General features: G+C 41.2%; 2 protein-coding genes and 3 non-coding genes across 5 annotated transcripts; all 5 read left to right on the top strand.

Moving 5' to 3' along the window:
• Nucleotides 1-27,560: 27,560 nt before the first annotated feature.
• Nucleotides 27,561-27,633, top strand: TRNAY-GUA (transfer RNA tyrosine (anticodon GUA)). The gene has a single exon. It is a non-coding gene; the product is annotated as a tRNA-Tyr (tRNA).
• Nucleotides 27,634-29,179: 1,546 nt separating this feature from the next.
• Nucleotides 29,180-29,252, top strand: TRNAY-GUA (transfer RNA tyrosine (anticodon GUA)). The gene has a single exon. It is a non-coding gene; the product is annotated as a tRNA-Tyr (tRNA).
• A 5,520-nt stretch (nucleotides 29,253-34,772) lies between these two features.
• TRNAY-GUA (transfer RNA tyrosine (anticodon GUA)) lies at nucleotides 34,773-34,845 on the top strand. The gene has a single exon. It is a non-coding gene; the product is annotated as a tRNA-Tyr (tRNA).
• A 15,823-nt stretch (nucleotides 34,846-50,668) lies between these two features.
• LOC149584506 (uncharacterized) lies at nucleotides 50,669-54,937 on the top strand. The gene is made up of 2 exons (XM_089863381.1): nucleotides 50,669-51,107; nucleotides 52,434-54,937. The coding sequence occupies exon 2, from the start codon at nucleotides 52,442-52,444 to the stop codon at nucleotides 54,866-54,868; it is 2,427 nt and encodes an 808-aa protein (XP_089719507.1). The 5' UTR covers nucleotides 50,669-51,107; nucleotides 52,434-52,441; the 3' UTR covers nucleotides 54,869-54,937.
• Nucleotides 54,879-57,142, top strand: LOC149584505 (sterile alpha motif domain-containing protein 3-like). The gene is made up of 8 exons (XM_089863481.1): nucleotides 54,879-55,132; nucleotides 55,185-55,457; nucleotides 55,644-55,734; nucleotides 55,797-55,982; nucleotides 56,057-56,266; nucleotides 56,331-56,517; nucleotides 56,670-56,746; nucleotides 56,817-57,142. The coding sequence occupies exons 1-8, from the start codon at nucleotides 54,879-54,881 to the stop codon at nucleotides 57,087-57,089; spliced, it is 1,551 nt and encodes a 516-aa protein (XP_089719607.1). The 3' UTR covers nucleotides 57,090-57,142.
• Nucleotides 57,143-72,089: the final 14,947 nt, after the last annotated feature.

Below are 72,089 nucleotides of genomic sequence, written 5' to 3'. Positions count from 1 at the left end.
ATACTCAAAATGTTTTTCTTAGGCCGAGTTACGTCGATTTTGAAAATGTTATTAAAAATCGAGGTACATTTTTATTTATTGTTCAATCGAGATGAAATCACTTTCAATGAGTGTTTTATAGGGAATTAAGCTGAATTCGGTCAAAAATTTCTCCAGAAAAAAATGCATTCAAAAAAGTACCGAAAAAATCGCATGTTTTTCTTCTTCAAGATATAAAATCCGTGACAACGATTTCTTATTGAAAAATTGAATTTTAACAGTTTTTTGAATGAATATCGTTACATTTGCTTGAATTAAAGAAAAAAGTATAAAAATAATGGTTTCAGTGAATATATTTGTAAATAGTGAACAAATACTCAAAATGTTTTTCTTAGGCCGAGTTACGTCGATTTTGAAAATGTTATTAAAAATCGAGGTATATTTTTATTTATTGTTCAATCGAGATGAAATCACTTTCAATGAGTGTTTTATAGGGAATTAAGCTGAATTCGGTCAAACATTTCTCCAGAAAAAAATGCATTCAAAAAAGTACCGAAAAAATCGCATGTTTTTCTTCTTCAAGATACAAAATCCGTGACAACGATTTCTTATTTAAAATTGAAATTTAACAGTTTGTTGAATGAATATCGTTACATTTGCTTGAATTAACGCAAAAATTACAAAAATAATGGTTTCAGTGGTTATATTTGAAAACAGTGAACAAATACTCAAAATGTTTTTCTTAGGCCGAGTTTCGTCGATTTTGAAAATGTTATTAAAAATCGAGGTACATTTTAATTTATTGTTCAATCGAGATGAAATCACTTTTATTGAGTGTTTTATAGGGAATTAAGCTGAATTCGGTCAAAAATTTCTCCAGAAAAAATGCATTCAAAAGTGTACCGAAAAGATCGCATGTTTTTTTTCTTCAAGATACAAAATCCGTGACAACGATTTCTTATTTAAAATTGAATTTTAACAGTTTGTTGAATGAATATCGTTACATTTGCTTGAATTAACCCAAAAATTACAAAAATAATGGTTTCAGTGGTTATATTTGAAAACAGTGAACAAATACTCAAAATGTTTTTCTTAGGCCGAGTTACGTCGATTTTGAAAATGTTATTAAAAATCGAGGTACATTTTAATTTATTGTTCAATCGAGATGAAATCACTTTTATTGAGTGTTTTATAGGGAATTAAGCTGAATTCGGTCAAAAATTTCTCCAGAAAAAAATGCATTCAAAAGTGTACCGAAAAAATCGCATGTTTTTTTTTTTCAAGATACAAAATCCGTGACAACGATTTCTTATTTAAAATTGAATTTTAACAGTTTATTGAATGAATATCGTTACATTGCTTGAATTAAAGCAAAATGTATAAAAATAATGGTTTCAGTGAACATATTTGAAAATAGTGAAGAAATACTCAAAGTATGCTTCTTTGGCCGTGAAACGTCGATTTTGAAAATGTTATTAAAAATCGAGGTAAATTTTTAATTATTGTTCAATCAAGATGAAATCACTTTCAAAGAGTGTTTTATAGGGAATTAAGCTGAATTCGGTCAAACATTTCTCCAAAAAAAATGCATTCAAAAGTGTACCGAAAAAATCGCATGTTTTTTTCTTCAAGATACAATATCCTTGACAACGATTTCTTATTGAAAATTGAATTTTAACAGTTTTTTGAATGAATATCGTTACATTGCTTGAATTAAAGCAAAAAGTATAAAAATAATGGTTTCAGTGGTTATATTTGAAAATAGTGAAGAAATACTCAAAATATGCTTCTTTGGCCGTGAAACGTCGATTTTGAAAATGTTATTAAAAATCGAGGTACATTTTTATTTATTGTTCAATCGAGATGAAATCACTTTTAATGAGTGTTTTATAGGCAATTAAGCTGAATTCGGTCAAAAATTTCTCCTGAAAAAAATGCATTCAAAAGTGTACCGAAAAAATCGCATGTTTTTTTTCTTCAAGATACAAAATCCGTGACAACGATTTCTTATTTAAAATTGAATTTTAACAGTTTATTGAATGAATATCGTTACATTTGCTTGAATTAACGCAAAAATTACAAAAATAATGGTTTCAGTGGTTATATTTGAAAATAGAGAACAAATACTCAAAATGTTTTTCTCAGGCCGAGTTACGTCGATTTTGAGAATGTTATTAAAAATCGAGGTACATTTTTATTTATTGTTCAATCGAGATGAAATCACTTTTAATGAGTGTTTTATAGGGAATTAAGCTGAATTCGGTCAAAAATTTCTCCAGAAAAAAATGCATTCAAAAAATTACCGAAAAAATCGCAGGTTTTTCTTCTTCAAGACACAAAATCCGTGAATACGATTTCTTATTGAAAAATGAATTTTAACAGTTTTTTGAATGAATATCGTTACATTGCTTGAATTAAAGCAAAAAGTATTAAAATAATGGTTTCAATGAATATATTTGAAAATAGTGAAGAAATACTCAAAGTATGCTTCTTTGGCCGTGAAACGTCGATTTTGAAAATGTTGTTAAAAATTGAGGTAAATTTTTAATTATTGTTCAATCGAGATGAAATCACTTTCAATGAGTGTTTTATAGGGAATTAAGCTGAATTCGGTCAAAAATGTCTCCAGAAAAAAATGCATTCAAAAAAGTACCGAAAAAATCGCATGTTTTTCTTCTTCAAGATACAAAATCCGTGACAACGATTTCTTATTGAAAAATTGAATTTTAACAGTTTTTTGAATGAATATCGTTACATTTGCTTGAATTAAAGCAAAAAGTATAAAAATAATGGTTTCAGTGAATATATTTGTAAATAGTGAACAAATACTCAAAATGTTTTTCTTAGGCCGAGTTACGTCGATTTTGAAAATGTTATTAAAAATCGAGGTATATTTTTATTTATTGTTCAATCGAGATGAAATCACTTTAATTGAGTGTTTTATAGGGAATTAAGCTGAATTCGGTCAAAAATTTCTCCAGAAAAAAATGCATTCAAAAAAGTACCGAAAAAATCGCATGTTTTTCTTCTTCAAGATACAAAATCCGTGACAACGATTTCTTATTTAAAATTGAATTTTAACAGTTTGTTGAATGAATATCGTTACATTTGCTTGCATTAAAGCAAAAAGTATAAAAATAATGGTTTCAGTGGTTATTTTTGAAAATAGTGAAGAAATACTCAAAATATGCTTCTTTGGCCGTGAAACGTCGATTTTGAAAATGTTATTAAAAATCGAGGTACATTTTTATTTATTGTTCAATCGAGATGAAATCACTTTTAATGAGTGTTTTATAGGGAATTAAGCTGAATTCGGTCAAAACTTTCTCCTGAAAAAAATTCATTCAAAAAAGTACCGAAAAAATCGCATGTTTTTCATCTTCAAGATACAAAATCCGTGACAACGATTTCTTATTGAAAAATTTAATTTTAACAGTTTTTTGATTGAATATCGTTACATTTGCTTGAATTAAAGCAAAAAGTATAAAAATAATGGTTTCAGTGAACATATTTGAAAATAGTGAAGAAATACTCAAAGTAAGCTTCTTTGGCCGTGAAACGTCGATTTTGAAAATGTTATTAAAAATCGAGGTAAATTTTTAATTATTGTTCAATCGAGATGAAATCACTTTCAATGAGTGTTTTATAGGGAATTAAGCTGAATTCGGTCAAACATTTCTCCAGAAAAAAATGCATTCAAAAAAGTACCGAAAAAATCGCATGTTTTTCTTCTTCAAGATACAAAATCCGTGACAACGATTTCTTATTGAAAAATTTAATTTTAACAGTTTTTTGATTGAATATCGTTACATTTGCTTGAATTAAAGCAAAAAGTATAAAAATAATGGTTTCAGTGAACATATTTGAAAATAGTGAAGAAATACTCAAAGTAAGCTTCTTTGGCCGTGAAACGTCGATTTTGAAAATGTTATTAAAAATCGAGGTAAATTTTTAATTATTGTTCAATCGAGATGAAATCACTTTCAATGAGTGTTTTATAGGGAATTAAGCTGAATTCGGTCAAACATTTCTCCAGAAAAAAATGCATTCAAAAGTGTACCGAAAAAATCGCATGTTTTTTTTTTCAAGATACAAAATCCGTGACAACGATTTCTTATTTAAAATTGAATTTTAACAGTTTATTGAATGAATATCGTTACATTGCTTGAATTAAAGCAAAATGTATAAAAATAATGGTTTCAGTGAACATATTTGAAAATAGTGAAGAAATACTCAAAGTATGCTTCTTTGGCCGTGAAACGTCGATTTTGAAAATGTTATTAAAAATCGAGGTAAATTTTTAATTATTGTTCAATCAAGATGAAATCACTTTCAAAGAGTGTTTTATAGGGAATTAAGCTGAATTCCGTCAAACATTTCTCCAAAAAACAATGCATTCAAAAGTGTACCGAAAAAATCGCATGTTTTTTTCTTCAAGATACAATATCCTTGACAACGATTTCTTATTGAAAATTGAATTTTAACAGTTTTTTGAATGAATATCGTTACATTGCTTGAATTAAAGCAAAAAGTATAAAAATAATGGTTTCAGTGGTTATATTTGAAAATAGTGAAGAAATACTCAAAATATGCTTCTTTGGCCGTGAAACGTCGATTTTGAAAATGTTATTAAAAATCGAGGTACATTTTTATTTATTGTTCAATCGAGATGAAATCACTTTTAATGAGTGTTTTATAGGCAATTAAGCTGAATTCGGTCAAAAATTTCTCCTGAAAAAAATGCATTCAAAAGTGTACCGAAAAAATCGCATGTTTTTTTTCTTCAAGATACAAAATCCGTGACAACGATTTCTTATTTAAAATTGAATTTTAACAGTTTGTTGAATGAATATCGTTACATTTGCTTGAATTAACGCAAAAATTTCAAAAATAATGGTTTCAGTGGTTATATTTGAAAACAGTGAACAAATACTCAAAATGTTTTTCTTAGGCCGAGTTACGTCGATTTTGAAAATGTTATTGAAAATCGAGGTACATTTTTATTTATTGTTCAATCGAGATGAAATCACTTTCAATGAGTGTTTTATAGGGAATTAAGCTGAATTCGGTCAAAAATTTCTCCAGAAAAAAATGCATTCAAAAAAGTACCGAAAAAATCGCATGTTTTTCTTCTTCAAGATACAAAATCCGTGACAACGATTTCTTATTGAAAAATTGAATTTTAACAGTTTTTTGAATGAATATCGTTACATTTGCTTGAATTAAAGCAAAAAGTATAAAAATAATGGTTTCAGTGAATATATTTGTAAATAGTGAACAAATACTCAAAATGTTTTTCTTAGGCCGAGTTACGTCGATTTTGAAAATGTTATTAAAAATCGAGGTATATTTTTATTTATTGTTCAATCGAGATGAAATCACTTTAATTGAGTGTTTTATAGGGAATTAAGCTGAATTCGGTCAAAAATTTCTCCAGAAAAAAATGCATTCAAAAAAGTAAAGAAAAAATCGCATGTTTTTTTTCTTCAAGATACAAAATCCGTGACAACGATTTCTTATTTAAAATTGAATTTTAACAGTTTGTTGAATGAATATCGTTACATTTGCTTGCATTAAAGCAAAAAGTATAAAAATAATGGTTTCAGTGGTTATTTTTGAAAATAGTGAAGAAATACTCAAAATATGCTTCTTTGGCCGTGAAACGTCGATTTTGAAAATGTTATTAAAAATCGAGGTACATTTTTATTTATTGTTCAATCGAGATGAAATCACTTTTAATGAGTGTTTTATAGGGAATTAAGCTGAATTCGGTCAAAAATTTCTCCTGAAAAAAATGCATTCAAAAAAGTACCGAAAAAATCGCATGTTTTTCATCTTCAAGATACAAAATCCGTGACAACGATTTCTTATTGAAAAATTTAATTTTAACAGTTTTTTGATTGAGTATCGTTACATTTGCTTGAATTAAAGCAAAAAGTATAAAAATAATGGTTTCAGTGAACATATTTGAAAATAGTGAAGAAATACTCAAAGTAAGCTTCTTTGGCCGTGAAACGTCGATTTTGAAAATGTTATTAAAAATCGAGGTAAATTTTTAATTATTGTTCAATCGAGATGAAATCACTTTCAATGAGTGTTTTATAGGGAATTAAGCTGAATTCGGTCAAACATTTCTCCAGAAAAAAATGCATTCAAAAAAGTACCGAAAAAATCGCATGTTTTTCTTCTTCAAGATACAAAATCCGTGACAACGATTTCTTATTGAAAAATTTAATTTTAACAGTTTTTTGATTGAATATCGTTACATTTGCTTGAATTAAAGCAAAAAGTATAAAAATAATGGTTTCAGTGAACATATTTGAAAATAGTGAAGAAATACTCAAAGTAAGCTTCTTTGGCCGTGAAACGTCGATTTTGAAAATGTTATTAAAAATCGAGGTAAATTTTTAATTATTGTTCAATCGAGATGAAATCACTTTCAATGAGTGTTTTATAGGGAATTAAGCTGAATTCGGTCAAACATTTCTCCAGAAAAAAATGTATTCAAAAAAGTACCGAAAAAATCGCATGTTTTTCTTCTTCAAGATACAAAATCCGTGACAACGATTTCTTATTTAAAATTGAAATTTAACAGTTTGTTGAATGAATATCGTTACATTTGCTTGAATTAACGCAAAAATTACAAAAATAATGGTTTCAGTGGTTATATTTGAAAACAGTGAACAAATACTCAAAATGTTTTTCTTAGGCCGAGTTACGTCGATTTTGAAAATGTTATTAAAAATCGAGGTACATTTTTATTTATTGTTCAATCGAGATGAAATCACTTTTAATGAGTGTTTTATAGGCAATTAAGCTGAATTCGGTCAAAAATTTCTCCTGAAAAAAATGCATTCAAAAAAGTACCGAAAAAATCGCATGTTTTTCTTCTTCAAGATACAAAATCCGTGACAACGATTTCTTATTGAAAAATTGAATTTTAACAGTTTTTTGAATGAATATCGTTACATTTGCTTGAATTATAGCAAAAAGTATAAAAATAATGGTTTCAGTGAATATATTTGTAAATAGTGAACAAATACTCAAAATGTTTTTCTTAGGCCGAGTTACGTCGATTTGGAAAATGAGCCCGGGTGGGCTCGAACCACCAACCTATTGGTTAACAGCCGAACGCGCTAACCATTGAGCCACGGAAGCCCAAAAATTAAATGTTCGTCAGGTATTGTGGAAAAACTCTGACATTTTACGTTACATCTGAGACCTCACAGCACCGCTCCCGGGAGGGCTCAAACCACCAGTCTTTTGAATAACAGCTGAACGCAATAACCATTGCGCCACGGAAGCCCAAAATTTAAATGGTCGTCAGGTGCTGTGGAAAAACTATGACATTTATGTTACATCTGAGACCTCACAACACCGCTCCCGGATGGGCTCGAACCACCAACCTATTGGTTAACAGCCGAACGCGCTAACAATTGAGCCACGGAAGCTCAGTAATTAAATGGATGTTTGGTATTGTGGAGAAACTCTGACTTTTTACGTTACATCTGAGACCCCACAAAACGCTCCCGGAGGGGCTCGAACCACCAATCTTTTGAATAACAGCTGAGCGCACTAACCATTGCGCCACGGAAGCCCAAAAATTAAATGTTCGTCAGGTATTGTGGAAAAACTCTGACTTTTCACGTTACATCTGAGACACCACAAAACCCTCCCGGATGGGCTCGAACCACCAAACTTTCGGTTCGTCAGTTATTGTGGAAAACGTTTTACCTCAATACCTGACGACCATTTAATATTTGGGCTTCCGTTGCGCTATGGTTAGCGCGTTCGGCTGTTAACCGAAAGGTTGGTGGTTCGAGCCCATCCGGGAGCGGTGTTGTGAGGTCTCAGATGTGACGTAAAAAGTCAAGGTTTTTACACAATACCTGACGAGCATTTAATTTTTGGGCTTCCGTGGCGCAATGGTTAGCGCGTTTAGCTGTTAACCAATAGGTTGGTGGTTCGATCCCACCCGGGAGCGGTGTTGTGGGATCTCAAATGTAACGTAGAAAGCCAAAGTTTTTCCACAATACCTGACGACCATTTAGCTTTTGGGCTTCCGTGGCGCAATGGATAGCGCGTTCGGCTGCAAACCAATAGGTTGGTGGTTCGAGCCCACCCGGGAGCGGTGATGTGGGATTTCAAATGTAACGTAGAAAGCCAAAGTTTTTCCACAATACCTGACGACCATTTATTTTTCTGGCTTCCTTGGCGCAATGGTTAGCGCGTTCGGCTGTTAACCGAAAGGTTGGTGGTTCGAGCCCAACCGGGAGAGGTGTTGTAGGGTCTCAGATGTAACGTAATAAGTCATAACTTATCCATAATACCTGACAACCATTTAATTTCTGAGCTTCCATGGCTCAATGGTTAGCGCGTTCGGCTGTTAACCAATAGGTTGGTGGTTCGAGCCCATCCGGGAGCGGTGTTGTGAGGTCTCAGATGTAACGTAAAATGTCAGATTTTTTCCACAATACCTGACGAACATTTAATTTTTGGGCTTCCGAGGCGCAATGATTAGCGCGTTCAGCTGTTAATCGAAAGGTTGAAGGTTCGAGCACACCCGGGAGAGGTGTTGTGGGGTCTCAGATGTAGCGTAAAAAGTCAAAACTTTTCCACAATACGTGACAACCATTTAATTTCTGAGCTTCCGTGGCTCAATGGTTAGCGCGTTCGGCTGTTAACCAATAGGTTGGTGGTTCGAGCCCATCCGGGAGCGGTGTTGTGAGGTCTCAGATGTGACGTAAAAAGTCAAGGTTTTTACACAATACCTGACGAGCATTTAATTTTTGGGCTTCCGTGGCGCAATGATTAGCGCGTTCAGCTGTTAATCGAAAGGTTGAAGGTTCGAGCCCAACCGGGAGAGGTGTTGTGGGGTCTCAGATGTAGCGTCAAAAGTCAAAACTTTTCCACAATACGTGACAACCATTTAATTTCTGAGCTTCCGTGGCTCATTGGTTAGCGCGTTCGGCTGTTAACCAATAGGTTGGTGGTTCGAGCCCATCCGGGAGCGGTGTTGTGACGTCTCAGATGTAACGTAAAATGTCAGAGTTTTTCCACAATACCTGACGAACATTTAATTTTCGGGCTTCCGTGGCGCAATTATTAGCGCGTTCAACTGTTAATCGAAAGGCTGGTGGTTCGAGCCCACCCGGAAGAGGTGTTGTGGGGTCTCAGATGTAACGTAAAATGTCAGAGTTTGTCCACAATACCTGACGAACATTTAATTTTTGGGCTTCCGTGGCGCAATGATTAGCGCGAACAGCTGTTAATCGAAAGGTTGAAGGTTCGAGCCCACCCGGGAGAGGTGTTGTGGGGTCTCAGATGTAGCGTAAAAAGTCAAAACTTTTCCACAATACGTGACAACCATTTAAATTCTGAGCTTCCGTGGCTCAATGGTTAGCGCGTTCGGCTGTTAACCAATAGGTTGGTGGTTCGAGCCCATCCGGGAGCGGTGTTGTGAGGTCTCAGATGTGACGTAAAAAGTCAAGGTTTTTACACAATACCTGACGAGCATTTAACTTTTGGGCTTTCGTGGCTCAATGGTTAGCGCGTTCGGCTGTTAACCAATAGGTTGGTGGTTCGAGCCCATCCGGGAGCGGTGTTGTGACGTCTCAGATGTGACGTAAAAAGTCAAGGTTTTTTCCACAACACCTGACGACCATTTAATTTTTGGGCTTCCGTGGCGCAATGGTTAGCGCGTTAGGCTGTTAACCAATAGGTTGATGGTTCGAGCCCATCCGGGAGCGGTGTTGTGAGGTCTCAGATGTAACGTAAAATGTCAGAGTTTTTCCACAATACCTGACGAACATTTAATTTTTGAGCTTCCGTGGCGCAATGATTAGCGCGTTCAGCAGTTAATCGAAAGGTTGAAGGTTCGAGCCCACCCGGGAGAGGTATTGTGGGGTCTCAGATGTAGCGTAAAAAGTCAAAACTTTTCCACAATACGTGACAACCATTTAATTTCTGAGCTTCCGTGGCTCAATGGTTATCGCGTTCGGCTGTTAACCAATAGGTTGGTGGTTCGAGCCCATCCGGGAGCGGTGTTGTGACGTCTCAGATGTGACGTAAAAAGTCAAGGTTTTTTCCACAACACCTGACGACCATTTAATTTTTGGGCTTCCGTGGCGCAATGGTTAGCGCGTTAGGCTGTTAACCAATAGGTTGGTGGTTCGAGCCCATCCGGGAGCGGTGTTGTGAGGTCTCAGATGTAACGTAAAATGTCAGAGTTTTTCCACAATACCTGACGAACATTTAATTTTTGAGCTTCCGTGGCGCAATGATTAGCGCGTTCAGCAGTTAATCGAAAGGTTGAAGGTTCGAGCCCACCCGGGAGAGGTGTTGTGGGGTCTCAGATGTAGCGTAAAAAGTCAAAACTTTTCCACAATACGTGACAACCATTTAATTTCTGAGCTTCCGTGGCTCAATGGTTAGCGCGTTCGGCTGTTAACCAATAGGTTGGTGGTTCGAGCCCATCCGGGAGCGGTGTTTTGAGGTCTCAGATGTGACGTAAAAAGTCAAGGTTTTTACACAATACCTGACGAGCATTTAACTTTTGGGCTTCCGTGGCTCTATGGTTAGCGCGTTCGGCTGTTAACCAATAGGTTGGTGGTTCGAGCCCATCCGGGAGCGGTGTTGTGACGTCTCAGATGTGACGTAAAAAGTCAAGGTTTTTTCCAAAACACCTGACGACCATTTAATTTTTGGGCTTCCGTGGCGCAATGGTTAGCGCGTTTGGCTGTTAACCAATAGGTTGGTGGTTCGAGCCCATCCAGGAGCGGTGTTGTGAGGTCTCAGATGTAACGTAAAAAGTCAAGGTTTTTTCCACAACACCTGACGAACATTTAATTTTTGGGCTTCCGTGGCGCAATGATTAGCGCGTTCAGCTGTTAATCGAAAGGTTGCAGGTTCGAGCCCACCCTGGAGAGGTGTTGTGGGGTCTCAGATGTAGCGTAAAAAGTCAAAAATTTTCCACAATACGTGACAACCATTTAATTTCTGAGCTTCCGTGGCTCAATGGTTAGCGCGTTCGGCTGTTAACCAATAGGTTGGTGGTTCGAGCCTATCCGGGAGCGGTGTTGTGAGGTCTCAGATGTGACGTAAAAAGTCAAGGTTTTTCCACAATACCTGACGAACATTTAATTTTTGAGCTTCCGTGGCGCAATGATTAGCGCGTTCAGCTGTTAATCGAAAGGTTGAAGGTTCGAGCCCACCCGGGAGAGGTGTTGTGGGGTCTCAGATGTAGCGTAAAAAGTCAAAACTTTTCCACAATACGTGACAACCATTTAATTTCTGAGCTTCCGTGGCTCAATGGTTAGCGCGTTCGGCTGTTAACCAATAGGTTGGTGGCTCGAGCTCATCCGGGAGCGGTGTTGTGAGGTCTCAGATGTGACGTAAAAAGTCAAGGTTTTTCCACAATACCTGACGAACATTTAATTTTTGGGCTTCTTTGGCGCAATGGTTAGCGCGTTCGGCTGTTAACCGAAAGGTTGGTGGTTCGAGCACAACCGGGAGAGGTGTTGTAGGGTCTCAGATGTAACGTAATAAGTCATAACTTATCCACAATACCTGACAACCATTTTGGTTCTGAGCTTTCGTGGCTCAATGGTTAGCGCGTTCGGCTGTTAATCAATAGGTTGGTGGTTCGAGCCCATCCGGGAGCGGTGTTGTGAGGTCTCAGATGTAACGTAAAATGTCAGAGTTTTTCCACAACACCTGACGAACATTTAATTTTTGGGCTTCCGTGGCGCAATGATTAGCGCGTACAGCTGTTAATCGAAAGGTTGAAGGTTCGAGCCCACCCGGGAGAGGTGTTGTGGGGTCTCAGATGTTGCGTAAAAAGTCAAAACTTTTCCACAATACGTGACAACCTTTTAATTTCTGAGCTTCCGTGGCTCAATGGTTAGCGCGTTCGGCTGTTAACCGATAGGTTGGTGGTTCGAGCCCATCCGGGAGCGGTGTTGTGACGTCTCAGATGTGACGTAAACAGTCAAGGTTTTTCCACAATACCTGAAGACCATTTTATTTTTGGGCTTCCTTGGCGCAATGGTTAGCGCGTTGGGCTGTTAACCAATAGGTTGGTGGTTCGAGCCCATCCGGGAGCGGTGTTGTGAGGTCTCAGATGTAACGTAAAAAGTCAAGGTTTTTTCCACAACACCTGACGAACATTTAATTTTTGGGCTTTCGTGGCGCAATGATTAGCGCGTTCAGCTGTTAATTGAAAGGTTGCAGGTTCGAGCCCACCCGGGAGAGGTGTTGTGGGGTCTCAGATGTAGCGTAAAAAGTCAAAATTTTTCCACAATACGTGACAACCATTTAATTTCTGAGCTTCCGTGGCTCAATATTTAGCGCGTTCGGCTGTTAACCAATAGGTTGGTGGTTCGAGCCCATCCGGGAGCGGTGTTGTGAGGTCTCAGATGTGACGTAAAAAGTCAAGGTTTTTACACAATACCTGACGAGCATTTAACTTTTGGGCTTCCGTGGCTCAATGGTTAGCGCGTGCGGCTGTTAACCAATAGGTTGGTGGTTCGAGCCCATCCGGGAGCGGTGTTGTGACGTCTCAGATGTGACGTAAAAAGTCAAGGTTTTTTCCACAACACCTGACGACCATTTAATTTTTGGGCTTCCGTGGCGCAATGGTTAGCGCGTTAGGCTGTTAACCAATAGGTTGGTGGTTCGAGCCCATCCGGGAGCGGTGTTGTGAGGTCTCAGATGTAACGTAAAATGTCAGAGTTTTTCCACAATACCTGACGAACATTTAATTTTTGAGCTTCCGTGGCGCAATGATTAGCGCGTTCAGCAGTTAATCGAAAGGTTGAAGGTTCGAGCCCACCCGGAAGAGGTGTTGTGGGGTCTCAGATGTAACGTAAAATTTCAGAGTTTGTCCACAATACCTGACGAACATTTAATTTTTGGGCTTCCGTTGCGCAATGATTAGCGCGAACAGCTGTTAATCGAAAGGTTGAAGGTTCGAGCCCACCCGGGAGAGGTGTTGTGGGGTCTCAGATGTAGCGTAAAAAGTCAAAACTTTTCCACAATACGTGACAACCATTTAATTTCTGAGCTTCCGTGGCTCAATGGTTAGCGCGTTCGGCTGTTAACCAATAGGTTGGTGGTTCGAGCCCATCCGGGAGCGGTGTTGTGACGTCTCTGATGTGACGTAAAAAGTCAAGGTTTTTTCCACAACACCTGACGACCATTTAATTTTTGGGCTTCCGTGGCGCAATGGTTAGCGCGTTAGGCTGTTAACCAATAGGTTGGTGGTTCGAGCCCATCCGGGAGCGGTGTTGTGAGGTCTCAGATGTAACGTAAAATGTCAGAGTTTTTCCACAATACCTGACGAACATTTAATTTTTGAGCTTCCGTGGCGCAATGATTAGCGCGTTCAGCAGTTAATCGAAAGGTTGAAGGTTCGAGCCCACCCGGGAGAGGTGCTGTGGGGTCTCAGATGTAGCGTAAAAAGTCAAAACTTTTCCACAATACGTGACAACCATTTAATTTCTGAGCTTCCGTGGCTCAATGGTTAGCGCGTTCGGCTGTTAACCAATAGGTTGGTGGTTCGAGCCCATCCGGGAGCGGTGTTGTGAGGTCTCAGATGTGACGTAAAAAGTCAAGGTTTTTACACAATACCTGACGAGCATTTATGTTTTGGGCTTCCGTGGCTCTATGGTTAGCGCGTTCGGCTGTTAACCAATAGGTTGGTGGTTCGAGCCCATCCGGGAGCGGTGTTGTGACGTCTCAGATGTGACGTAAAAAGTCAAGGTTTTTTCCAAAACACCTGACGACCATTTAATTTTTGGGCTTCCGTGGCGCAATGGTTAGCGCGTTTGGCTGTTAACCAATAGGTTGGTGGTTCGAGCCCATCCAGGAGCGGTGTTGTGAGGTCTCAGATGTAACGTAAAAAGTCAAGGTTTTTTCCACAACACCTGACGAACATTTAATTTTTGGGCTTCCGTGGCGCAATGATTAGCGCGTTCAGCTGTTAATCGAAAGGTTGCAGGTTCGAGCCCACCCTGGAGAGGTGTTGTGGGGTCTCAGATGTAGCGTAAAAAGTCAAAAATTTTCCACAATACGTGACAACCATTTAATTTCTGAGCTTCCGTGGCTCAATGGTTAGCGCGTTCGGCTGTTAACCAATAGGTTGGTGGTTCGAGCCCATCCGGGAGCGGTGTTGTGAGGTCTCAGATGTGACGTAAAAAGTCAAGGTTTTTCCACAATACCTGACGAACATTTAATTTTTGAGCTTCCGTGGCGCAATGATTAGCGCGTTCAGCTGTTAATCGAAAGGTTGAAGGTTCGAGCCCACCCGGGAGAGGTGTTGTGGGGTCTCAGATGTAGCGTAAAAAGTCAAAACTTTTCCACAATACGTGACAACCATTTAATTTCTGAGCTTCCGTGGCTCAATGGTTAGCGCGTTCGGCTGTTAACCAATAGGTTGGTGGCTCGAGCTCATCCGGGAGCGGTGTTGTGAGGTCTCAGATGTGACGTAAAAAGTCAAGGTTTTTCCACAATACCTGACGAACATTTAATTTTTGGGCTTCTTTGGCGCAATGGTTAGCGCGTTCGGCTGTTAACCGAAAGGTTGGTGGTTCGAGCACAACCGGGAGAGGTGTTGTAGGGTCTCAGATGTAACGCAATAAGTCATAACTTATCCACAATACCTAACAACCATTTTGGTTCTGAGCTTTCGTGGCTCAATGATTAGCGCGTACAGCTGTTAATCGAAAGGTTGAAGGTTCGAGCCCATCCGGGAGCGGTGTTGTGAGGTCTCAGATGTTGCGTAAAAAGTCAAAACTTTTCCACAATACGTGACAACCTTTTAATTTCTGAGCTTCCGTGGCTCAATGGTTAGCGCGTTCGGCTGTTAACCGATAGGTTGGTGGTTCGAGCCCATCCGGGAGCGGTGTTGTGACGTCTCAGATGTGACGTAAAAAGTCAAGGTTTTTCCACAATACCTGAAGACCATTTAATTTTTGGGCTTCCTTTACGCAATGGTTAGCGCGTTGGGCTGTTAACCAATAGGTTGGTGGTTCGAGCCCATCCGGGAGCGGTGTTGTGAGGTCTCAGATGTAACGTAAAAAGTCAAGGTTTTTTCCACAACACCTGACGAACATTTAATTTTTGGGCTTTCGTGGCGCAATGATTAGCGCGTTCAGCTGTTAATTGAAAGGTTGCAGGTTCGAGCCCACCCGGGAGAGGTGTTGTGGGGTCTCAGATGTAGCGTAAAAAGTCAAAATTTTTCCACAATACGTGACAACCATTTAATTTCTGAGCTTCCGTGGCTCAATATTTAGCGCGTTCGGCTGTTAACCAATAGGTTGGTGGTTCGAGCCCATCCGGGAGCGGTGTTGTGAGGTCTCAGATGTGACGTAAAAAGTCAAGGTTTTTACACAATACCTGACGAGCATTTAACTTTTGGGCTTCCGTGGCTCAATGGTTAGCGCGTTCGGCTGTTAACCAATAGGTTGGTGGTTCGAGCCCATCCGGGAGCGGTGTTGTGACGTCTCAGATGTGACGTAAAAAGTCAAGGTTTTTTCCACAACACCTGACGACCATTTAATTTTTGGGCTTCCGTGGCGCAATGGTTAGCGCGTTAGGCTGTTAACCAATAGGTTGGTGGTTCGAGCCCATCCGGGAGCGGTGTTGTGAGGTCTCAGATGTAACGTAAAATGTCAGAGTTTTTCCACAATACCTGACGAACATTTAATTTTTGAGCTTCCGTGGCGCAATGATTAGCGCGTTCAGCAGTTAATCGAAAGGTTGAAGGTTCGAGCCCACCCGGGAGAGGTGTTGTGGGGTCTCAGATGTAGCGTAAAAAGTCAAAACTTTTCCACAATACGTGACAACCATTTAATTTCTGAGCTTCCGTGGCTCAATGGTTAGCGCGTTCGGCTGTTAACCAATAGGTTGGTGGTTCGAGCCCATCCGGGAGCGGTGTTGTGACGTCTCAGATGTGACGTAAAAGTCAAGGTTTTTTCCACAACACCTGACGACCATTTAATTTTTGGGCTTCCGTGGCGCAATGGTTAGCGCGTTAGGCTGTTAACCAATAGGTTTGTGGTTCGAGCCCATCCGGGAGCGGTGTTGTGAGGTCTCAGATGTAACGTAAAATGTCAGAGTTTTTCCACAATACCTGACGAACATTTAATTTTTGAGCTTCCGTGGCGCAATGATTAGCGCGTTCAGCAGTTAATCGAAAGGTTGAAGGTTCGAGCCCACCCGGGAGAGGTGTTGTGGGGTCTCAGATGTAGCGTAAAAAGTCAAAACTTTTCCACAATACGTGACAACCATTTAATTTCTGAGCTTCCGTGGCTCAATGGTTAGCGCGTTCGGCTGTTAACCAATAGGTTGGTGGTTCGAGCCCATCCGGGAGCGGTGTTGTGAGGTCTCAGATGTGACGTAAAAAGTCAAGGTTTTTACACAATACCTGACGAGCATTTAACTTTTGGGCTTCCGTGGCTCTATGGTTAGCGCGTTCGGCTGTTAACCAATAGGTTGGTGGTTCGAGCCCATCCGGGAGCGGTGTTGTGACGTCTCAGATGTGACGTAAAAAGTCAAGGTTTTTTCCAAAACACCTGACGACCATTTAATTTTTGGGCTTCCGTGGCGCAATGGTTAGCGCGTTTGGCTGTTAACCAATAGGTTGGTGGTTCGAGCCCATCCAGGAGCGGTGTTGTGAGGTCTCAGATGTAACGTAAAAAGTCAAGGTTTTTTCCACAACACCTGACGAACATTTAATTTTTGGGCTTCCGTGGCGCAATGATTAGCGCGTTCAGCTGTTAATCGAAAGGTTGCAGGTTCGAGCCCACCCGGGAGAGGTGTTGTGGGGTCTCAGATGTAGCGTAAAAATTCAAAAATCTTCCACAATACGTGACAACCATTTAATTTCTGAGCTTCTGTGGCTCAATGGTTAGCGCGTTCGGCTGTTAACCAATAGGTTGGTGGTTCGAGCCCATCCGGGAGCGGTGTTGTGAGGTCTCAGATGTGACGTAAAAAGTCAAGGTTTTTCCACAATACCTGACGAACATTTAATTTTTGAGCTTCCGTGGCGCAATGATTAGCGCGTTCAGCTGTTAATCGAAAGGTTGAAGGTTCGAGCCCACCCGGGAGAGGTGTTGTGGGGTCTCAGATGTAGCGTAAAAAGTCAAAACTTTTCCACAATACGTGACAACCATTTAATTTCTGAGCTTCCGTGGCTCAATGGTTAGCGCGTTCGGCTGTTAACCAATAGGTTGGTGGCTCGAGCTCATCCGGGAGCGGTGTTGTGAGGTCTCAGATGTGACGTAAAAAGTCAAGGTTTTTCCACAATACCTGACGAACATTTAATTTTTGGGCTTCTTTGGCGCAATGGTTAGCGCGTTCGGCTGTTAACCGAAAGGTTGGTGGTTCGAGCACAACCGGGAGAGGTGTTGTAGGGTCTCAGATGTAACGTAATAAGTCATAACTTATCCACAATACCTGACAACCATTTTGGTTCTGAGCTTTCGTGGCTCAATGGTTAGCGCGTTCGGCTGTTAACCAATAGGTTGGTGGTTCGAGCCCATCCGGGAGCGGTGTTGTGAGGTCTCAGATGTAACGTAAAATGTCAGAGTTTTTCCACAACACCTGACGAACATTTAATTTTTGGGCTTCCGTGGCGCAATGATTAGCGCGTACAGCTGTTAATCGAAAGGTTGAAGGTTCGAGCCCACCCGGGAGAGGTGTTGTGGGGTCTCAGATGTTGCGTAAAAAGTCAAAACTTTTCCACAATACGTGACAGCCTTTTAATTTCTGAGCTTCCGTGGCTCAATGGTTAGCGCGTTCGGCTGTTAACCGATAGGTTGGTGGTTCGAGCCCATCCGGGAGCGGTGTTGTGACGTCTCAGATGTGACGTAAAAAGTCAAGGTTTTTCCACAATACCTGAAGACCATTTAATTTTTGGGCTTCCTTGGCGCAATGGTTAGCGCGTTGGGCTGTTAACCAATAGGTTGGTGGTTCGAGCCCATCCGGGAGCGGTGTTGTGAGGTCTCAGATGTAACGTAAAAAGTCAAGGTTTTTTCCACAACACCTGACGAACATTTAATTTTTGGGCTTTCGTGGCGCAATGATTAGCGCGTTCAGCTGTTAATTGAAAGGTTGCAGGTTCGAGCCCACCCGGGAGAGGTGTTGTGGGGTCTCAGATGTAGCGTAAAAAGTCAAAATTTTTCCACAATACGTGACAACCATTTAATTTCTGAGCTTCCGTGGCTCAATGGTTAGCGCGTTCGGCTGTTAACCAATAGGTTGGTGGTTCGAGCCCATCCGGGAGCGGTGTTGTGAGGTCTCAGATGTGACGTAAAAACTCAAGGTTTTTACACAACACCTGACGAACATTTAATTTTTGGGCTTCCGTGGCGCAATTATTAGCGCGTTCAGCTGTTAATTGAAAGGTTGCAGGTTCGAGCCCACCCGGGAGAGGTGTTGTGGGGTCTCAGATGTAGCGTAAAAAGTCAAAACGTTTCCACAATACGTGACAACCATTTAATTTCTGAGCTTCCGTGGCTCAATGGTTAGCGCGTTCGGCTGTTAACCGATAGGTTGGTGGTTCGAGCCCATCCGGGAGCGGTGTTGTGACGTCTCAGATGTGACGTAAAAAGTCAAGGTTTTTTCCACAACACCTGACGACCATTTAATTTTTGGGCTTCCGTGGCGCAATGGTTAGCGCGTTAGGCTGTTAACCAATAGGTTGGTGGTTCGAGCCCATCCGGGAGCGGTGTTGTGAGGTCTCAGATGTAACGTAAAATGTCAGAGTTTTTCCACAATACCTGACGAACATTTAATTTTTGGGCTTCCTTGGCGCAATGATTAGCGCGTTCAGCTGTTAATCGAAAGGTTGAAGGTTCGAGCCCAATCGGGAGAGGTGTTGTGGGGTCTCAGATGTAGCGTAAAAAGTCAAAACTTTTCCACAATACGTGACAACCATTTAATTTCTGAGCTTCCGTGGCTCAATGGTTAGCGCGTTCGGCTGTTATTCAATAGGTTGGTGGTTCGAGCTCATCCGGGAGCGGTGTTGTGAGGTCTCAGATGTGACGTAAATAGTCAAGGTTTTTCCACAATACCTGACGAACATTTAATTTTTGGGCTTCCTTGGCGCAATGGTTAGCGCGTTCGGCTGTTAACCGAAAGGTTGGTGGTTCGAGCCAAACCGGGAGAGGTGTTGTAGGGTCTCAGATGTAACGTAATAAGTCATTACTTATCCACAATACCTGACAACCATTTAATTTCTGAGCTTCCGTGGCTCAATGGTTAGCGCGTTCGGCTGTTAACCAATAGGTTGGTGGTTCGAGCCCATCCGGGAGCGGTGATGTGACGTCTCAGATGTGACGTAAAAAGTCAAGGTTTTTTCCACAACACCTGACGACCATTTAATTTTTGGGCTTCCGTGGCGCAATGGTTAGCGCGTTCGGCTGTTAACCGAAAGGTTGGTGGTTCGAGCACAACCGGGAGAGGTGTTGTAGGGTCTCAGATGTAACGTAATAAGTCATTACTTATCCACAATACCTGACAACCATTTAAATTCTGAGCTTCCGTGGCTCAATGGTTAGCGCGTTCGGCTGTTAACCAATAGGTTGGTGGCTCGAGCTCATCCGGGAGCGGTGTTGTGACGTCTCAGATGTGACGTAAAAAGTCAAGGTTTTTTCCACAACACCTGACGACCATTTAATTTTTGGGCTTCCGTGGCGCAATGGTTAGCGCGTTAGGCTGTTAACCAATAGGTTGGTGGCTCGAGCTCATCCGGGAGCGGTGTTGTGACGTCTCAGATGTGACGTAAAAAGTCAAGGTTTTTTCCACAACACCTGACGACCATTTAATTTTTGGGCTTCCGTGGCGCAATGGTTAGCGCGTTAGGCTGTTAACCAATAGGTTGGTGGTTCGAGCCCATCCGGGAGCGGTGTTGTGAGGTCTCAGATGTAACGTAAAATGTCAGAGTTTTTCCACAATACCTGACGAACATTTAATTCCAAAGTTTCCAAAGTTTATTTCCAATTCACGTTTACATTAGATTCGTTTTATAAGGGCCTAAGTCAACTAGCGACTTTTTAGCCCTGCTTCGCATAGATTTTTATAACAATACAAATAATAAAATTCTAGTATTTAAAACTGGTAATAAATTAATAAATAAATTAATTTAAAAACAAAGTTAATAATAAAAACAAAGTTTAAATCAAAAAATCAAGAAAAGTTGAGCCTATTATATTATTTCGATTAATTGAATCTACAACAGCTAATCCAAATTGAAAAGGGTTATTATCATGAAGGGTTTATTATCTAGGAGGTCCCAATTTAAATTCTTATCAGTTTTAATAATATAAGTTCTTTTAGTTTGAATTTGAATAGTTTAATATTATCCAAATCTCGTATTTCTTGGGGAAGGGTGTTAAATAACATCGGACCCATATAAAATACGGAATTTAATTTTTTCGAGGTGTTACACTTGCTTACACTAAGTGTATCTTTAGACCTAGTATAAACGATTTTGTTAGCTCTGATCGTAAAGAAGGAATTCGTTAATAAATCTCTATATAATATTGTTAATGTTACAAAGTTTACTACTTCGCTTATTTTTAGCAGACGAGACTTTTCGAAGAGAGGTTCCGTATGAGCAAGGAAAGGAACATTATAAATATTTCTTATGGTGCGTTTTTGGATAATTTGTATTCTCTTAATGTTATGATTAGTAGTCCAACCCCAGATGGATATCCCGTATGTAAGGGTTGAGTAGAATAAGGAGTAGTAAATTTCAAATAGTGTAGCTCTCGGGACTAAGTTTTTGCAGTGATGTATTAGTCCACAGGCTTTAGCTAGTCCCTTACATACCATGTCGACTTGAATATTCCATTTTAAGTTTTCATTTAGCCAAATCCCCAAATATTTATAATTTGTGACTCGTTTAAGAATACGACTATTAATAGTAACCTTTTCGTAAGTGTTTTTGTCGTTGCTGTTGTTGGAGAATATGATATATTCCGTTTTGAGCTTCCGTGGCGCAATGATTAGCGCGTTCAGCAGTTAATCGAAAGGTTGAAGGTTCGAGCCCACCCGGGAGAGGTGTTGTGGGGTCTCAGATGTAGCGTAAAAAGTCAAAACTTTTCCACAATACGTGACAACCATTTAATTTCTGAGCTTCCGTGGCTCAATGGTTAGCGCGTTCGGCTGTTAACCAATAGGTTGGTGGTTCGAGCCTATCCGGGAGCGGTGTTGTGACGTCTCAGATGTGACGTAAAAAGTCAAGGTTTTTTCCACAACACCTGACAACCATTTAATTTTTGGGCTTCCGTGGCGCAATGGTTAGCGCGTTAGGCTGTTAACCAATAGGTTGGTGGTTCGAGCCCATCCGGGAGCGGTGTTGTGTGGTCTCAGATGTAACGTAAAATGTTAGAGTTTTTCCACAATACCTGACGAACATTTAATTTTTGAGCTTCCGTGGCGCAATGATTAGCGCGTTCAGCAGTTAATCGAAAGGTTGAAGGTTCGAGCCCACCCGGGAGAGGTGTTGTGGGGTCTCAGATGTAGCGTAAAAAGTCAAAACTTTTCCACAATACGTGACAACCATTTAATTTCTGAGCTTCCGTGGCTCAATGGTTAGCGCGTTCGGCTGTTAACCAATAGGTTGGTGGTTCGAGCCCATCCGGGAGTGGTGTTGTGAGGTCTCAGATGTGACGTAAAAAGTCAAGGTTTTTACACAATACCTGACGAGCATTTAACTTTTGGGCTTCCGTGGCTCTATGGTTAGCGCGTTCGGCTGTTAACCAATAGGTTGGTGGTTCGAGCCCATCCGGGAGCGGTGTTGTGACGTCTCAGATGTGACGTAAAAAGTCAAGGTTTTTTCCAAAACACCTGACGACCATTTAATTTTTGGGCTTCCGTGGCGCAATGGTTAGCGCGTTCGGCTGTTAACCAAAAGGTTGGTGGTTCGAGCCCAACCGGGAGAGGTGTTGTAGGGTCTCAGATGTAACGTAATAAGTCATTACTTATCCACAATACCTGACAACCATTTAATTTCTGAGCTTCCGTGGCTCAATGGTTAGCGCGTTCGGCTGTTAACCAATAGGTTGGTGGTTCGAGTCCATCCGGGAGCGGTGTTGTGAGGTCTCAGATGTAACGTAAAATGTCAGAGTTTTTCCACAATACCTGACGAACATTTAATTTTTGGGCTTCCGTGGCGCAATGATTAGCGCGTTCAGCTGTTAATCGAAAGGTTGAAGGTTCGAGCCCAATCGGGAGAGGTGTTGTGGGGTCTCAGATGTAGCGTAAAAAGTCAAAACTTTTCCACAATACGTGACAACCATTTAATTTCTGAGCTTCCGTGGCTCAATGGTTAGCGCGTTCGGCTGTTATTCAATAGGTTGGTGGCTCGAGCTCATCCGGGAGCGGTGTTGTGAGGTCTCAGATGTGACGTAAAAAGTCAAGGTTTTTCCACAATACCTGACGAACATTTAATTTTTGGGCTTCCTTGGCGCAATGGTTAGCGCGTTCGGCTGTTAACCGAAAGGTTGGTGGTTCGAGCCAAACCGGGAGAGGTGTTGTAGGGTCTCAGATGTAACGTAATAAGTCATTACTTATCCACAATACCTGACAACCATTTAATTTCTGAGCTTCCGTGGCTCAATGGTTAGCGCGTTCGGCTGTTAACCAATAGGTTGGTGGTTCGAGCCCATCCGGGAGCGGTGTTGTGACGTCTCAGATGTGACGTAAAAAGTCAAGGTTTTTTCCACAACACCTGACGACCATTTAATTTTTGGGCTTCCGTGGCGCAATGGTTAGCGCGTTAGGCTGTTAACCAATAGGTTGGTGGTTCGAGCCCATCCGGGAGCGGTGTTGTGAGGTCTCAGATGTAACGTAAAATGTCAGAGTTTTTCCACAATACCTGACGAACATTTAATTTTTGAGCTTCCGTGGCGCAATGATTAGCGCGTTCAGCAGTTAATCGAAAGGTTGAAGGTTCGAGCCCACCCGGGAGAGGTGTTGTGGGGTCTCAGATGTAGCGTAAAAAGTCAAAACTTTTCCACAATACGTGACAACCATTTAATTTCTGAGCTTCCGTGGCTCAATGGTTAGCGCGTTCGGCTGTTAACCAATAGGTTGGTGGCTCGAGCTCATCCGGGAGCGGTGTTGTGAGGTCTCAGATGTGACGTAAAAAGTCAAGGTTTTTCCACAATACCTGACGAACATTTAATTTTTGGGCTTCCTTGGCGCAATGGCTAGCGCGTTCGGCTGTTAACCGAAAGGTTGGTGGTTCGAGCCAAACCGGGAGAGGTGTTGTAGGGTCTCAGATGTAACGTAATAAGTCATTACTTATCCACAATACCTGACAACCATTTAATTTCTGAGCTTCCGTGGCTCAATGGTTAGCGCGTTCGGCTGTTAACCAATAGGTTGGTGGTTCGAGCCCATCCGGGAGCGGTGTTGTGACGTCTCAGATGTGACGTAAAAAGTCAAGGTTTTTTCCACAACACCTGACGACCATGTAATTTTTGGGCTTCCGTGGCGCAATGGTTAGCGCGTTAGGCTGTTAACCAATAGGTTGGTGGTTCGAGCCCATCCGGGAGCGGTGTTGTGAGGTCTCAGATGTAACGTAAAATGTCAGAGTTTTTCCACAATACCTGACGAACATTTAATTTTTGAGCTTCCGTGGCGCAATGATTAGCGCGTTCAGCAGTTAATCGAAAGGTTGAAGGTTCGAGCCCACCCGGGAGAGGTGTTGTGGGGTCTCAGATGTAGCGTAAAAAGTCAAAACTTTTCCACAATACGTGACAACCATTTAATTTCTGAGCTTCCGTGGCTCAATGGTTAGCGCGTTCGGCTGTTAACCAATAGGTTGGTGGTTCGAGCCCATCCGGGAGCGGTGTTGTGACGTCTCAGATGTGACGTAAAAAGTCAAGGTTTTTTCCACAACACCTGACGACCATTTAATTTTTGGGCTTCCGTGGCGCAATGGTTAGCGCGTTAGGCTGTTAACCAATAGGTTGGTGGTTCGAGCCCATCCGGGAGCGGTGTTGTGAGGTCTCAGATGTAACGTAAAATGTCAGAGTTTTTCCACAATACCTGACGAACATTTAATTTTTGAGCTTCCGTGGCGCAATGATTAGCGCGTTCAGCAGTTAATCGAAAGGTTGAAGGTTCGAGCCCACCCGGGAGAGGTGTTGTGGGGTCTCAGATGTAGCGTAAAAAGTCAAAACTTTTCCACAATACGTGACAACCATTTAATTTCTGAGCTTCCGTGGCTCAATGGTTAGCGCGTTCGGCTGTTAACCAATAGGTTGGTGGTTCGAGCCCATCCGGGAGTGGTGTTGTGAGGTCTCAGATGTGACGTAAAAAGTCAAGGTTTTTACACAATACCTGACGAGCATTCAACTTTTGGGCTTCCGTGGCTCTATGGTTAGCGCGTTCGGCTGTTAACCAATAGGTTGGTGGTTCGAGCCCATCCGGGAGCGGTGTTGTGACGTCTCAGATGTGACGTAAAAAGTCAAGGTTTTTTCCAAAACACCTGACGACCATTTAATTTTTGGGCTTCCGTGGCGCAATGGTTAGCGCGTTCGGCTGTTAACCAAAAGGTTGGTGGTTCGAGCCCAACCGGGAGAGGTGTTGTAGGGTCTCAGATGTAACGTAATAAGTCATTACTTATCCACAATACCTGACAACCATTTAATTTCTGAGCTTCCGTGGCTCAATGGTTAGCGCGTTCGGCTGTTAACCAATAGGTTGGTGGTTCGAGTCCATCCGGGAGCGGTGTTGTGAGGTCTCAGATGTAACGTAAAATGTCAGAGTTTTTCCACAATACCTGACGAACATTTAATTTTTGGGCTTCCGTGGCGCAATGATTAGCGCGTTCAGCTGTTAATCGAAAGGTTGAAGGTTCGAGCCCAATCGGGAGAGGTGTTGTGGGGTCTCAGATGTAGCGTAAAAAGTCAAAACTTTTCCACAATACGTGACAACCATTTAATTTCTGAGCTTCCGTGGCTCAATGGTTAGCGCGTTCGGCTGTTATTCAATAGGTTGGTGGCTCGAGCTCATCCGGGAGCGGTGTTGTGAGGTCTCAGATGTGACGTAAAAAGTCAAGGTTTTTCCACAATACCTGACGAACATTTAATTTTTGGGCTTCCTTGGCGCAATGGTTAGCGCGTTCGGCTGTTAACCGAAAGGTTGGTGGTTCGAGCCAAACCGGGAGAGGTGTTGTAGGGTCTCAGATGTAACGTAATAAGTCATTACTTATCCACAATACCTGACAACCATTTAATTTCTGAGCTTCCGTGGCTCAATGGTTAGCGCGTTCGGCTGTTAACCAATAGGTTGGTGGTTCGAGCCCATCCGGGAGCGGTGTTGTGACGTCTCAGATGTGACGTAAAAAGTCAAGGTTTTTTCCACAACACCTGACGACCATTTAATTTTTGGGCTTCCGTGGCGCAATGGTTAGCGCGTTCGGCTGTTAACCAATAGGTTGGTGGTTCGAGCCCATCCGGGAGCGGTGTTGTGAGGTCTCAGATGTAACGTAAAATGTAAGAGTTTTTCCACAATACCTGACGAACATTTAATTTTTGGGCTTCCTTGGCGCAATGGTTAGCGCGTTCGGCTGTTAACCGAAAGGTTGGTGGTTCGAGCACAACCGGGAGAGGTGTTGTAGGGTCTCAGATGTAACGTAATAAGTCATTACTTATCCACAATACCTGACAACCATTTAAATTCTGAGCTTCCGTGGCTCAATGGTTAGCGCGTTCGGCTGTTAACCAATAGGTTGGTGGCTCGAGCTCATCCGGGAGCGGTGTTGTGACGTCTCAGATGTGACGTAAAAAGTCAAGGTTTTTTCCACAACACCTGACGACCATTTAATTTTTGGGCTTCCGTGGCGCAATGGTTAGCGCGTTAGGCTGTTAACCAATAGGTTGGTGGTTCGAGCCCATCCGGGAGCGGTGTTGTGAGGTCTCAGATGTAACGTAAAATGTCAGAGTTTTTCCACAACACCTGACGAACATTTAATTTTTGGGCTTCCGTGGCGCAATGATTAGCGCGTTCAGCTGTTAATTGAAAGGTTGCAGGTTCGAGCCCACCCGGGAGAGGTGTTGTGGGGTCTCAAATGTAGCGTAAAAAGTCAAAACTTTTCCACAATACGTGACAACCATTTAATTTCTGAGCTTCCGTGGCTCAATGGTTAGCGCGTTCGGCTGTTAACCAATAGGTTGGTGGTTCGAGCCCATCCGGGAGCGGTGTTGTGAGGTCTCAGATGTGACGTAAAAACTCAAGGTTTTTACACAACACCTGACAAACATTTAATTTTTGGGCTTCGAAAGGTTGGTGGTTCGAGCCCAACCGGGAGAGGTGTTGTAGGGTCTCAGATGTTACGTAATAAGTCATAACTTATCCACAATACCTGACAACCATTTAATTTCTGAGCTTCCGTGGCTCAATGGTTAGCGCGTTCGGCTGTTAACCAATAGGTTGGTGGTTCGAGCCCATCCGGGAGCGGTGTTGTGAGGTCTCAGATGTAACGTAAAATGTCAGAGTTTTTCCACAACACCTGACGAACATTTAATTTTTGGGCTTCCGTGGCGCAATGATTAGCGCGTACAGCTGTTAATCGAAAGGTTGAAGGTTCGAGCCCACCCGGGAGAGGTGTTGTGGGGTCTCAGATGTTGCGTAAAAAGTCAAAACTTTTCCACAATACGTGACAACCATTTAATTTCTGAGCTTCCGTGGCTCAATGGTTAGCGCGTTCGGCTGTTAACCGATAGGTTGGTGGTTCGAGCCCATCCGGGAGCGGTGTTGTGACGTCTTAGATGTGACGTAAAAAGTCAAGGTTTTTCCACAATACCTGAAGAACATTTAATTTTTGGGCTTCCGTGGCGCAATGGTTAGCGCGTTGGGCTGTTAACCAATAGGTTGGTGGTTCGAGCCCAACCGGGAGAGGTGTTGTAGGGTCTCAGATGTTACGTAATAAGTCATAACTTATCCACAATACCTGACAACCATTTAATTTCTGAGCTTCCGTGGCTCAATGGTTAGCGCGTTCGGCTGTTAACCAATAGGTTGGTGGTTCGAGCCCATCCGGGAGCGGTGTTGTGAGGTCTCAGATGTAACGTAAAATGTCAGAGTTTTTCCACAACACCTGACGAACATTTAATTTTTGGGCTTCCGTGGCGCAATGATTAGCGCGTACAGCTGTTAATCGAAAGGTTGAAGGTTCGAGCCCACCCGGGAGAGGTGTTGTGGGGTCTCAGATGTAGCGTAAAAAGTCAAAACTTTTCCACAATACGTGACAACCATTTAATTTCTGAGCTTGCGTGGCTCAATGGTTAGCGCGTTCGGCTGTTAACCAATAGGTTGGTGGTTCGAGCCCATCCGGGAGCGGTGTTGTGGGATCTCAAATGTAACGTAGAAAACCAAAGTTTTTCCACAATACCTGACGACCATTTATTTTTTGGGCTTCCTTGGCGCAATGGTTAGCGCGTTCGGCTGTTAACCGAAAGGTTGGTGGTTCGAGCCCAACCGGGAGAGGTGTTGTAGGGTCTCAGATGTTACGTAATAAGTCATAACTTATCCACAATACCTGACAACCATTTAATTTCTGAGCTTCCGTGGCTCAATGGTTAGCGCGTTCGGCTGTAAACCAATAGGTTGGTGGTTCGAGCCCATCCGGGAGCGGTGTTGTGACGTCTCAGATGTGACGTAAAAAGTCAAGGTTTTTTCTACAACACCTGACGACCATTTAATTTTTGGGCTTCCGTGGCGCAATGGTTAGCGCGTTCGGCTGTTAACCAATAGGTTGGTGGTTCGAGCCCATCCGGGAGCGGTGTTGTGAGGTCTCAGATGTAACGTAAAATGTCAGAGTTTTTCCACAATACCTGACGAACATTTAATTTTTGAGCTTCCGTGGCGCAATGATTAGCGCGTTCAGCTGTTAATCGAAAGGTTGAAGGTTCGGGCCCACCCGGGAGAGGTGTTGTGGGGTCTCAGATGTAACGTAATAAGTCATAACTTATCCACAATACCTGACAACCATTTAATTTCTGAGCTTCCGTGGCTCAATGGTTAGCGCGTTCGGCTGTTAACCAATAGGTTGGTGGTTCGAGCCCATCCGGGAGCGGTGTTGTGAGGTCTCAGATGTAACGTAAAAAGTCAAGGTTTTTTCCACAACACCTGACGAACATTTAATTTTTGGGCTTCCGTGGCGCAATGATTAGCGCGTTCAGCTGTTAATCGAAAGGTTGAAGGTTCGAGCCCACCCGGGAGAGGTGTTGTGGGGTCTCAGATGTAGCGTAAAAAGTCAAAACTTTTCCACAATACGTGACAACCATTTAATTTCTGAGCTTCCGTGGCTCAATGGTTAGCGCGTTCGGCTGTTAACCGATAGGTTGGTGGTTCGAGCCCATCCGGGAGCGGTGTTGTGACGTCTTAGATGTGACGTAAAAAGTCAAGGTTTTTCCACAATACCTGAAGAACATTTAATTTTTGGGCTTCCGTGGCGCAATGGTTAGCGCGTTGGGCTGTTAACCAATAGGTTGGTGGTTCGAGCCCAACCGGGAGAGGTGTTGTAGGGTCTCAGATGTTACGTAATAAGTCATAACTTATCCACAATACCTGACAACCATTTAATTTCTGAGCTTCCGTGGCTCAATGGTTAGCGCGTTCGGCTGTTAACCAATAGGTTGGTGGTTCGAGCCCATCCGGGAGCGGTGTTGTGAGGTCTCAGATGTAACGTAAAATGTCAGAGTTTTTCCACAACACCTGACGAACATTTAATTTTTGGGCTTCCGTGGCGCAATGATTAGCGCGTACAGCTGTTAATCGAAAGGTTGAAGGTTCGAGCCCACCCGGGAGAGGTGTTGTGGGGTCTCAGATGTAGCGTAAAAAGTCAAAACTTTTCCACAATACGTGACAACCATTTAATTTCTGAGCTTGCGTGGCTCAATGGTTAGCGCGTTCGGCTGTTAACCAATAGGTTGGTGGTTCGAGCCCATCCGGGAGCGGTGTTGTGGGATCTCAAATGTAACGTAGAAAACCAAAGTTTTTCCACAATACCTGACGACCATTTATTTTTTGGGCTTCCTTGGCGCAATGGTTAGCGCGTTCGGCTGTTAACCGAAAGGTTGGTGGTTCGAGCCCAACCGGGAGAGGTGTTGTAGGGTCTCAGATGTTACGTAATAAGTCATAACTTATCCACAATACCTGACAACCATTTAATTTCTGAGCTTCCGTGGCTCAATGGTTAGCGCGTTCGGCTGTAAACCAATAGGTTGGTGGTTCGAGCCCATCCGGGAGCGGTGTTGTGACGTCTCAGATGTGACGTAAAAAGTCAAGGTTTTTTCTACAACACCTGACGACCATTTAATTTTTGGGCTTCCGTGGCGCAATGGTTAGCGCGTTCGGCTGTTAACCAATAGGTTGGTGGTTCGAGCCCATCCGGGAGCGGTGTTGTGAGGTCTCAGATGTAACGTAAAATGTCAGAGTTTTTCCACAATACCTGACGAACATTTAATTTTTGAGCTTCCGTGGCGCAATGATTAGCGCGTTCAGCTGTTAATCGAAAGGTTGAAGGTTCGGGCCCACCCGGGAGAGGTGTTGTGGGGTCTCAGATGTAACGTAATAAGTCATAACTTATCCACAATACCTGACAACCATTTAATTTCTGAGCTTCCGTGGCTCAATGGTTAGCGCGTTCGGCTGTTAACCAATAGGTTGGTGGTTCGAGCCCATCCGGGAGCGGTGTTGTGAGGTCTCAGATGTAACGTAAAAAGTCAAGGTTTTTTCCACAACACCTGACGAACATTTAATTTTTGGGCTTCCGTGGCGCAATGATTAGCGCGTTCAGCTGTTAATCGAAAGGTTGAAGGTTCGAGCCCACCCGGGAGAGGTGTTGTGGGGTCTCAGATGTAGCGTAAAAAGTCAAAACTTTTCCACAATACGTGACAACCATTTAATTTCTGAGCTTCCGTGGCTCAATGGTTAGCGCGTTCGGCTGTTAACCAATAGGTTGGTGGTTCGAGCCCATCCGGGAAAGGTGTTGTGAGGTCTCAGATGTGACGTAAAAAGTCAAGGTTTTTACACAATACCTGACGAGCATTTAACTTTTGGGCTTCCGTGGCTCAATGGTTAGCGCGTTCGGCTGTTAACCAATAGGTTGGTGGTTCGAGCCCATCCGGGAGCGGTGTTGTGACGTCTCAGATGTGACGTAAAAAGTCAAGGTTTTTTCCACAACACCTGACGACCATTTAATTTTTGGGCTTCCGTGGCGCAATGGTTAGCGCGTTCGGCTGTTAACCAATAGGTTGGTGGTTCGAGCCCATCCGGGAGCGGTGTTGTGACGTCTCAGATGTGACGTAAAAAGTCAAGGTTTTTTCCACAACACCTGACGACCATTTAATTTTTGGGCTTCCGTGGCGCAATGGTTAGCGCGTTCGGCTGTTAACCAATAGGTTGGTGGTTCGAGCCCCTCCGGGAGCGGTGTTGTGAGGTCTCAGATGTAACGTAAAATGTCAGAGTTTTTCCACAATACCTGACGAACATTTAATTTTTGAGCTTCCGTGGCGCAATGATTAGCGCGTTCAGCTGTTAATCGAAAGGTTGAAGGTTCGAGCCCACCCGGGAGAGGTGTTGTGGGGTCTCAGATGTAGCGTAAAAAGTCAAAACTTTTCCACAATACGTGACAACCATTTAATTTCTGAGCTTCCGTGGCTCAATGGTTAGCGCGTTCGGCTGTTAACCAATAGGTTGGTAGCTCGAGCTCATCCGGGAGCGGTGTTGTGAGGTCTCAGATGTGACGTAAAAAGTCAAGGTTTTTCCACAATACCTGACGAACATTTAATTTTTGGGCTTCCTTGGCGCAATGGTTAGCGCGTTCGGCTGTTAACCGAAAGGTTGGTGGTTCGAGCACAACCGGGAGAGGTGTTGTAGGGTCTCAGATGTAACGTAATAAGTCATAACTTATCCACAATACCTGACAACCATTTAATTTCTGAGCTTCCGTGGCTCAATGGTTAGCGCGTTCGGCTGTTCACCAATAGGTTGGTGGTTCGAGCCCATCCGGGAGCGGTGTTGTGAGGTCTCAGATGTAACGTAAAATGTCAGAGTTTTTCCACAACACCTGACGAACATTTAATTTTTGGGCTTCCGTGGCGCAATGATTAGCGCGTACAGCTTTTAATCGAAAGGTTGAAGGTTCGAGCCCACCCGGGAGAGGTGTTGTGGGGTCTCAGATGTTGCGTAAAAAGTCAAAACTTTTCCACAATACGTGACAACCATTTAATTTCTGAGCTTCCGTGGCTCAATGGTTAGCGCGTTCGGCTGTTAACCGATAGGTTGGTGGTTCGAGCCCATCCGGGAGCGGTGTTGTGACGTCTCAGATGTGACGTAAAAAGTCAAGGTTTTTCCACAATACCTGAAGACCATTTAATTTTTGGGCTTCCGTGGCGCAATGGTTAGCGCGTTGGGCTGTTAACCAATAGGTTGGTGGTTCGAGCCCATCCGGGAGCGGTGTTGTGAGGTCTCAGATGTAACGTAAAAAGTCAAAGTTTTTTCCACAACACCTGACGAACATTTAATTTTTGGGCTTCCGTGGCGCAATGATTAGCGCGTTCAGCTGTTAATCGAAAGGTTGAAGGTTCGAGCCCACCCGGGAGAGGTGTTGTGGGGTCTCAGATGTAGCGTAAAAAGTCAAAACTTTTCCACAATACGTGACAACCATTTAATTTCTGAGCTTCCGTGGCTCAATGGTTAGGGCGTTCGGCTGTTAACCAATAGGTTGGTGGTTCGAGCCCATCCGGGAGCGGTGTTGTGAGGTCTCAGATGTGACGTAAAAAGTCAAGATTTTTACACAATACCTGACGAGCATTTAATTTTTGGGCTTCCGTGGCGCAATGGTTAGCGCGTTCAGCTGTTAACCAATAGGTTGGTGGTTTGAGCCCACCCGGGAGCGGTGTTGTGGGATCTCAAATGTAAGGTAGAAAACCAAAGTTTTTCCACAATACCTGACGACCATTTAGTTTTTGGGCTTCCGTGGCGCAATGGTTAGCGCGTTCGGTTGTTAACCAATAGGTTGGTGGTTCGAGCCCTCCCGGGAGGGGTGATGTGGGATCTCAAATGTAACGTAGAAAGCCAAAGTTTTTCCACAATACCTGACGACCATTTATTTTTTGGGCTTCCTTGGCGCAATGGTTAGCGCGTTCGGCTGTTAACCGAAAGGTTGGTGGTTCGAGCCCAACCGGGAGAGGTGTTGTAGGGTCTCAGATGTTACGTAATAAGTCATAACTTATCCACAATACCTGACAACCATTTAATTTCTGAGCTTCCGTGGCTCAATGGTTAGCGCGTTCGGCTGTTAACCAATAGGTTGGTGGTTCGAGCCCATCCGGGAGCGGTGTTGTGCGGTCTCAGATGTAACGTAAAATGTCAGAGTTTTTCCACAACACCTGACGAACATTTAATTTTTGGGCTTCCGTGGCGCAATGATTAGCGCGTACAGCTGTTAATCGAAAGGTTGAAGGTTCGAGCCCACCCGGGAGAGGTGTTGTGGGGTCTCAGATGTTGCGTAAAAAGTCAAAACTTTTCCACAATACGTGACAACCATTTAATTTCTGAGCTTCCGTGGCTCAATGGTTAGCGCGTTCGGCTGTTAACCGATAGGTTGGTGGTTCGAGCCCATCCGGGAGCGGTGTTGTGACGTCTCAGATGTGACGTAAAAAGTCAAGGTTTTTCCACAATACCTGAAGACCATTTAATTTTTGGGCTTCCGTGGCGCAATGGTTAGCGCGTTGGGCTGTTAACCAATAGGTTGGTGGTTCGAGCCCATCCGGGAGCGGTGTTGTGAGGTCTCAGATGTAACGTAAAAAGTCAAAGTTTTTTCCACAACACCTGACGAACATTTTATTTTTGGGCTTCCGTGGCGCAATGATTAGCGCGTTCAGCTGTTAATCGAAAGGTTGAAGGTTCGAGCCCACCCGGGAGAGGTGTTGTGGGGTCTCAGATGTAGCGTAAAAAGTCAAAACTTTTCCACAATACGTGACAACCATTTAATTTCTGAGCTTCCGTGGCTCAATGGTTAGCGCGTTCGGCTGTTAACCAATAGGTTGGTGGTTCGAGCCCATCCGGGAGCGGTGTTGTGAGGTCTCAGATGTGACGTAAAAAGTCAAGATTTTTACACAATACCTGACGAGCATTTAATTTTTGGGCTTCCGTGGCGCAATGGTTAGCGCGTTCAGCTGTTAACCAATAGGTTGGTGGTTTGAGCCCACCCGGGAGCGGTGTTGTGGGATCTCAAATGTAACGTAGAAAACCAAAGTTTTTCCACAATACCTGACGACCATTTAGTTTTTGGGCTTCCGTGGCGCAATGGTTAGCGCGTTCGGTTGTTAACCAATAGATTGGTGGTTCGAGCCCTCCCGGGAGGGGTGATGTGGGATCTCAAATGTAACGTAGAAAGCCAAAGTTTTTCCACAATACCTGACGACCATTTATTTTTTGGGCTTCCTTGGCGCAATGGTTAGCGCGTTCGGCTGTTAACCGAAAGGTTGGTGGTTCGAGCCCAACCGGGAGAGGTGTTGTAGGGTCTCAGATGTTACGTAATAAGTGATAACTTATCCACAATACCTGACAACCATTTAATTTCTGAGCTTCCGTGGCTCAATGGTTAGCGCGTTCGGCTGTTAACCAATAGGTTGGTGGTTCGAGCCCATCCGGGAGCGGTGTTGTGAGGTCTCAGATGTAACGTAAAAAGTCAAAGTTTTTTCCACAACACCTGACGAACATTTTATTTTTGGGCTTCCGTGGCGCAATGATTAGCGCGTTCAGCTGTTAATCGAAAGGTTGAAGGTTCGAGCCCACCCGGGAGAGGTGTTGTGGGGTCTCAGATGTTGCGTAAAAAGTCAAAACTTTTCCACAATACGTGACAACCATTTAATTTCTGAGCTTCCGTGGCTCAATGGTTAGCGCGTTCGGCTGTTAACCAATAGGTTGGTGGTTCGAGCCCATCCGGGAGCGGTGTTGTGAGGTCTCAGATGTGACGTAAAAAGTCAAGGTTTTTACACAATACATGACGAGCATTTAATTTTTGGGCTTCCGTGGCGCAATGGTTAGCGCGTTCAGCTGTTAACCAATAGGTTGGTGGTTCGAGCCCACCCGGGAGCGGTGTTGTGGGATCTCAAATGTAACGTAGAAAACCAAAGTTTTTCCACAATACCTGACGACCATTTAGTTTTTGGGCTTCCGTGGCGCAATGGTTAGCGCGTTCGGCTGTTAACCAATAGGTTGGTGGTTCGAGCCCACCCGGGAGCGGTGATGTGGGGTCTCAAATGTAACGTAGAAAGCCAAAGTATTTCCACAATACCTGACGACCATTTATTTTTTGGGCTTCCTTGGCGCAATGGTTAGCGCGTTCGGCTGTTAACCGAAAGGTTGGTGGTTCGAGCCCAACCGGGAGAGGTGTTGTAGGGTCTCAGATGTTACGTAATAAGTCATAACTTATCCACAATACCTGACAACCATTTAATTTCTGAGCTTCCGTGGCTCAATGGTTAGCGCGTTCGGCTGTTAACCAATAGGTTGGTGGTTCGAGACCATCCGGGAGCGGTGTTGTGAGGTCTCAGATGTGACGTAAAAAGTCAAGGTTTTTACACAATACCTGACGAGCATTTAATTTTTGGGCTTCCGTGGCGCAATGGTTAGCGCGTTTAGCTGTTAACCAATAGGTTGGTGGTTCGATCCCACCCGAGAGCGGTGTTGTGGGATCTCAAATGTAACGTAGAAAGCCAAAGTTTTTCCACAATACCTGACGACCATTTAGCTTTAGGGCTTCCGTGGCGCAATGGATAGCGCGTTCGGCTGTAAACCAATAGGTTGGTGGTTCGAGCCCACCCGGGAGCGGTTATGTGGGATTTCAAATGTAACGTAGAAAGCCAAAGTTTTTCCACAATACCTGACGACCATTTATTTTTCTGGCTTCCTTGGCGCAATGGTTAGCGCGTTCGGCTGTTAACCGAAAGGTTGGTGGTTCGAGCCCAACCGGGAGAGGTGTTGTAGGGTCTCAGATGTTACGTAATAAGTGATAACTTATCCACAATACCTGACAACCATTTAATTTCTGAGCTTCCGTGGCTCAATGGTTAGCGCGTTCGGCTGTTAACCAATAGGTTGGTGGTTCGAGCCCATCCGGGAGCGGTGTTGTGAGGTCTCAGATGTAACGTAAAAAGTCAAAGTTTTTTCCACAACACCTGACGAACATTTTATTTTTGGGCTTCCGTGGCGCAATGGTTAGCGCGTTCGGCTGTTAACCGAAAGGTTGTTGGTTCGAGCCCAACCGGGAGAGGTGTTGTAGGGTCTCAGATGTAACGTAATAAGTCATAACTTATCCACAATACGTGACAACCATTTAATTTCTGAGCTTCCGTGGCTCAATGGTTAGCGCGTTCGGCTGTTAACCGATAGGTTGGTGGTTCGAGCCCATCCGGGAGCGGTGTTGTGAGGTCTCAGATGTGACGTAAAAAGTCAAGGTTTTTACACAATACCTGACGAGCATTTAATTTTTGGGCTTCCGTGGCGCAATGGTTAGCGCGTTTAGCTGTTAACCAATAGGTTGGTGGTTCGATCCCACCCGGGAGCGGTGATGTGGGATTTCAAATGTAACGTAGAAAGCCAAAGTTTTTCCACAATACCTGACGACCATTTATTTTTCTGGCTTCCTTGGCGCAATGGTTAGCGCGTTCGGCTGTTAACCGAAAGGTTGGTGGTTCGAGCCCAACCGGGAGAGGTGTTGTAGGGTCTCAGATGTAACGTAATAAGTCATAACTTATCCACAATACCTGACAACCATTTAATTTCTGAGCTTCCATGGCTCAATGGTTAGCGCGTTCGGCTGTTAACCAATAGGTTGGTGGTTCGAGCCCATCCGGGAGCGGTGTTGTGAGGTCTCAGATGTAACGTAAAATGTCAGAGTTTTTTCACAACACCTGACGAACATTTAATTTTTGGGCTTCCGTGGCGCAATGATTAGCGCGTACAGCTGTTAATCGAAAGGTTGAAGGTTCGAGCCCACCCGGGAGAGGTGTTGTGGGGTCTCAGATGTTGCGTAAAAAGTCAAAACTTTTCCACAATACGTGACAACCATTTAATTTCTGAGCTTCCGTGGCTCAATGGTTAGCGCGTTCGGCTGTTAACCAATAGGTTGGTGGTTCGAGCCCATCCGGGAGCGGTGTTGTGAGGTCTCAGATGTGACGTAAAAAGTCAAGGTTTTTACACAATACATGACGAGCATTTAATTTTTGGGCTTCCGTGGCGCAATGGTTAGCGCGTTCAGCTGTTAACCAATAGGTTGGTGGTTCGAGCCCACCCAAGAGCGGTGTTGTGGGATCTCAAATGTAACGTAGAAAACCAAAGTTTTTCCACAATACCTGACGACCATTTAGTTTTTGGGCTTCCGTGGCGCAATGGTTAGCGCGTTCGGCTGTTTACCAATAGGTTGGTGGTTCGAGCCCACCCGGGAGCGGTGATGTGGGGTCTCAAATGTAACGTAGAAAGCCAAAGTTTTTCCACAATACCTGACGACCATTTATTTTTTGGGCTTCCTTGGCGCAATGGTTAGCGCGTTCGGCTGTTAACCGAAAGGTTGGTGGTTCGAGCCCAACCGGAAGAGGTGTTGTAGGGTCTCAGATGTAACGTAATAAGTCATAACTTATCCACAATACGTGACAACCATTTAATTTCTGAGCTTCCGTGGCTCAATGGTTAGCGCGTTCGGCTGTTAACCGATAGGTTGGTGGTTCGAGCCCATCCGGGAGCGGTGTTGTGACGTCTCAGATGTGACGTAAAAAGTCAAGGTTTTTCCACAATACCTGAAGACCATTTAATTTTTGGGCTTCCGTGGCGCAATGGTTAGCGCGTTGGGCTGTTAACCAATAGGTTGGTGGTTCGAGCCCACCCGGGCGCGGTGTTGTGGGATCTCAAACGTAACGTAGAAAGCCAAAGTTTTTTCACAACACCTGACGAACATTTAATTTTTGGGCTTCCGTGGCGCAATGATTAGCGCGTTCAGCTGTTAATCGAAAGGTTGCAGGTTCGAGCCCAACAAGGAGAGGTGTTGTGGGGTCTCAGATGTAACGAAAAAAGTCAAAACTTTTCCACAATACGTGACAGTCATTTAATTTCTGAGCTTCCGTGGCTCAATGGTTAGCGCGTTCGGCTGTTAACCAATAGGTTGGTGGTTCGAGCCCATCCGGGAGCGGTGTTGTGAGGTCTCAGATGTGACGTAAAAAGTCAAGGTTTTTACACAATACCTGACGAGCATTTAATTTTTGGGCTTCCGTGGCGCAATGGTTAGCGCGTTCAGCTGTTAACCAATAGGTTGTTGGTTTGAGCCCACCCGGGAGCGGTGTTGTGGGATCTCAAATGTAACGTAGAAAACCAAAGTTTTTCCACATACCTGACGACCATTTAGTTTTTGGGCTTCCGTGGCGCAATGGTTAGCGCGTTCGGTTGTTAACCAATAGGTTGGTGGTTCGAACCCACCCGGGAGGGTGATGTGGAATCTCAAATGTAACGTAGAAAGCCAAAGTTTTTCCACAATACCTGACGACCATTTATTTTTTGGGCTTCCTTGGCGCAATGGTTAGCGCGTTCGGCTGTTAACCGAAAGGTTGGTGGTTCGAGCCCAACCGGGAGAGGTGTTGTAGGGTCTCAGATGTTACGTAATAAGTCATAACTTATCCACAATACCTGACAACCATTTAATTTCTGAGCTTCCGTGGGTCAATGGTTAGCGCGTTCGGCTGTTAACCAATAGGTTGGTGGTTCGAGCCCATCCGGGAGCGGTGTTGTGAGGTCTCAGATGTAACGTAAAATGTCAGAGTTTTTCCGCAACACCTGACGAACATTTAATTTTTGGGCTTCCGTGGCGCAATGATTAGCGCGTACAGCTGTTAATCGAAAGTCTGAAGGTTCGAGCCCACCCGGGAGAGGTGTTGTGGGGTCTCAGATGTTGCGTAAAAAGTCAAAACTTTTCCACAATACGTGACAACCATTTAATTTCTGAGCTTCCGTTGCTCAATGGTTAGCGCGTTCGGCTGTTAACCGATAGGTTGGTGGTTCGAGCCCATCCGGGAGCGGTGTTGTGACGTCTCAGATGTGACGTAAAAAGTCAAGGTTTTTCCACAATACCTGAAGACCATTTAATTTTTGGGCTTCCGTGGCGCGATGGTTAGCGCGTTGGGCTGTTAACCAATAGGTTGGTGGTTCGAGCCCATCCGGGAGCGGTGTTGTGAGGTCTCAGATGTAACGTAAAAAGTCAAGGTTTTTTCCACAACACCTGACGAACATTTAATTTTTGGGCTTCCGTGGCGCAATGATTAGCGCGTTCAGCTGTTAATCGAAAGGCTGAAGGTTCGAGCCCACCCGGGAGAGGTGTTGTGGGGTCTCAGATGTAGCGTAAAAAGTCAAAACTTTTCCACAATACGTGACAACCATTTAATTTCTGAGCTTGCGTGGCTCAATGGTTAGCGCGTTCGGCTGTTAACCAATAGGTTGGTGGTTCGAGCCCATCCGGGAGCGGTGTTGTGGGATCTCAAATGTAACGTAGAAAACCAAAGTTTTTCCACAATACCTGACGACCATTTAGTTTTTGGGCTTCCGTGGCGCAATGGTTAGCGCGTTCTGTTGTTAACCAATACGTTGGTGGTTCGAGCCCACCCGGGAGGGGTGATGTGGGATCTCAAATGTAACGTAGAAAGCCAATGTTTTTCCACAATACCTGACGACCATTTATTTTTTGGTCTTCCTTGGCGCAATGGTTAGCGCGTTCGGCTGTTAACCGAAAGGTTGGTGGTTCGCGCCCAACCGGGAGAGGTGTTGTAGGGTCTCAGATGTAACGTAATAAGTCATAACTTATCCACAATACCTGACGACCATTTAATTTTTGGGCTTCCGTGGCGCAATGGTTAGCGCGTTCAGCTGTTAACCAATAGGTTGTTGGTTTGAGCCCACCCGGGAGCGGTGTTGTGGGATCTCAAATGTAACGTAGAAAACCAAAGTTTTTCCACATACCTGACGACCATTTAGTTTTTGGGCTTCCGTGGCGCAATGGTTAGCGCGTTCGGTTGTTAACCAATAGGTTGGTGGTTCGAACCCACCCGGGAGGGTGATGTGGAATCTCAAATGTAACGTAGAAAGCCAAAGTTTTTCCACAATACCTGACGACCATTTATTTTTTGGGCTTCCTTGGCGCAATGGTTAGCGCGTTCGGCTGTTAACCGAAAGGTTGGTGGTTCGAGCCCAACCGGGAGAGGTGTTGTAGGGTCTCAGATGTTACGTAATAAGTCATAACTTATCCACAATACCTGACAACCATTTAATTTCTGAGCTTCCGTGGGTCAATGGTTAGCGCGTTCGGCTGTTAACCAATAGGTTGGTGGTTCGAGCCCATCCGGGAGCGGTGTTGTGAGGTCTCAGATGTAACGTAAAATGTCAGAGTTTTTCCGCAACACCTGACGAACATTTAATTTTTGGGCTTCCGTGGCGCAATGATTAGCGCGTACAGCTGTTAATCGAAAGGTTGAAGGTTCGAGCCCACCCGGGAGAGGTGTTGTGGGGTCTCAGATGTTGCGTAAAAAGTCAAAACTTTTCCACAATACGTGACAACCATTTAATTTCTGAGCTTCCGTTGCTCAATGGTTAGCGCGTTCGGCTGTTAACCGATAGGTTGGTGGTTCGAGCCCATCCGGGAGCGGTGTTGTGACGTCTCAGATGTGACGTAAAAAGTCAAGGTTTTTCCACAATACCTGAAGACCATTTAATTTTTGGGCTTCCGTGGCGCGATGGTTAGCGCGTTGGGCTGTTAACCAATAGGTTGGTGGTTCGAGCCCATCCGGGAGCGGTGTTGTGAGGTCTCAGATGTAACGTAAAAAGTCAAGGTTTTTTCCACAACACCTGACGAACATTTAATTTTTGGGCTTCCGTGGCGCAATGATTAGCGCGTTCAGCTGTTAATCGAAAGGCTGAAGGTTCGAGCCCACCCGGGAGAGGTGTTGTGGGGTCTCAGATGTAGCGTAAAAAGTCAAAACTTTTCCACAATACGTGACAACCATTTAATTTCTGAGCTTGCGTGGCTCAATGGTTAGCGCGTTCGGCTGTTAACCAATAGGTTGGTGGTTCGAGCCCATCCGGGAGCGGTGTTGTGGGATCTCAAATGTAACGTAGAAAACCAAAGTTTTTCCACAATACCTGACGACCATTTAGTTTTTGGGCTTCCGTGGCGCAATGGTTAGCGCGTTCTGTTGTTAACCAATACGTTGGTGGTTCGAGCCCACCCGGGAGGGGTGATGTGGGATCTCAAATGTAACGTAGAAAGCCAATGTTTTTCCACAATACCTGACGACCATTTATTTTTTGGTCTTCCTTGGCGCAATGGTTAGCGCGTTCGGCTGTTAACCGAAAGGTTGGTGGTTCGCGCCCAACCGGGAGAGGTGTTGTAGGGTCTCAGATGTAACGTAATAAGTCATAACTTATCCACAATACCTGACGACCATTTAATTTTTGGGCTTCCGTGGCGCAATGGTTAGCGCGTTCGACTGTTAACCGAAAGGTTGGTGGTTCGAGCCCAACCGGGAGAGGTGTTGTAGGGTCTCAGATGTAACGTAATAAGTCATAACTCAGTGCCGTCTTATCCATTGGGCCCGTTGGGCACTGGCCCAGGGGCCAATTAAGAACAGGGGCCCCATAATTGTCAAATAATACTCATTTTACATTTCTTGTCAGAAGAAAACCACTAGAAAATATAAACTAATTTCCATCGGTCATTCAGTCTTTTCAATGAAAAATTTGGCCTTCGAACTTGAAAAATGTAAAACTAAAAATCTGAGACCTATAAGATAGTCACCCATTGCCTAGGCTTTTATGTTATCCCTCCTCTCCATGGCCTCACTTCACAACCGCACATCGGCTTATTTATTTAGTTTGAAACCTTCACTTTAAATCAGACTCAGTCTAAACTGTCACTTTGCCCATGCGCAGAGAGAAAACCTGGAATTTTCTCGCTCATTCTCGCTGTTAGGTGGCATGTGGATGTGGGGTACAAGTCTATTTCTTTCCCTGCTGAAAGTAGACAACTCTGTTTAAAATATAATGCCTATTATGAATAAAATTATGGCTGAGATGTTAGACAAACTATAAATAGAGATTATTAGTGATCAAATCAAAAATGAAACATAATACTTCAGAAGATAATACCCAGAAGATAAAACGAGCTGCGCAGGAGAAAGAGAAAGCTGACAAACTTCGCAAGGTAACATCATGAGAAGTGCTGAGCCTGGTAAAATTACTCTTTCAACAATATCACCGAAGCCCTCAACGACTACCACAGTTCCAACCGACATTGCAGTGGAGTCATCACTTGTTCCTACAACTGATCCAGATGAGGATATTCCACCAGTGGAAGTGCCTAAATGTGAAACGAAAACATCTTCCTTCCAGGAAACAGATGTAGGCTATGGGTAATCGGCAATCCTAACACAGTTGAATGCTGGATTCGAAATGGGCCGACATCTTGTCAGAACCATGAAAAGACCTTTCCAAGATACGCCGAGTGTATAAAAAGGATGGAGATACCATTAGAATTCCAAGACAAGATATTTGCCAAAAAATGTGTTCAAACGTGAATTACGTAATGGCGATCCAAAAAATGATCGACTTCGATCCAATTCTAAAGGAATTTTCAAGGAAGAAAGTGCACAAATGTTTCTAGCTTTGCGTTCACTATTAAATTTGTAGACTTTCGTTTGAAGGAAATAATAAATATTTTTATTTCTCGATTAATTTGATTTGTATAGGGGATTAGGGGGCCCAATATACTGCACTGCCCAGGGGCCCATATAGCACCAAAGACGGCCCTGTCATAACTTATCCACAATACCTGACAACCATTTAATTTCTGAGCTTCCGTGGCTCAATGGTTAGCGCGTTCGGCTGTTAACCAATAGGTTGGTGGTTCGAGCCCATCCGGAAGCGGTGTTGTGAGGTCTCAGATGTGACGTAAAAAGTCAAGGTTTTTACACAATACCTGACGAGCATTTAATTTTTGGGCTTCCGTGGCGCAACCACCAACCTATTGGTTAACAGCCGAACGCGCTAACCATTGAGCCACGGAAGCCCAAAAATTAAGTGTTCGTCAGGTATTGTGGAAAAACTCTGACATTTTACGTTACATCTGAGACCTCACAACACCGCTCCCGGATGGGCTCAAACCACCAACCTATTGGTTAACAGCCGAACGCGCTAACCTTTGAGCCACGGAAGCTCAGAAATTAAATGGTTGTCAGGTATTGTGGATAAGTTATGACTTTTTACGTTACATCTGAGACCCTACAACACCTCTTCCGGTTGGGCTCGAACCACCAACCTTTCGCTTAACAGCCGAACGCGCTAACCATTGCGCCAAGGAAGCCCAAAAATTTCAAGGGTCATCAGGTATTGTGGCAAAACTTTGGCTTTCTACGTTACATTTGAGATCCCACACCACCGCTCCCGGGTGGGCTCGAACCACCAACCTATTGGTTAACAGCCGAACGCGCTAACCATTGAGCCACGGAAGCTCAGAAATTAAATGGTTGTCACGTATTGTGGATAAGTTTTGACTTTTTACGTTACATCTGAGACCTCACAACACCGCTCCCGGATGGGCTCGAACCACCAACCTATTGGTTAACAGCCGAACGCGCTAACCATTGCGCCACGGAAGCCCAAAAATTAAATGGTCGTCAGGTGTTGTGGAAAAAACCTTGACTCTTTACGTCACATCTGAGACGTCACAACACCGCTCCCGGATGGGCTCGAAAAACACACCTGTTGGTTAACAACCGAACGCGCTAACCTTTGAGCCACGGAAGCTCAGAAATTAAATGGTTGTCAGGTATTGTGGATAAGTTTGACTTTTTACGTTACATCTGAGACCCTACAACACCTCTTCCGGTTGGGCTCGAACCACCAACCTTTCGGTTAACAGCCGAACGCGCTAACCATTGCGCAAAGGAAGCCCAAAAATTTAATGGTCGTCAGGTATTGTGGCAAAACTTTGGCTTTCTACGTTACATTTGAGATCCAACACCACCGCTCCCGGGTGGGCTCGAACCACCAACCTATTGGTTAACAGCCGAACGCGCTAACCATTGCGCCACGGAAGTCCAAAAATTAAATGGTCGTCAGGTATTGTGGAAAAACTTTGGCTTTCTACGTTACGTTTGAGATCCCACAACGCCGCTCCCGGGTGGGCTCGAACCACTAACCTATTGGTTAACAGCTGAACGCGCTAACCATTGCGCCACGGAAGCCCAGAAATTAAATGCTCGTCAGGTATTGTGTAAAAACCTTGACTTTTTACGTCACATCTGAGACCTCACATCACCGCTCCCGGGTGGGCTCAAACCACCAACCTATTGGTTAACAGCCGAACGCGCTAACCATTGAGCCACGGAAGCTCAGAAATTAAATGGTTGTCAGGTATTGTGGATAAGTTATGACTTATTACGTTACATCTGAGACCCTACAACGCCTCTCCCGGTTGGGCGCGAACCACCAACCTTTCGGTTAACAGCCGAACGCGCTAACCATTGCGCCAAGGAAGCCCAAAAAATAAATGGTCGTCAGGTATTGTGGAAAAACATTGGCTTTCTACGTTACATTTGAGATCCCACATCACCCCTCCCGGGTGGGCTCGAACCACCAACCTATTGGTTAACAACCGAACGCGCTAACCATTGCGCCACGGAAGCCCAAAAACTAAATGGTCGTCAGGTATTGTGGAAAAACTTTGGTTTTCTACGTTACATGTGAGATCCCACAACACCGCTCCCGGGTGGGCTCAAACCACCAACCTATTGGTTAACAGCTGAACGCGCTAACCATTGCGCCACTGAAGCCCAAAAATTAAATGCTCGTCAGGTATTGTGTAAAAACCTTGAATTTTTTGCGTCACATCTGAGACCTCACAACACCGCTCCCGGATTTGCTCGAACCACCAACCTATTGGTTAACAGCCGAACGCGCTAACCATTGAGCCACGCAAGCTCCCAGCCGAACGCGCTAACCATTGCGCCACGGAAGCACAAAAGTTAAATGCTCGTCAGGTATTGTGTAAAAACCTTGACTTTTTACGTCACATCTGAGACATCACAACACCGCTCCCGGATGGGCTCGAACCACCAATCTATTGGTTAACAGCCGAACGCGCTAACCATTGAGCCACGGAAGCTCAGAAATTAAATGGTTGTCAGGTATTGTGGATAAGTTATGACTAATTAAAGCAAAAAGTATAAAAATAATGGTTTCAGTGAACATATGTTATTAAAAATCGAGGTGCATTTTTATTTATTGTTCAATCGAGATGAAATCACTTTTAATGAGTGTTTTATAGGGAATTAAGCTGAATTCGGTCAAACATTTCTCCAGAAAAAAATGCATTCAAAAGTGTACCGAAAAAATCGCATGTTTTTCTTCTTCAAGATACAAAATCCGTGAGTACGATTTCTTATTGAAAATTGAATTTTAACAGTTTTTTGAATGAATATCGTTACATTGCTTGAATTAAAGCAAAAAGTATAAAAATAATGGTTTCAGTGAATATATTTGAAAATAGTGAAGAAATACTCAAAATATGCTTCTTTGGCCGTGAAACGTCGATTTTGAAAATGTTATTAAAAATCGAGGTACATTTTTAATTATTGTTCAATCGAGATGAAATCACTTTTAATGAGTGTTTTATAGGGAATTAAGCTGAATTCGGTCAAACATTTCTCCAGAAAAAAATGCATTTAAAAATGTACCGAAAAAATCGCATGCTTTTTTTCTTCAAGATACAAAATCCGTGACATCGATTTCTTATTTAAAATTGAATTTTAAAAGTTTATTGAATGAATATCGTTACATTTGCTTGAATTAACGCAAAAATTACAAAAATAATGGTTTCAGTGGTTATATTTGAAAATAGAGAACAAATACTCAAAATGTTTTTCTCAGGCCGAGTTACGTCGATTTTGAGAATGTTATTAAAAATCGAGGTACATTTTTATTTATTGTTCAATCGAGATGAAATCACTTTTAATGAGTGTTTTATAGGGAATTAAGCTGAATTCGGTCAAAAATTTCTCCAGAAAAAAATGCATTCAAAAAATTACCGAAAAAATCGCAGGTTTTTCTTCTTCAAGACACAAAATCCGTGAATACGATTTCTTATTGAAAATTGAATTTTAACAGTTTTTTGAATGAATATCGTTACATTGCTTGAATTAAAGCAAAAAGTATTAAAATAATGGTTTCAATGAATATATTTGAAAATAGTGAAGAAATACTCAAAGTATGCTTCTTTGGCCGTGAAACGTCGATTTTGAAAATGTTGTTAAAAATCGAGGTAAATTTTTAATTATTGTTCAATCGAGATGAAATCACTTTCAATGAGTGTTTTATAGGGAATTAAGCTGAATTCGGTCAAACATTTCTCCAAAAAAAATGCATTCAAAAGTGTACCGAAAAAATCGCATGTTTTTCTTCTTCAAGATACAAAATCCGTGACAACGATTTCTTATTGAAAAATTGAATTTTAACAGTTTTTTGATTGAATATCGTTACATTTGCTTGAATTAAAGCAAAATGTATAAAAATAATGGTTTCAGTGAACATATTTGAAAATAGTGAAGAAATACTCAAAGTATGCTTCTTTGGCCGTGAAACGTCGATTTTGAAATTGTTTGAGATCCCACATCACCGCTCCCGGGTGGGCTCAAACCACCAACCTATTGGTTAACAGCCGAACGCGCTAACCATTGAGCCACGGAAGCTGAGAAATTAAATGGTTGTCAGGTATTGTGGATAAGTTATGACTTATTACGTTACATCTGAGACCCTACAACACCTCTCCCGGTTGGGCGCGAACCACCAACCTTTCGGTTAACAGCCGAACGCGCTAACCATTGCGCCAAGGAAGCCCAAAAAATAAATGGTCGTCAGGTATTGTGGAAAAACATTGGCTTTCTACGTTACATTTGAGATCCCACATCACCCCTCCCGGGTGGGCTCGAACCACCAACCTATTGGTTAACAACCGAACGCGCTAACCATTGCGCCACGGAAGCCCAAAAACTAAATGGTCGTCAGGTATTGTGGAAAAACTTTGGTTTTCTACGTTACATGTGAGATCCCACAACACCGCTCCCGGGTGGGCTCAAACCACCAACCTATTGGTTAACAGCTGAACGCGCTAACCATTGCGCCACGGAAGCCCAAAAATTAAATGCTCGTCAGGTATTGTGTAAAAACCTTGAATTTTTACGTCACATCTGAGACCTCACAACACCGCTCCCGGATTTGCTCGAACCACCAACCTATTGGTTAACAGCCGAACGCGCTAACCATTGAGCCACGCAAGCTCCCAGCCGAACGCGCTAACCATTGCGCCACGGAAGCACAAAAGTTAAATGCTCGTCAGGTATTGTGTAAAAACCTTGACTTTTTACGTCACATCTGAGACCTCACAACACCGCTCCCGGATGGGCTCGAACCACCAATCTATTGGTTAACAGCCGAACGCGCTAACCATTGAGCCACGGAAGCTCAGAAATTAAATGGTTGTCAGGTATTGTGGATAAGTTATGACTAATTAAAGCAAAAAGTATAAAAATAATGGTTTCAGTGAACATATGTTATTAAAAATCGAGGTGCATTTTTATTTATTGTTCAATCGAGATGAAATCACTTTTAATGAGTGTTTTATAGGGAATTAAGCTGAATTCGGTCAAACATTTCTCCAGAAAAAAATGCATTCAAAAGTGTACCGAAAAAATCGCATGTTTTTCTTCTTCAAGATACAAAATCCGTGAGTACGATTTCTTATTGAAAATTGAATTTTAACAGTTTTTTGAATGAATATCGTTACATTGCTTGAATTAAAGCAAAAAGTATAAAAATAATGGTTTCAGTGAATATATTTGAAAATAGTGAAGAAATACTCAAAATATGCTTCTTTGGCCGTGAAACGTCGATTTTGAAAATGTTATTAAAAATCGAGGTACATTTTTAATTATTGTTCAATCGAGATGAAATCACTTTTAATGAGTGTTTTATAGGGAATTAAGCTGAATTCGGTCAAACATTTCTCCAGAAAAAAATGCATTTAAAAATGTACCGAAAAAATCGCATGTTTTTTTTCTTCAAGATACAAAATCCGTGACATCGATTTCTTATTTAAAATTGAATTTTAACAGTTTATTGAATGAATATCGTTACATTTGCTTGAATTAACGCAAAAATTACAAAAATAATGGTTTCAGTGGTTATATTTGAAAATAGAGAACAAATACTCAAAATGTTTTTCTCAGGCCGAGTTACGTCGATTTTGAGAATGTTATTAAAAATCGAGGTACATTTTTATTTATTGTTCAATCGAGATGAAATCACTTTTAATGAGTGTTTTATAGGGAATTAAGCTGAATTCGGTCAAAAATTTCTCCAGAAAAAAATGCATTCAAAAAATTACCGAAAAAATCGCAGGTTTTTCTTCTTCAAGACACAAAATCCGTGAATACGATTTCATATTGAAAATTGAATTTTAACAGTTTTTTGAATGAATATCGTTACATTGCTTGAATTAAAGCAAAAAGTATTAAAATAATGGTTTCAATGAATATATTTGAAAATAGTGAAGAAATACTCAAAGTATGCTTCTTTGGCCGTGAAACGTCGATTTTGAAAATGTTGTTAAAAATCGAGGTAAATTTTTAATTATTGTTCAATCGAGATGAAATCACTTTCAATGAGTGTTTTATAGGGAATTAAGCTGAATTCGGTCAAACATTTCTCCAAAAAAAAATGCATTCAAAAGTGTACCGAAAAAATCGCATGTTTTTCTTCTTCAAGATACAAAATCCGTGACAACGATTTCTTATTGAAAAATTGAATTTTAACAGTTTTTTGATTGAATATCGTTACATTTGCTTGAATTAAAGCAAAATGTATAAAAATAATGGTTTCAGTGAACATATTTGAAAATAGTGAAGAAATACTCAAAGTATGCTTCTTTGGCCGTGAAACATCGATTTTGAAATTGTTTGAGATCCCACATCACCGCTCCCGGGTGGGCTCAAACCACCAACCTATTGGTTAACAGCCGAACGCGCTAACCATTGAGCCACGGAAGCTCAGAAATTAAATGGTTGTCAGGTATTGTGGATAAGTTATGACTTATTACGTTACATCTGAGACCCTACAACACCTCTCCCGGTTGGGCGCGAACCACCAACCTTTCGGTTAACAGCCGAACGCGCTAACCATTGCGCCAAGGAAGCCCAAAAAATAAATGGTCGTCAGGTATTGTGGATAAACATTGGCTTTCTACGTTACATTTGAGATCCCACATCACCCCTCCCGGGTGGGCTCGAACCACCAACCTATTGGTTAACAACCGAACGCGCTAACCATTGCGCCACGGAAGCCCAAACAACCCCTCCATAGGAAATGCATTAGACTATACTTTGCAGGCTCGTAACTCTGTTTCTACTCGAGATACGGGGATGTCCTTTGAGTATGTTTTATTCCAATTTGTCCCCCATCTAACCATACTAAAAACATTGAGCTACGACAAACAGGGGCCGAGATATTAAGCAAAATGTTCGTCAACTTTGGTATCGTCTCACTTATTTTTATTATGTTACTTATGATTTTTGCACTAAACTTTGGAGGCTCATAACTCTTGTTCTACAAGAGATACTGGGATCTCCTTTGGATATGTCATAGTACTCTTTGCTCCCCATACAAGGATACTTTAAACTTGAGGCTACCTGAATATCGTCGTCAACTTATTTTTTGTCTCACTTATTGTTAGAAGGTTACTTTTGATTTTTGAAAATAAACTTTGCAGGCTCGTAACTCTGTTTCTACTGGAGATACGGGGATGTCCTTTGAGTATGTTATAGACCAATTTGTCCTCCATCTAGCCATACTAAGAATTAGGGCTACGACAAACAGTAGTCGAGTAATTAAGCTAATCGTAAACAAACCTACCCCTCCATAGGAAATACATTAGACTAAATTCTGGAGGCTCGTAACTCTGGTTCTACCAGAGATACGGGGATGTAAATAATGTGACCTTGACACAAATGTTCGGATAATTATAAAGGTCTTTGCATGTTCCAAGCAAAAAAAAAAAAAACTTCGCGGTCTCGAACCTGTGGCCTTCCGGGAGTGAGGCGGATGCGATAACCGCTACACTAAAGATATGTTATTATTTTTAATCGAAGGAACAGGGTCAAGTAATTAAGCAATACGTGAACAAACAAACCCCTCCATAGAAAATGCATTAGACTATATTTTGCAGGCTCGTAACTCTGTTTCTACTGGAGATACGGGGATGTCCTTTGAGTATGTTATAGAACAATTTGTCCTCCATCTAGCCATACTAAGAATTAGGGCTACGACAAACAGTAGTCGAGTAATTAAGCTAATCGTAAACAAACCTACCCCTCCATAGGAAATACATTAGACTAAATTCTGGAGGCTCGTAACTCTGGTTCTACCAGAGATACGGGGATGTAAATAATGTGACCTTGACACAAATGTTCGGATAATTATAAAGGTCTTTGCATGTTCCAAGCAAAAAAACAAAACTTCGCGGTTTCGAACCTGTGGCCTTCCGGGAGTGAGGCGGATGCGATAACCGCTACACTAAAGATATGTTATTATTTTTAATCGAAAGAACAGGGTCAAGAAATTAAGCAATACATTAACAAACAAACCCCTCAATAGAAAATGCATTAGACCATACTTTGCAGGCCCATAACTCTGTGTCTACTAGAGATACGGGGATGTCCTTAGGATATGTTATAGTCCAAATTGTCCTCCATCTAACCATACTAAAAACATTGAGCTACGACAAACAGGGGCCGAGATATTAAGCAAAATGTTCGTCAACTTTGGTATCGTCTCACTTATTTTTATTATGTTACTTATGATTTTTGCACTAAACTTTGGAGGCTCATAACTCTTGTTTTACAAGAGATACTGGGATCTCCTTTGGATATGTTATAGTACTCTTTGCTCCCCAAACAAGGATACTTTAAACTTGAGGCTACCTCAATATCGTCGTCAACTTATTTTTTGTCTCACTAATTGTTAGAAGGTTACTTTTGATTTTTGAAAATAAACTTTGCAGGCTCGTAACTCTGTTTCTACTGGAGATACGGGGATGTCCTTTGAGTATGTTATAGACCAATTTGTCCCTCATCTAGCCATACTAAGAATTAGGGCTACGACAAACAGTAGTCGAGTAATTAAGCTAATCGTAAACAAACAAACCCCTCCATAGGAAATACATTAGACTAAATTCTGGAGGCTCGTAACTCTGGTTCTACCAGAGATACGGGGATGTAAATAATGTGACCTTGACACAAATGTTCAGATAATTATAAAAAAAACTTCGCGGTTTCGAACCTGTGGCCTTCCGGGAGTGAGGCGGATGCGATAACCGCTACACTAAAGATATGTTATTATTTTTAATCGAAAGAACAGGGTCAAGTAATTAAGCAATACATTAACAAACAAACCCCTCAATAGAAAATGCATTAGACCATACTTTGCAGGCCCATAACTCTGTGTCTACTACACTCTTAAAAAAATCCGTGCAATGTGCGTTCAAATCTGAATGCTAGCGTTCAAATTTAATAGAAGCACCGTTCAATACGGTTTCTTTCTCAAAAAGCATGCAAAGACATCCAAAGCGTTCAAATAAATTTACCAATCGAGCTAACATCCCATCTCAGCCTTGCACCAGGGGATGAGAGTTTCCCTCCCCTAGACTAACCACCTTTTAGTCGTTTCAATACTTTCTCGGTTATATTGGCCAAACTATGGCTTTTAAGGGTGTTCGTAGCGTCAATTTAACTTAAACGTAAACTGTACGAATCTTTTGTTAAAATGAGGATTTTCCAAGAAAAAGAGAAACATCTGAATAGCCTGTAAAAGCAGCGAGGCTTGCCTTGCAGTCGTTTTTTTTTTGTTGGACTTTTTGGTCTCTCAGCCGCGCATTCACAACTTGACTCGGATCATCGGATGCTATACTAAAAGACGTTATAGATAATTTAAACGAATATTAAACGGTTTCTAAGGTAAGTAAAATTTTCATTACTATATCGTTAATTAGTATTTTTAAGTGAAATTGAAAAGAATATAAATGTGAAAATAATTTATAACAGTGGAAAGGTTAGTCGTTGGTAGTGAATTATTCACAGGATTCAAAATTTAGTGCCACATATTTTAGTAATATAATGTTTCAAACGTAACTTTATTTATCATAAGTATATAATGTTGTTTAGCACTAAATATCGTTACCGTAGCTTAACTCTGTCGCCAAACTGATCAACATTCCTTTCTTTCCCGCCAAAAACTTGAGTCATAATTTTAAAGGAGTGGAAAAACACGTCCTTGCAAGGCTATAGGCTTATATCTCTTACCTCGGTAGCATCCCCCTCACGGAAAAATTTCAGTATCTCGCCTACGAAGCTCTACCAAAAAGTTTACTGTTTGAACAAGTAAGGGGGATCACGCTGAGCTAAGAGATAGAAGGGCATAGAATTGTGACACGTGGTACCGAATTTACTCTATAGCACGAAAAGAGGGGTCCAACCAGAGAGGAGAGAAAGAGGGAGAGAGAATCAGTATAGGCAGCCGTGATCCATGCGTGGTGAAAACGGGGGTAAATCTAGGGAACACCGCGGTGCCTATGCGCTGCTTTCTCGCGCACAGTTGACGTAGGGATGACAGAGATACCGCGAGGAGGTCAATGCCCATTGCGCAAAGGACAAACTAAACGACGAAACGTACCGAAAATTGTTTTTACTACCCCCTATTTTCCCATTTTTCGGCGGATTTTATAAAGCGCGTTTTGGTCCGACAGTTGTAAGATAGTTTATGGAATCTTTTTTGATCGAAGAGAAGGGATGAGGTTAGAGAGTTAGATTTTAATCTGAAACATAACCAATTCCATCCCTGTTTTATGCCTACACTTTAGTTAATTGGGGGAGAATCTATAGGGTTTTTATAGGGGAGTAATCGATTGAGTTTAGACCGACCCATAAACTCCAAACGCGAAGGCGCACGCCATCAATTTTAGAATTATGGTTCGGTCTATAGACCCGAGTTTATAGTAGGAGTAATTTTAAGAAAACGACTCCCATAGAGATATTTGCTCGTGAATGGACTTTTCTTCATAGACAGCTAACAGATGAAACCTTGCATGCAACGTCATACCCTTCTATTTATTACTTCGTTGCCATTCATTCACTGGGTGGAGAAGAGCTTTCCACCCAGCGTGGGGGCTACATGATGTCAGACTATCATCCCCCTTTGCCCAAGTGTTGGCTCCCTTAAATACGAGTGACATTTGATGAGGGTGTTGTACCGGTTTGCTGTAAATTCTGGGAAATTATTTCCAGGTTTCACAATGCCGGCTCACTTCTTATGCTCAATATGCGGACTTAAACGGCCTACAGCTTTAGCGTGGCTACAACATAGTAGAATTTTGCACCAGCACGAACCAAACAGAGTTTTCCAATGCAGCTTTGACGATTGCTCAGTCTATTTTAAAAACTACAATTCCCTTAAGAGTCATGTTTACCGGACTCACTTAAAGAAATCTGTTAAATTACTGCCAACCGTAGCAGAAATACAAAATAATGAAGTTAATGACACTCAAATGCTTGATGTAAGCGATGCGGCGATTTTAGAAATTAATGAAACGAACTATCGTGCAAAAAAAGTTGAATACGAGAATACTTTAGACAATTTACAGAAAGAAGCGGCTTTAATGATTCTAAAATTACGGGAGAAACACAAACTGCCACATAACGTTTCTTCAAGTATATCACACAGTTTTGCTGGGCTGCTAGAAAATTGTATAGAGGCTTGTATTAAATTTAGTGATGTAAAAGCCAATGAGGATTTGGGCGAATTATGCGCCTCCAAAGTATCACATTCCGTTTTAGGTGTTATAACGAGCAACTACCAATTAGAAAATTATTGTAGGGAGAAACTAAGTTTAATCGAACCCATTGAATATATCCTTGGAGTTAATAGAACGCGTGGAAAGGTTTTTAAGGACAGCTTTAGCTACGTACCCATAAGTCAAGTATTAAAAAATTTGCTATCGCACAACGATGTCTGGAGTGAAATGACCAAAAAGAAAAAAGAGTCAAGTTCCCAATTTTTATACGATTTTGACGATGGAGATATTTATAAAAACCACCCCATATTTTCCACTGACCCTCACTGCCTTAGACTTCATTTTTATGTAGACGAAGTCGAACTGAATAATCCTCTAGGAGCGAAAAGAGGAAAACATAAAGTCACTCTAGTATACTACATGCTGGGAAATTTAAATCCCGTTTATCGGAGCAAATTAAGCTGCATAAAATTAGCACTGGTTGTTAAACACTTATTCGTTAAAAAATACGGATACAATAAAATTTTAAAGCCACTTTTGGAAGATCTCGAAAAACTTCAATCGACTGGATTAGAAATTAATTCTATCAAAGTTAAAGCTTGTTTAGCCACAATTTCTGGAGATAATCTGTCCAGTCACGGCATCGGCGGTTTTAATCAGTCTTTTTCCGCGGGTCGTATATGCCGCTTTTGCATGACTAAGAAAGAAAATATTTCCCAGTGTTTTGAAGAGAAATATATGATTTTAAGAAATGAAAAAATACATGAATATCATCTGGAGGCAGTTATTCAAAACTCTGAAAACTCATTAGCATATGGAGTTAAAGGGCCATGCCCATTTTCTATTCTACCCCATTTCAAGGTTACCGAATCATTGCCTCCAGATGTTATGCATGATTTCTACGAAGGTGTAGTTCCAAAAGTTCTAAAATTAATATTAAGTCATATTGTTAAATCCGGTATTTTAACTTTAGAAGATGTTAACCATAAAATACAAATTTTTCCATATGGCGAATTACATATTAAAAATAAAAGTGTTCTTTTATCCGATCATATATTAAAGGGAAAAGGAACACTGTGTGGTTCAGCAGCTCAGAAAAAAAATCTCCTTTATTTTTTTCCATTGATTTTTGGAGCAGTAGTTCCGGTCAATAATAAGTATTGGGCCATACTTTTAGTTTTATTACAAATTTCTCAAATAATAACAGCGCCAGTAATAGATGTAAACTGGCTTCCTTTCCTGTACGATAGGATAGTTGATTTTTGTGAAATGCTTAAAGATTTTCCCGAAGCAAATTTTACACCTAAAATTCATTATTTAATCCATTACCCTAGACTGATAAAAATGTATGGCCCATTAATACGTCTATGGTGCATGAGATTTGAAGCTAAGCACCAATACTTTAAACGTATTGCTTGCAATTCGTACAATTTTAGAAATATTAGCGCTACCCTATCAAAAAGGCATCAGTTTCTGCAGTGCTTTGAACAAAGTGGCGAAAGCGGCTTAGAAACAGGTGATTTTATTAGAGAGATGAAGGTGGAATTCGGTCAGCTTCCCGATAAACTAAAATTGAAATTGAGAGAAATCGGTGTAAATAAAACTAACATAACAAAAATAGCTTCAGAAATATGCTATAATTCCATAACCTACAAAATTGGTTATATATACAACTTAGACTCATCAGACGATTTAAAGTTTTTAAAGATTTACTACCTTGTTCAGTGTGATCAAAACTGGCACGTTTGTGGCAGAGTTGTTTATTGCTCTGAGTACTTAGAACATTATAATTCTTATATAGTCAAAGAATCAAATGAGTGGTATATTTTGAATCCCGGGGATGAAAACGATAATTGGCCATTACAAATTTACAATCTGAATAATATTGGAAATGTTTTAACATTGTATCATAAATTAATAACTGAATAATGTGCTTAGAATGGCTGAATTTATCTACCATGTCGCCTGCGAAAAAAATAAAAAGATTTTTAAGTGCAAGGATTCAGTCAGTAAAGAAGATTTTTTGGAGGGATTGAAAAATCTGTTTCAAACATCTTCCATCAAAACAGTCCAAATATTTGAAAGCGAAATCTTTAACGAATGGGTAGACTATGATTTCGATCAAGGCCTACCGCCAACAAAATCCAAGTTAAATTTAATTTCTGAGGTCAACAAAGAGGACACACCAGAGATGTAAGTTTATAATCTATATGGGAAGCAGGACGGGTATTTTAAGCATTAATAGCGTTTTCTCTATTTCAAAATGTGGCAATACAGAGGATTCATCAATTACAACTATTAATGGTGACTTGTTTATGGACAAGCAAAGCTTAAGTGATCCCGATGGGTCATTTTCAACTTACGAAAACTTGGGAAAACTACCCCTAGTTTATTTTCCTCCAAAGTTTCCAAGGGTAATTATGGAGATGATAGCAAACAAAGACCCCAGAATATTTCACAGAACATACGCACCTCAAATCGTTAAAACACTATTCGAGGATATCAACAAGTATACATGGTAGACTAAATAATTTGTTTTATGCCTTATTGAGGTGCCCTATACTCCTTGTACTTTGTGTAATCTCTAAATGAAGCATTAAGTAGAAGAATCGATAAAAAATTCATTTGGTTTTCCTCCTCAACCTCCTTATAATATCATTCTACAGAGAACTTCAAAATAGTTCACAATTATCAAACTTTTTAGGTATCTTAGCCGTGAAGAGTTTCACCGAGTTGGAGCAGCTCTAATAGAAAAATACCCTTTTCTAAGAGACAGACATTCGCAGAGCGTTTATGTAATTAAATAGCAGTTAATTTAACAAACTTTGTCTTTTAGTAAGTTTAAGTATGTTTAAAGGGAAGTTGGATGGAAGCTTTGAAAATAAAATTTAGGCATGAAAGGTTAAAGAACCCGGATGTTCCAGAAATTAAAAAAATGAAAGGCCGTTTCGCTAGTAAGCGACCTTTAGAAGAAAGTAATGGTTCTGAACCCAAAATTCCAAAAGTACCTGAAAAGTTGGCAACAAACCGACCTACCCCTCTTGTAATATATTTTTTAAACAAAATTGTGTAGTTGTTAACCCAAAATTAATTTGTCACAACCTGCCCACGTTTCAGTTAATGTCTAGCATGGCTGAGGATGCAGACTCAATAGAATTTCATCTAAAGTCTTTGGGCAAAGAAATAGAGAAAGCTCCAGCCTCCAGAAATGAAAACTTGATTGAAGAAAAAATGTTCAGAACCGGCATGTTCCGCCAAAAATTTGCGCTTACCCACCAAACTAGTGAAGTAATCGGAAAATTCGCAATTTTGAAGGAAAAAAATCAGGTAATGTACATGGACATCCACTTTTGAATCGAACTATGACACCTATAATTTAAATCCTACTTAGTTGGTGAAGGAACTTAACAGAATTCAAAATATTCGACCATCTGCGGAAAAAGTTTTGCTCCACCATATAAAACCAATTACAAAAAGAATAATTGAGCTGACTAGAAAGAGCAAAAACCCATTAACAAAAAAAATTCACTCCTTGCTGAAACAGTGTGAAGAAACTTTATCTGCCGATGCATTTCAAGGTACAGTACATGCAATTACAAGACAAACTAGATGAGACTACTCAAAATATCACCTATACGCAGTTTCACATCTAATTTTATCTTTTAAAATATTTTGTTTTTGATGAAACTATTATAACATTTAATAAGTATTTATACGTATTCCCTTTTAGAAAGAGAGCTTGATGCGTGTTTGCTTTTAATACCATCTATTTTCAACGAGAAACTAGAACTCTTGTGCTGTTTTGACGTAAGTTGATTATAAATGAAAGGGAGCAGGAAGTCCTTATGCTGTAAATTAAAATAATGTTGGTTTTTAGGAGCCCCAAGATAGCACCCCAACGTTAATTTTCTATAATGAAGACATATTCTCGTCGACATACGATTTAATAATTGAAGGTGAATCCTTTGAGGTGGATTCAATTAAAATGGCTATCGTGTCATGGTTTTCAGGGTTTTATACCTTTCAATTACAATACCCCAAGGGCTTAAAGAAAACATTGGAGTATTTTCAAAAAATAATTTTCAAAATTGACGATGGCACGAAGCTGTCTAATCCCGTTATTAGCGCTGTAAATAAATTAATGGCATAATTGATATTTATTTTATGATTAAATACCAAATTAAAAAATGGTTCAAACATCAATACATGCCTAATTATTTTTGCATAGAGGTGTATCCTATATAATTTTTATCCCGGGAAATTTTGAATAGTATAAATATTTAAGGTTTATACAGAGAAAAACACGATGTTTTATTTCTAAATAAAGCATTTTATTTAATCAGCTATAACTTGCTTTTCACCATAATAACGTTAAATATTCAAATTAATCATATCTCATAGTCAGAGATAATGTTGTGCGATGTAGAGAGTAATATAAATACATGTTCTCAATCTCATTTGTTAAGGCTAACGTATTCCTCAGGTGGTCTCGGAGTGAGTGGACAAAATGCTAAATGTCGTTTATTTTAATGCCCGAAGCGTAGCATTGCTGATTTGAACAAAAGAACGATCATATTTGAACGCACAAAGCTAGATAATTTGAACGCTAAAACGCCATTTTTGAACGCCTAAAACTAGCTGATTTGAACGCCAAAACGGTCCTTTTTGAACGCACAAAGCTAACTAAATTGAACGCCAAAACTACCATTTTTAAACGTTTAAAACAAGCTGATTGGAACGCCAAAACGGCCCTTTTTGAACGCACAAAGCTAACTAAGTTGAACGCCAAAACGACCATTATTAAACGTTTAAAACAAGCTGATTGGAACGCCAAAACGGCCCTTTTTGAACGCACAAAGCTAACTAAATTGAACGCCAAAACGACCATTTGTAAACGCTTAAAACAAGCTGAATTGAACGCCAAAACGGCCCTTTTTGAACGCACAAGGCTAACTAAATTGAACGCCAAAACGGCCATTTTTGAACGCCTAAAACTACCTAATTTGAACGCCAAAGCGACCCTTATTGAACGCACAAAGCTAACTAAAACGAACGTCGAAGCGACTAGTTTTGCACGAACAAAGCGTGCTAATTTGAACGATATCCTTGCGCGCTAATTTGAACGCAGCAAGCGTTCTAGAGTAAACGCTATTATTGCGTTCTAATTTGAACGCTTCCCAAACGTTCAATTTTGAACGAAATGGCGTGCTGCCACAGTGGCAAGGCATTGAACGCCTAAACGTTCAAAATTGAACGCCAATTTTTAAGAGTGTAGAGATACCGGGATGTCGTTAGGATATGTTATAGTCCAATTTGTCCCCCATCTAACCATACTAAAAACATTGAGCTACGACAAACAGGGGCCGAGTAATTAAGCTAAACGTAAACAAACAACCCCTCCATAGGAAATGCATTAGACTATACTTTGCAGGCTCGTAACTCTGTTTCTACTGGAGATACGGGGATGTCCTTTGAGTATGTTTTATTCCAATTTGTCCCCCATCTAACCATACTAAAAACATTGAGCTACGACAAACAGGGGCCGAGATATTAAGCAAAATGTTCGTCAACTTTGGTATCGTCTCACTTATTTTTATTATGTTACTTATGATTTTTGCACTAAACTTTGGAGGCTCATAACTCTTGTTCTACAAGAGATACTGGGATCTCCTTTGGATATGTCATAGTACTCTTTGCTCCCCATACAAGGATACTTTAAACTTGAGGCTACCTGAATATCGTCGTCAACTTATTTTTTGTCTCACTTATTGTTAGAAGGTTACTTTTGATTTTTGAAAATAAACTTTGCAGGCTCGTAACTCTGTTTCTACTGGAGATACGGGGATGTCCTTTGAGTATGTTATAGACCAATTTGTCCTCCATCTAGCCATACTAAGAATTAGGGCTACGACAAACAGTAGTCGAGTAATTAAGCTAATCGTAAACAAACCTACCCCTCCATAGGAAATACATTAGACTAAATTCTGGAGGCTCGTAACTCTGGTTCTACCAGAGATACGGGGATGTAAATAATGTGACCTTGACACAAATGTTCGGATAATTATAAAGGTCTTTGCATGTTCCAAGCAAAAAAAAAAAAACTTCGCGGTCTCGAACCTGTGGCCTTCCGGGAGTGAGGCGGATGCGATAACCGCTACACTAAAGATATGTTATTATTTTTAATCGAAGGAACAGGTTCAAATAATTAAGCAATACGTGAACAAACAAACCCCTCCATAGAAAATGCATTAGACTATATTTTGCAGGCTCGTAACTCTGTTTCTACTGGAGATACGGGGATGTCCTTTGAGTATGTTATAGAACAATTTGTCCTCCATCTAGCCATACTAAGAATTAGGGCTACGACAAACAGTAGTCGAGTAATTAAGCTAATCGTAAACAAACCTACCCCTCCATAGGAAATACATTAGACTAAATTCTGGAGGCTCGTAACTCTGGTTCTACCAGAGATACGGGGATGTAAATAATGTGACCTTGACACAAATGTTCGGATAATTATAAAGGTCTTTGCATGTTCCAAGCAAAAAAACAAAACTTCGCGGTTTCGAACCTGTGGCCTTCCGGGAGTGAGGCGGATGCGATAACCGCTACACTAAAGATATGTTATTATTTTTAATCGAAAGAACAGGGTCAAGAAATTAAGCAATACATTAACAAACAAACCCCTCAATAGAAAATGCATTAGACCATACTTTGCAGGCCCATAACTCTGTGTCTACTAGAGATACGGGGATGTCCTTAGGATATGTTATAGTCCAAATTGTCCTCCATCTAACCATACTAAAAACATTGAGCTACGACAAACAGGGGCCGAGATATTAAGCAAAATGTTCGTCAACTTTGGTATCGTCTCACTTATTTTTATTATGTTAATTATGATTTTTGCACTAAACTTTGGAGGCTCATAACTCTTGTTTTACAAGAGATACTGGGATCTCCTTTGGATATGTTATAGTACTCTTTGCTCCCCAAACAAGGATACTTTAAACTTGAGGCTACCTCAATATCGTCGTCAACTTATTTTTTGTCTCACTAATTGTTAGAAGGTTACTTTTGATTTTTGAAAATAAACTTTGCAGGCTCGTAACTCTGTTTCTACTGGAGATACGGGGATGTCCTTTGAGTATGTTATAGACCAATTTGTCCCTCATCTAGCCATACTAAGAATTAGGGCTACGACAAACAGTAGTCGAGTAATTAAGCTAATCGTAAACAAACAAACCCCTCCATAGGAAATACATTAGACTAAATTCTGGAGGCTCGTAACTCTGGTTCTACCAGAGATACGGGGATGTAAATAATGTGACCTTGACACAAATGTTCAGATAATTATAAAAAAAACTTCGCGGTTTCGAACCTGTGGCCTTCCGGGAGTGAGGCGGATGCGATAACCGCTACACTAAAGATATGTTATTATTTTTAATCGAAAGAACAGGGTCAAGTAATTAAGCAATACATTAACAAACAAACCCCTCAATAGAAAATGCATTAGACCATACTTTGCAGGCCCATAACTCTGTGTCTACTAGAGATACCGGGATGTCGTTAGGATATGTTATAGTCCAATTTGTCCCCCATCTAACCATACTAAAAACATTGAGCTAGGACAAGCAGGGTTCGAGATATTAAGCAAAATGTTCGTCAACTTTGGTATCGTCTCACTTATTTTTATTATGTTACTTATGATTTTTGCACTAAACTTTGGAGGCTCATAACTCTTGTTCTACAAGAGATACTGGGATCTCCTTTGGATATGTTATAGTACTCTTTGCTCCCCATACAAGGATACTTTAAACTTGAGGCTACCTCAATATCGTCGTCAACTTATTTTTTGTCTCACTTATTGTTAGAAGGTTACTTTTGATTTTTGAAAATAAACTTTGCAGGCTCGTAACTCTGTTTCTACTGGAGATACGGGGATGTCCTTTGAGTATGTTATAGACCAATTTGTCCCTCATCTAGCCATACTAAGAATTAGGGCTACGACAAACAGTAGTCGAGTAATTAAGCTAATCGTAAACAAACAAACCCCTCCATAGGAAATACATTAGACTAAATTCTGGAGGCTCGTAACTCTGGTTCTACCAGAGATACGGGGATATAAATAATGTGACCTTGACACAAATGTTCGGATAATTATAAAGGTCTTTGCATGTTCCAAGCAAAAAAACAAAACTTCGCGGTTTCGAACCTGTGGCCTTCCGGGAGTGAGGCGGATGCGATAACCGCTACACTAAAGATATGTTATTATTTTTAATCGAAAGAACAGGGTCAAGAAATTAAGCAATACATTAACAAACAAACCCCTCAATAGAAAATGCATTAGACCATACTTTGCAGGCCCATAACTCTGTGTCTACTAGAGATACCGGGATGTCGTTAGGATATGTTATAGTCCAATTTGTCCCCCATCTAACCATACTAAAAACATTGAGCTACGACAAACAGGGGCCGAGTAATTAAGCTAAACGTAAACAAACAACCCCTCCATAGGAAATGCATTAGACTATACTTTGCAGGCTCGTAACTCTGTTTCTACTGGAGATACGGGGATGTCCTTTTAGTATGTTTTATTCCAATTTGTCCCCCATCTAACCATACTAAAAGCATTGAGCTACGACAAACAGGGGCCGAGATATTAAGCAAAATGTTCGTCAACTTTGGTATCGTCTCACTTATTTTTATTATGTTACTTATGATTTTTGCACTAAACTTTGGAGGCTCATAACTCTTGTTCTACAAGAGATACTGGGATCTCCTTTGGATATGTCATAGTACTCTTTGCTCCCCATACAAGGATACTTTAAACTTGAGGCTACCTGGATATCGTCGTCAACTTATTTTTTGTCTCACTTATTGTTAGAAGGTTACTTTTGATTTTTGAAAATAAACTTTGCAGGCTCGTAACTCTGTTTCTACTGGAGATACGGGGATGTCCTTTGAGTATGTTATAGACCAATTTGTCCCCCATCTAGCCATACTAAGAATTAGGGCTACGACAAACAGTAGTCGAGTAATTAAGCTAATCGTAAACAAACAAACCCCTCCATAGGAAATACATTAGACTAAATTCTGGAGGCTCGTAACTCTGGTTCTACCAGAGATACGGGGATGTAAATAATGTGACTTTGACACAAATGTTCGGATAATTATAAAGGTCTTTGCATGTTCCAAGCAAAAAAAAAATTCGCGGTCTCGAACCTGTGGCCTTCCGGGAGTGAGGCGGATGCGATAACCGCTACACTAAAGATATGTTATTATTTTTAATCGAAGAAACAGGGTCAAGTAATTAAGCAATACGTGAACAAACAAACCCCTCCATAGAAAATGCATTAGACTATATTTTGCAGGCTCGTAACTCTGTTTCTACTCGAGATACGGGGATGTCCTTTGAGTATGTTATAGACCAATTTGTCCCCCCTCTAGCCATACTAAGAATTAGGGCTACGACAAACAGTAGTCGAGTAATTAAGCTAATCGTAAACAAACAAACCCCTCCATAGGAAATACATTAGACTAAATTCTGGAGGCTCGTAACTCTGGTTCTACCAGAGATACGGGGATGTAAATAATGTGACTTTGACACAAATGTTCGGATAATTATAAAGGTCTTTGCATGTTCCAAGCAAAAAAAAAAAACTTCGCGGTCTCGAACCTGTGGCCTTCCGGGAGTGAGGCGGATGCGATAACCGCTACACTAAAGATATGTTATTATTTTTAATCGAAAGAACAGGGTCAAGTAATTAAGCAATACATTAACAAACAAACCCCTCAATAGAAAATGCATTAGACCATACTTTGCAGGCCCATAACTCTGTGTCTACTAGAGATACCGGGATGTCGTTAGGATATGTTATAGTCCAATTTGTCCCCCATCTAACCATACTAAAAACATTGAGCTACGACAAACAGGGGCCGAGTAATTAAGCTAAACGTAAACAAACAACCCCTCCATAGGAAATGCATTAGACTATACTTTGCAGGCTCGTAACTCTGTTTCTACTGGAGATACGGGGATGTCCTTTTAGTATGTTTTATTCCAATTTGTCCCCCATCTAACCATACTAAAAACATTGAGCTACGAGAAACAGGGGCCGAGATATTAAGCAAAATGTTCGTCAACTTTGGTATCGTCTCACTTATTTTTATTATGTTACTTATGATTTTTGCACTAAACTTTGGAGGCTCATAACTCTGGTTCTACAAGAGATACTGGGATCTCCTTTGGATATGTCATAGTACTCTTTGCTCCCCATACAAGGATACTTTAAACTTGAGGCTACCTGAATATCGTCGTCAACTTATTTTTTGTCTCATTTATTGTTAGAAGGTTACTTTTGATTTTTGAAAATAAACTTTGCAGGCTCGTAACTCTGTTTCTACTGGAGATACGGGGATGTCCTTTGAGTATGTTATAGACCAATGTGTCCCCCATCTAGCCATACTAAGAATTAGGGCTACGACAAACAGTAGTCGAGTAATTAAGCTAATCGTAAACAAACAAACCCCTCCATAGGAAATACATTAGACTAAATTCTGGAGGCTCGTAACTCTGGTTCTACCAGAGATACGGGGATGTAAATAATGTGACTTTGACACAAATGTTCGGATAATTATAAAGGTCTTTGCATGTTCCAAGCAAAAAAAAAAAAAACTTCGCGGTCTCGAACCTGTGGCCTTCCGGGAGTGAGACGGATGCGATAACCGCTACACTAAAGATATGTTATTATTTTTAATCGAAGGAACAGGGTCAAGTAATTAAGCAATACGTGAACAAACAAACCCCTCCATAGAAAATGCATTAGACTATATTTTGCAGGCTCGTAACTCTGTTTCTACTCGAGATACGGGGATGTCCTTTGAGTATGTTATAGACCAATTTGTCCCCCCTCTAGCCATACTAAGAATTAGGGCTACGACAAACAGTAGTCGAGTAATTAAGCTAATCGTAAACAAACAAACCCCTCCATAGGAAATACATTAGACTAAATTCTGGAGGCTCGTAACTCTGGTTCTACCAGAGATACGGGGATGTAAATAATGTGACTTTGTCACAAATGTTCGGATAATTATAAAGGTCTTTGCATGTTCCAAGCAAAAAAAAAAAAAAAACTTCGCGGTCTCGAACCTGTGGCCTTCCGGGAGTGAGGCGGATGCGATAACCGCTACACTAAAGATATGTTATTATTTTTAATCGAAAGAACAGGGTCAAGTAATTAAGCAATACATTAACAAACAAACCCCTCAATAGAAAATGCATTAGACCATACTTTGCAGGCCCATAACTCTGTGTCTACTAGAGATACCGGGATGTCGTTAGGATATGTTATAGTCCAATTTGTCCCCCATCTAACCATACTAAAAACATTGAGCTACGACAAACAGGGGCCGAGTAATTAAGCTAAACGTAAACAAACAACCCCTCCATAGGAAATGCATTAGACTATACTTTGCAGGCTCGTAACTCTGTTTCTACTGGAGATACGGGGATGTCCTTTGAGTATGTTTTATTCCAATTTGTCCCCCATCTAACCATACTAAAAACATTGAGCTACGACAAACAGGGGCCGAGATATTAAGCAAAATGTTCGTCAACTTTGGTATCGTCTCACTTATTTTTATTATGTTACTTATGATTTTTGCACTAAACTTTGGAGGCTCATAACTCTTGTTCTACAAGAGATACTGGGATCTCCTTTGGATATGTCATAGTACTCTTTGCTCCCCATACAAGGATACTTTAAACTTGAGGCTACCTGAATATCGTCGTCAACTTATTTTTTGTCTCACTTATTGTTAGAAGGTTACTTTTGATTTTTGAAAATAAACTTTGCAGGCTCGTAACTCTGTTTCTACTGGAGATACGGGGATGTCCTTTGAGTATGTTATAGACCAATTTGTCCCTCATCTAGCCATACTAAGAATTAGGGCTACGACAAACAGTAGTCGAGTAATTAAGCTAATCGTAAACAAACAAACCCCTCCATAGGAAATACATTAGACTAAATTCTGGAGGCTCGTAACTCTGGTTCTACCAGAGATACGGGGATATAAATAATGTGACCTTGACACAAATGTTCGGATAATTATAAAGGTCTTTGCATGTTCCAAGCAAAAAAACAAAACTTCGCGGTTTCGAACCTGTGGCCTTCCGGGAGTGAGGCGGATGCGATAACCGCTACACTAAAGATATGTTATTATTTTTAATCGAAAGAACAGGGTCAAGAAATTAAGCAATACATTAACAAACAAACCCCTCAATAGAAAATGCATTAGACCATACTTTGCAGGCCCATAACTCTGTGTCTACTAGAGATACCGGGATGTCGTTAGGATATGTTATAGTCCAATTTGTCCCCCATCTAACCATACTAAAAACATTGAGCTACGACAAACAGGGGCCGAGTAATTAAGCTAAACGTAAACAAACAACCCCTCCATAGGAAATGCATTAGACTATACTTTGCAGGCTCGTAACTCTGTTTCTACTGGAGATACGGGGATGTCCTTTTAGTATGTTTTATTCCAATTTGTCCCCCATCTAACCATACTAAAAGCATTGAGCTACGACAAACAGGGGCCGAGATATTAAGCAAAATGTTCGTCAACTTTGGTATCGTCTCACTTATTTTTATTATGTTACTTATGATTTTTGCACTAAACTTTGGAGGCTCATAACTCTTGTTCTACAAGAGATACTGGGATCTCCTTTGGATATGTCATAGTACTCTTTGCTCCCCATACAAGGATACTTTAAACTTGAGGCTACCTGGATATCGTCGTCAACTTATTTTTTGTCTCACTTATTGTTAGAAGGTTACTTTTGATTTTTGAAAATAAACTTTGCAGGCTCGTAACTCTGTTTCTACTGGAGATACGGGGATGTCCTTTGAGTATGTTATAGACCAATTTGTCCCCCATCTAGCCATACTAAGAATTAGGGCTACGACAAACAGTAGTCGAGTAATTAAGCTAATCGTAAACAAACAAACCCCTCCATAGGAAATACATTAGACTAAATTCTGGAGGCTCGTAACTCTGGTTCTACCAGAGATACGGGGATGTAAATAATGTGACTTTGACACAAATGTTCGGATAATTATAAAGGTCTTTGCATGTTCCAAGCAAAAAAAAAATTCGCGGTCTCGAACCTGTGGCCTTCCGGGAGTGAGGCGGATGCGATAACCGCTACACTAAAGATATGTTATTATTTTTAATCGAAGAAACAGGGTCAAGTAATTAAGCAATACGTGAACAAACAAACCCCTCCATAGAAAATGCATTAGACTATATTTTGCAGGCTCGTAACTCTGTTTCTACTCGAGATACGGGGATGTCCTTTGAGTATGTTATAGACCAATTTGTCCCCCCTCTAGCCATACTAAGAATTAGGGCTACGACAAACAGTAGTCGAGTAATTAAGCTAATCGTAAACAAACAAACCCCTCCATAGGAAATACATTAGACTAAATTCTGGAGGCTCGTAACTCTGGTTCTACCAGAGATACGGGGATGTAAATAATGTGACTTTGACACAAATGTTCGGATAATTATAAAGGTCTTTGCATGTTCCAAGCAAAAAAAAAAAACTTCGCGGTCTCGAACCTGTGGCCTTCCGGGAGTGAGGCGGATGCGATAACCGCTACACTAAAGATATGTTATTATTTTTAATCGAAAGAACAGGGTCAAGTAATTAAGCAATACATTAACAAACAAACCCCTCAATAGAAAATGCATTAGACCATACTTTGCAGGCCCATAACTCTGTGTCTACTAGAGATACCGGGATGTCGTTAGGATATGTTATAGTCCAATTTGTCCCCCATCTAACCATACTAAAAACATTGAGCTACGACAAACAGGGGCCGAGTAATTAAGCTAAACGTAAACAAACAACCCCTCCATAGGAAATGCATTAGACTATACTTTGCAGGCTCGTAACTCTGTTTCTACTGGAGATACGGGGATGTCCTTTTAGTATGTTTTATTCCAATTTGTCCCCCATCTAACCATACTAAAAACATTGAGCTACGAGAAACAGGGGCCGAGATATTAAGCAAAATGTTCGTCAACTTTGGTATCGTCTCACTTATTTTTATTATGTTACTTATGATTTTTGCACTAAACTTTGGAGGCTCATAACTCTGGTTCTACAAGAGATACTGGGATCTCCTTTGGATATGTCATAGTACTCTTTGCTCCCCATACAAGGATACTTTAAACTTGAGGCTACCTGAATATCGTCGTCAACTTATTTTTTGTCTCATTTATTGTTAGAAGGTTACTTTTGATTTTTGAAAATAAACTTTGCAGGCTCGTAACTCTGTTTCTACTGGAGATACGGGGATGTCCTTTGAGTATGTTATAGACCAATGTGTCCCCCATCTAGCCATACTAAGAATTAGGGCTACGACAAACAGTAGTCGAGTAATTAAGCTAATCGTAAACAAACAAACCCCTCCATAGGAAATACATTAGACTAAATTCTGGAGGCTCGTAACTCTGGTTCTACCAGAGATACGGGGATGTAAATAATGTGACTTTGACACAAATGTTCGGATAATTATAAAGGTCTTTGCATGTTCCAAGCAAAAAAAAAAAAAACTTCGCGGTCTCGAACCTGTGGCCTTCCGGGAGTGAGACGGATGCGATAACCGCTACACTAAAGATATGTTATTATTTTTAATCGAAGGAACAGGGTCAAGTAATTAAGCAATACGTGAACAAACAAACCCCTCCATAGAAAATGCATTAGACTATATTTTGCAGGCTCGTAACTCTGTTTCTACTCGAGATACGGGGATGTCCTTTGAGTATGTTATAGACCAATTTGTCCCCCCTCTAGCCATACTAAGAATTAGGGCTACGACAAACAGTAGTCGAGTAATTAAGCTAATCGTAAACAAACAAACCCCTCCATAGGAAATACATTAGACTAAATTCTGGAGGCTCGTAACTCTGGTTCTACCAGAGATACGGGGATGTAAATAATGTGACTTTGTCACAAATGTTCGGATAATTATAAAGGTCTTTGCATGTTCCAAGCAAAAAAAAAAAAAAAACTTCGCGGTCTCGAACCTGTGGCCTTCCGGGAGTGAGGCGGATGCGATAACCGCTACACTAAAGATATGTTATTATTTTTAATCGAAAGAACAGGGTCAAGTAATTAAGCAATACATTAACAAACAAACCCCTCAATAGAAAATGCATTAGACCATACTTTGCAGGCCCATAACTCTGTGTCTACTAGAGATACCGGGATGTCGTTAGGATATGTTATAGTCCAATTTGTCCCCCATCTAACCATACTAAAAACATTGAGCTACGACAAACAGGGGCCGAGTAATTAAGCTAAACGTAAACAAACAACCCCTCCATAGGAAATGCATTAGACTATACTTTGCAGGCTCGTAACTCTGTTTCTACTGGAGATACGGGGATGTCCTTTGAGTATGTTTTATTCCAATTTGTCCCCCATCTAACCATACTAAAAACATTGAGCTACGACAAACAGGGGCCGAGATATTAAGCAAAATGTTCGTCAACTTTGGTATCGTCTCACTTATTTTTATTATGTTACTTATGATTTTTGCACTAAACTTTGGAGGCTCATAACTCTTGTTCTACAAGAGATACTGGGATCTCCTTTGGATATGTCATAGTACTCTTTGCTCCCCATACAAGGATACTTTAAACTTGAGGCTACCTGAATATCGTCGTCAACTTATTTTTTGTCTCACTTATTGTTAGAAGGTTACTTTTGATTTTTGAAAATAAACTTTGCAGGCTCGTAACTCTGTTTCTACTGGAGATACGGGGATGTCCTTTGAGTATGTTATAGACCAATTTGTCCCTCATCTAGCCATACTAAGAATTAGGGCTACGACAAACAGTAGTCGAGTAATTAAGCTAATCGTAAACAAACAAACCCCTCCATAGGAAATACATTAGACTAAATTCTGGAGGCTCGTAACTCTGGTTCTACCAGAGATACGGGGATGTAAATAATGTGACCTTGACACAAATGTTCAGATAATTATAAAAAAAAACTTCGCGGTTTCGAACCTGTGGCCTTCCGGGAGTGAGGCGGATGCGATAACCGCTACACTAAAGATATGTTATTATTTTTAATCGAAAGAACAGGGTCAAGTAATTAAGCAATACATTAACAAACAAACCCCTCAATAGAAAATGCATTAGACCATACTTTGCAGGCCCCTAACTCTGTGTCTACTAGAGATACGGGGATGTCCTTAGGATATGTTATAGTCCAAATTGTCCTCCATCTAACCATACTAAAAACATTGAGCTTCGACAAACAGGGGCCGAGATATTAAGCAAAATGTTCGTCAACTTTGGTATCGTCTCACTTATTTTTATTATGTTACTTATGATTTTTGCACTAAACTTTGGAGGCTCATAACTCTTGTTTTACAAGAGATACTGGGATCTCCTTTGGATATGTTATAGTACTCTTTGCTCCCCAAACAAGGATACTTTAAACTTGAGGCTACCTCAATATCGTCGTCAACTTATTTTTTGTCTCACTAATTGTTAGAAGGTTACTTTTGATTTTTGAAAATAAACTTTGCAGGCTCGTAACTCTGTTTCTACTGGAGATACGGGGATGTCCTTTGAGTATGTTATAGACCAATTTGTCCCTCATCTAGCCATACTAAGAATTAGGGCTACGACAAACAGTAGTCGAGTAATTAAGCTAATCGTAAACAAACAAACCCCTCCATAGGAAATACATTAGACTAAATTCTGGAGGCTCGTAACTCTGGTTCTACCAGAGATACGGGGATGTAAATAATGTGACCTTGACACAAATGTTCAGATAATTATAAAAAAAAACTTCGCGGTTTCGAACCTGTGGCCTTCCGGGAGTGAGGCGGATGCGATAACCGCTACACTAAAGATATGTTATTATTTTTAATCGAAAGAACAGGGTCAAGTAATTAAGCAATACATTAACAAACAAACCCCTCAATAGAAAATGCATTAGACCATACTTTGCAGGCCCATAACTCTGTGTCTACTAGAGATACCGGGATGTCGTTAGGATATGTTATAGTCCAATTTGTCCCCCATCTAACCATACTAAAAACATTGAGCTAGGACAAGCAGGGTTCGAGATATTAAGCAAAATGTTCGTCAACTTTGGTATCGTCTCACTTATTTTTATTATGTTACTTATGATTTTTGCACTAAACTTTGGAGGCTCATAACTCTTGTTCTACAAGAGATACTGGGATCTCCTTTGGATATGTTATAGTACTCTTTGCTCCCCATACAAGGATACTTTAAACTTGAGGCTACCTCAATATCGTCGTCAACTTATTTTTTGTCTCACTTATTGTTAGAAGGTTACTTTTGATTTTTGAAAATAAACTTTGCAGGCTCGTAACTCTGTTTCTACTGGAGATACGGGGATGTCCTTTGAGTATGTTATAGACCAATTTGTCCCTCATCTAGCCATACTAAGAATTAGGGCTACGACAAACAGTAGTCGAGTAATTAAGCTAATCGTAAACAAACAAACCCCTCCATAGGAAATACATTAGACTAAATTCTGGAGGCTCGTAACTCTGGTTCTACCAGAGATACGGGGATATAAATAATGTGACCTTGACACAAATGTTCGGATAATTATAAAGGTCTTTGCATGTTCCAAGCAAAAAAAAAAAAAAAACTTCGCGGTCTCGAACCTGTGGCCTTCCGGGAGTGAGGCGGATGCGATAACCGCTACACTAAAGATATGTTATTATTTTTAATCGAAAGAACAGGGTCAAGTAATTAAGCAATACATTAACAAACAAACCCCTCAATAGAAAATGCATTAGACCATACTTTGCAGGCCCATAACTCTGTGTCTACTAGAGATACCGGGATGTCGTTAGGATATGTTATAGTCCAATTTGTCCCCCATCTAACCATACTAAAAACATTGAGCTACGACAAACAGGGGCCGAGTAATTAAGCTAAACGTAAACAAACAACCCCTCCATAGGAAATGCATTAGACTATACTTTGCAGGCTCGTAACTCTGTTTCTACTGGAGATACGGGGATGTCCTTTGAGTATGTTTTATTCCAATTTGTCCCCCATCTAACCATACTAAAAACATTGAGCTACGACAAACAGGGGCCGAGATATTAAGCAAAATGTTCGTCAACTTTGGTATCGTCTCACTTATTTTTATTATGTTACTTATGATTTTTGCACTAAACTTTGGAGGCTCATAACTCTTGTTCTACAAGAGATACTGGGATCTCCTTTGGATATGTCATAGTACTCTTTGCTCCCCATACAAGGATACTTTAAACTTGAGGCTACCTGAATATCGTCGTCAACTTATTTTTTGTCTCACTTATTGTTAGAAGGTTACTTTTGATTTTTGAAAATAAACTTTGCAGGCTCGTAACTCTGTTTCTACTGGAGATACGGGGATGTCCTTTGAGTATGTTATAGACCAATTTGTCCTCCATCTAGCCATACTAAGAATTAGGGCTACGACAAACAGTAGTCGAGTAATTAAGCTAATCGTAAACAAACCTACCCCTCCATAGGAAATACATTAGACTAAATTCTGGAGGCTCGTAACTCTGGTTCTACCAGAGATACGGGGATGTAAATAATGTGACCTTGACACAAATGTTCGGATAATTATAAAGGTCTTTGCATGTTCCAAGCAAAAAAACAAAACTTCGCGGTTTCGAACCTGTGGCCTTCCGGGAGTGAGGCGGATGCGATAACCGCTACACTAAAGATATGTTATTATTTTTAATTGAAAGAACAGGGTCAAGAAATTAAGCAATACATTAACAAACAAACCCCTCAATAGAAAATGCATTAGACCATACTTTGCAGGCCCATAACTCTGTGTCTACTAGAGATACGGGGATGTCCTTAGGATATGTTATAGTCCAATTTGTCCCCCATCTAACCATACTAAAAACTTTGGGCTACGACAAACAGGGGCCGAGTAATTAAGCTAAACGTAAACAAACAACCCGTCCATAGGAAATGCATTAGACTATACTTTGCAGGCCCCTAACTCTGTGTCTACTAGAGATACGGGGATGTCCTTAGGATATGTTATAGTAAAAATTGTCCTCCATCTAAC

Source organism: Phalangium opilio, unplaced genomic scaffold (genome assembly GCF_054372755.1).
Source record: "Phalangium opilio isolate 3A_F unplaced genomic scaffold, DU_Popi_V2 ptg001170l_1, whole genome shotgun sequence".
Taxonomy (NCBI): Eukaryota; Metazoa; Arthropoda; class Arachnida; order Opiliones; family Phalangiidae; genus Phalangium; species Phalangium opilio.
This window is presented reverse-complemented; position numbering and strand designations above follow the sequence as displayed.

Bases quoted from the DNA above. Each gene is read 5' to 3' on its own strand.
- LOC149584506 (XM_089863381.1), top strand. From the start codon at position 52,442: ATGCCGGCTCACTTCTTATGCTCAATATGCGGACTTAAACGGCCTACA.
- LOC149584505 (XM_089863481.1), top strand. From the start codon at position 54,879: ATGGCTGAATTTATCTACCATGTCGCCTGCGAAAAAAATAAAAAGATT. The intron at 56,267-56,330 runs GTAATGTACATG...AATCCTACTTAG, and splicing joins TTTTGAAGGAAAAAAATCAG to TTGGTGAAGGAACTTAACAG. The intron at 56,518-56,669 runs GTACAGTACATG...ATTCCCTTTTAG, and splicing joins ATCTGCCGATGCATTTCAAG to AAAGAGAGCTTGATGCGTGT.